Genomic DNA, 72,089 nt, shown 5'->3' with positions numbered 1-72,089 from the left:
AAGCGAGCACTGCACGGGCGCACGGCACTCTCTCTCTCTCGAGGAGATCGGTGATTGCCAGTGCAGGAAAGTGATACAGAGGGTATAATCCCGCCACCCCACTGCCCGATACTTCAGGGCCAGAGATACTTCTGGGGAAGATCGCGATGTTAAACCACCAGACGAGTGAAAGGATGGTAAAAATGAGTCTGGCTGAAGGGGTAAGTGTCTCACACTAATTGTCCAGGCAGAGACACCTCTCACGCTGCTCTCGAGAAGAGACAGGAAGACCTAAATCAATCTGAATGAACCTTGGGTTTCCTTTCTTCTTTTTTTCTTTTTGATTGCGAAGTATATTTACTAGAATACGGGACATGAACGCATTTAGATCATATGTTCAAACTGGTATATAACTGCCTTCAACCTGGATCTGACAATATATGAATAGAGACTATGTGTTCTCTTCCCTTGATGGATAACCTCATTTGTATCTTCTTGCCTAAGGGGTTAAAGCTCACCTATACTATAAATATAAACTGAAACCTGATGTGTATGCTAGACATAGGTACAGGAACGGACTTAAAGAGGTTTTTTGATACTACATAAAAAGACTATGTGTTCTCCTCCCTCATTCGTGTCTATTGGGCTAAGGGGTCAAAGTTCACCTATATTATATGTGTAAACTGAAACCTGATGTGAAACCTGATGTGTATGCTATACATAGGTACAGGAACGGACTTTAAGAATTTTGCTGATACTACATCTGAGACTATATGTTTTCTTCCATTGCTGCTCATCTGTATTATCAAAGCTCACCTATACTATATAGGCAAATTGAAACTCTAAGAGGTTCTCCGGAAAAGTGCAGATAAATCCTGAGCTGGCGATCCAGAATAGTCTTGGGGTAAGCGGCGGGAGCGGAGTCGGCTCCGTAGCCTTAAAATCAGGACTGTAGTCAGATTTGTAAGGGGGACTGCAGCTTTGGACCTCTGAAGAGATTTGGATGGTGAATCGAGTACTCTGGGTGCAACCTTCTTGTACAGTGACAGTACCTAATAGTATAAATGGTATGTTGAAGGGGGACTGAACGGGGACCCCCGGGAGATATTTTACATAGCTTATCAAGGCTCTCTCAAATCTATAACAACTGACATAGACAAGGCCACCTGTTTAGCCTGTAAAGAGTCAAACAAGCCTGATCCCCCACTCCGCTGGGGGACCCTGCGGATGCGGGGGTTTAACATTATATATCCCTTACCCACATCATATTCGGTAAGTCCATTTTGAGCAGGACTACACAAAAAGGGGAAGGAAAAGAAAGGAGAAAATGAGGGGAAAGTCAGGGAAGGGGGCCACAGCTAACACTACTAGAACAAGTGCTAGCCCGGGCACCATTAGGAAATACATGGTCCATGAAAATATTAATGAAAGTCCGGGCAAGGTAACTGGCCCTAAAAATAAAACCCCTGAATGCCCACCCAAAATTAGTACGAGAAGACAGCTAGCGGAGATGGACACCCACGTTATAAGCTCTGAGATAATAGAAGAAGCTCCAACGGATCCCCAGCAGAACAAACAACTACCAACAAAGAGTGAGATGGCAGAAATGTTCGCTAGCTTGGAAACATCGATTAAAGGTGAAATTGAAACAGTACGGGAAAACATGAGCCACATCCTAAGAAGAGTAGAAGAGACTGAAATAATGATAGAAAGACAAGGAACAGAGATAAAAAACCTCAAATGTCAGATGGAGGAGATTCAGAGAGAGCAGAGAAACCTTAGGTACAGACTGGAAGACCAGGAGAACCGCAATAAGAGAAAAAATCTACGGATTAGAGGCCTACCAGAGGCACAGGGGGAAAAGGAGAACTTACAGGAAAAAATTGACCAAATCTTTGGAGGCCTGTTAGACCCACTTGATAACAGTCACAAAATTAAACTGGACAGAGCTCATAGGATAAGAAAACCGGCTGAGATAAGTGAGGATGCTCCACGGGATGTAATTGTTAGATTCCATAATTATCAAGACAAGGAGACGATCAAGTCTAGTCTGAAAAAGAATCAACCAGCGAAATATGGAGAGACATGCCTGCAGATCTTCCCAGACCTAGCTGCCGAAATGCTATCTAGGAGAAGAGTCCTTAAACCATTACTGGCTCAACTTAAGGCCCACGATGTTCAATATTCTTGGGGTTTTCCAGCCTATCTAATTGGGCGTGAAGATGGTCGCTCAGCAACATTGAGATTCCCAGAAGAGACCCAGAAATTTTGCCACCGCTTAGATGTACCACTATTGGAAATTCCAGGATTGTGGGAAAAAATAGTAAACAAGACACCGCAGAGGAACCACAAACCTGGAAACCAATCTTTAAAATAAGAGGCACATAAACAAAGTAAAACCAATTAGAATGGGACGTATAGTAAATATAGACACTGGGCCTTACAATCTCATGTTTGGTGGGGTGGGGTGGGGGGAGGGGGAGGCGGAGGCGGGTGGGGGAGACCAGGGGGGGCGGTGGGTGGGCGAGGGGGGGATGGGCCTGGCTTAAATCCCGGGGGAAGGTATCGGATCTAGGGATTGCTCCACTGAGCTCAACCTCCAGGGGGTCAACCGTAGGGCCAGGTGGAGTTTGTGGGGCCACGGTTAACTGGGCCATGGGCTGGTCCGTTACCCCCAATTGGGAGGGTGGGGAAATGGTGGGGGGGGTGGGAGGGGGGAGTAGGGGAGGGTGGGGAGGGGATGGGGGGAGGGAGAGAGGGGGATGGGAGGGGGATGCAAGGGAAGGACGAGACCTCAATGTTTCCCGCTATTTAGTTCTGTAAGGATATGTAAAGGCCCACCCATGGGAAAAACAACAAGATGTCCGGGATAAATTTAATTACATATAACGTAAGGGGCCTCAACTCCCCCATTAAATGTGCAAACATAATGGGCGAATTGAAATCCCTTAAAGCAGGGGTGGCTTTCCTACAGGAGACGCATCTTTATCTTGCTAGGAGCCAGAGAATAATCTCTGGAGACTTCCCGTTGTGGTATTATGGAGACTCCCCGACAAGGGGAGCAAAAGGAGCGCGATCGCTTTTGCAAAAGATGTTCGGTTTACAGTGGAGGAGAGAATGACTGACCCCGAGGGTCGCTTTTTGTTCCTAAAAGGCAAACTTAATGAGACGGAATGTTCATTGGCTAATGTATATTGTCCAAACATTAACCCAGGAAGGTACCTGCTGGGAATTCTCTCAAAGTTCGAGGGCTTTAAGAGGGGGAGGGCCATTATAGCAGGAGACTTCAATATATGCCTCGAGCCAGGTAAAGACAGTACGTCGCGTGCCCGGGGGACTGGAGCGACATGGATGAACAAACTTAAAAAAAAGCTGCGCCAATGCCAACTGGTGGATGTTTGGAGGATGCAACATCAGAGTGTAAGAGATTACACCTTCTACTCCCCCGTACATGCGACGTACTCTAGGCTTGATCTCTTTTTTGTGGAGAATCGGTACATAGAGGAGGTGGAGAGTACAAATATAGGAATAATGACGCTCTCCGACCACGCACCCGTGAGCCTACAAATAAAACTAAGTAAACACAAATTGTTGCGTAATAATTGGAGACTAAACGAGGATCTCCTACATAATAGAAAAATAGATAAGCTCATTAAAGAGGAATTAGAATTCTACTTTAAAATTAACACTTCAGACGAGACACCAGAAGCAATAGTTTGGGAGGCCCACAAAGCATATATCAGAGGGATCATAACAAAGGCGGGAGTGGAGAAAAAGAGAAGGCAGGATAGGAACTTTCGTGTGTTACAAGAGGAAATCATTAAACTAGAACAACAGCATAAGATATCGGGGGATGGAAAGATATTGGAAGGATTATATAGGAGTAGGGAGGCTATGCGGCAGCTAATCGAACAAGAAAACCGAAAGGTGTACAACCTCGTAAAAAAGGAAAGATATATAGGCAGTAACAGACCCGATAGACTCCTGGCAAAAGTGTTAAGCAAAAAGAAAAATAACAAATACGTCGATAAGATAAAGACCAGAACAGAAGAGATCAGTTATAAAGATACAGATATAGCAAAGACTTTCCAAGAATTCTTCAGGGAGCTATACTCTATAAATAAAAACGACACGATTAAGGAGAGGGAACAAAAACAAGCGAAAATTAAAAATTACTTAAAAGAGGTTGGAATGGCCAAAATAACTGGAAGGGAGCGAACCTCCATGGAGGCCCCCATCACGGAGACCGAAGTGAGAAAGGTGATTAAGGAGACGCAAGTAGGAAGGAGCCCAGGCCCAGATGGGCTGACGGTGCTCTACTATAAAAAATATCAAGACTACCTAATACCAAAGTTGTGCTCCTCTACATGAATGACATAGGGGATAAGGGGGAAATGAGTAGAGAGGCACTGGCAGCTAATATAGCGATCATTCTCAAAGAAGGTAAAGATGCTACATTATGCTCCAGCTACAGGCCTATCTCCCTTCTAAATGTGGACACAAAACTATTCGCAAAAGTGATTGCGGAAAGGGTGAAGCAAATAATAAATAGGATTATCCACCTGGACCAGGTTGGGTTTGTATCGGGTAGGCAGGGACGAGATAATAGTATCAAAACCCTCCTGGTAGCCCAGGAAATCAAAAAGAGTGGAGTCCCAGGCCTACTTCTTTCAATAGACGTGGAAAAAGCGTTTGATAGAGTGGACTGGGACTTCATGATGAGCACGATTGAAGAAATTGGTTTTGGGGAGAGGATCCGCAAATGGATAGGGGCTCTATATTCTAGGCCCTCAGCGAGAGTGAAGATAAATGGGACCCTATCGGAGCTTTTCGACATGTATAATGGCACGAGACAGGGGTGCCCAATCTCCCCTATGCTCTTCTTACTGTCTCTGGAACCCCTTCTCTCGAAGCTTAGGCAGAACACGGATATCAGTGGGGTAGAGATAGGTAACTTTGAATACAAACTTGCTGCCTTCGCAGACGACATCTTGCTTTACAATAACACGCCCAAGGATCTCCCTCCCGAATGTTATGGCCACCCTAACAGAATATGGGAAGATATCCAACTTTAACCTCCCTGGCGGTATGATTATTTCAGATTTTAGGTGCTGAAAGTGGTACAATTATTTTGCACAGAAATTTGGCGTTTTATATTGTAGGCCTGTAATTCTTAGGAATAGTTCACTTAAATCTGTCCAAACAAGAGTCTAGTAGACATCCCGGGTATGATAAAGTTTGAAAAACGAAATAAAAAATTATAATATAATAAATAACTATAAATAATTAAAACACATAATAATATAATAATAATAAAAATTATATAATAATGTAATCAAATCAAAAACACTGAAATTTGCACAGTTGCAGAATTTTAGCTTTTATTACTTTTAGTGTTTGATGACGGATCTCCCCACAAATCACTATCGCTCAATTCTGCAAGTGATTATAATTTATTATCGCTTTTTTCTAGCTGGTCTAAAACCACTTTTGATGTAAAGAGACAGTTTTGGTTGCTATGGACAATCTCCAGTTTCCTGGCAGAAAGAACAGTTTTATATATATAAAACTGCATGCAGGACACTGGGCAGACCACTAGGGACAAAGGGGATGTGTAGTTATTTGATACAGTACTGTAATCTGTAAGATTACAGTATGCTGTATCTATACTATGTGTTTCACTTTTGAATTTACCGCCGAACTACGTCCCCGTGCGTCGCAACGCTCGCAGGGAACGGAGCTCGGCACTGTGAATCGAGCGAGACACAGCGGCTCGCCGATCACAGCGGGGAGACATCGCAGGAACCAGGGGACAAGGTAAGTAATCTCTTCCTGGATCCTGCGATGCAAGCCCGAGTCTGGCTCGGGGATACCGCTTTTGGTATGTAAAATCCATCCCGAGCCAGACTCGGGAATACCGCCAGGGAGGTTAAAGTAAATCCGACGAAATCTGAAGCATTAGAAATAAACTTTAGTAAAGTGAGGGATTACGCATTCCAAAAGCATTTCCCCTTTGTGTGGGGGGAAAAAAGAACTGAATTATTTAGGAGTTAAAATTACCACATCAACAGATACGTTATACCAAGCGAAGTTTATACCGCTCCTGAATGAGGTAAAGTTAGAACTAAATAGAATACACCAGGGACAGTTATCTTGGGCGGGAAGAATAAATATTTACAAAATGGTTTTATTGCCAAAAATTACATATAAAATGCAAATGCTCCCAGTAACGTTGCCACAAACATACCTTAGAAGCTTACACTCAATGCTGTTAAGATTTATTTGGAGAGGGAAAACACCTCGACTAAAATTCACCCAACTGACAAATACTAAAAGTAAAGGGGGATGGGGAGCACCAGATATACAGAAATATTATGAAGCTATTGCACTAGCTAGGGTGGTAGACTGGGTTAAAAATAAAGAAAAACACTGGGTAGAGATGGAAAATAAAATCAGCGATACCAAATTGGATAAAATAATATGGATTTCACCTCAGATGAGAAAATGTAGCACTGAAACCTATGATATCACCAGACACGCACTTAAGATGGGGGATTTACTGCACAAAAGGGAACACTGGGAGTTCAACTCACCTTTAATGCCACTTAAAGATTTAGACCATTTTGCACCAGGGAAAGAGGAGTGGTTTGGCAAATAGTTACTGGAAGAAAATATACAACTAAAAGATGTAATGTGCCAGGGTAGAATATGCTCACTTCAAAGAAAAACATGATAGTCATTAACACTTGGCGCTATAACCAACTAAAGCATTTTATAGATTCATTACCGCGACCAATCAGATCATCAGATAATCTACTGCCACTAGAGAAAATATGTACCGACAAGGAGGGGAAGGGGGGTTTCTCTCAGATTTATAAAGTTTTAGTTGATTTGGGAAGTCCAGACATCCCGGCCTTTATTGGGAAATAGGAGAAGGAACTAGAAAGAAAACTTTCAGCTCCAGACGTCTCATTGATATTGAAGAGGGCCTCGGCCACGACGGTAAACTGTAAAACGTTAGAGCTAAACTACAAGTGTCTGGCTAGAATGTATCTGACCCCGAATCGGGCTCATAAATTTCAAAAGGAAACCTCACAGTTTTGCTGGAGGGGTTGTAAAGAACTAGGGTCAATGGCTCAAATTTGGTGGCTTTGCCCGGAAATGAGAATATTTTGGGGCGAAGTAAGAAAATATATCAAAGAGATCACAAGTTTTGACATACCCAACGACCCCTGGGTAAGCCTATTTCACCTGAGTGATATGCCCACTAAAACATACCTTAGAACGCTTTTGCCATACCTTATCGATGCGGCTAAAAGCCTAATCCCTAAGCATTGGCAAAAGAAAGAAAGACCCACGATGAGGGAATGGTTTGATAAAATCAATGAGATACATTGCCTAGAGTACTTAAGGTTTAGTGAAGGGATGAAAATGGGGGCCTATGAAACAAAGTGGAGAGAATGGGTAAAATTCAAAGAATCCCCAAAAGCAGTCGAGATGTGGACTACATAGACTAGAGTGGGGGTACTGCACCAGTGAACGATACAGAGGGGAACCTAAAGTGGGGGCAGATAGGAGGAGATATGAGGAGGTTGGAGGAGAAGAGTGGGGGGAAACTGATGGGGTATGGTCTCGGGGGGGGGGGGCTGGAGAGGGGATAGAGTTTTCAGGAGGGAAGTAATCGTAACCTGTTGAGTGAATATTTTTTGTAATACGTTGGCTTAGTTTCTCAAACAGATTTATATGGCCACTATGATGTGACGACAAAGCGGGAAGATTTTGAAATGTAATAATTGAAAAATTTATCCCTGGGGGAAAACCCTCTCGCTGATGTGGCAAAAGGCAAAAAAAAAAAAAACACCCCTCTCCAAAAAACCCTGCAGTTGCTGGTAAGACCATACAACATGAAAGAAGGAGCCCACCTTTCGAGGCACATTTAGGACAGATTGAACTCCTGTCAGGGTATATTCTGGCTAACCACTTCAGATAGTAGTACGCCCGGTATATAAACTTAAGTTGGGTGAATCTATCTCTCGCATAGACCATGAGGGGAAGGCATTGTTGGATACCCTCTTCCCAATCATCGTCGGCGAGTGTAGGTATATCCGCCTACCACACCGAAAACAGCCGGTAGACCTTAGAGGTGTCTAGTCTGGTGAATTCGGAATAGAGAGCCGATAGAGGTTTGAGTTCGTCTGACAGACCCAACATGCGTTTGATACCGTTAACCTCCAATATTATAGAATGAGGGAATTGGGTCTGATAGGCATGTCAAAGTTATAAGTATCTGAAGAACATATGGTTAGGCATGTTACGTTCTCTTTTTAGAGCATCAAACGTGCGTAAGCCATTCAGAGAGATAATATCTGCCAGCTTTTTGATGCCATATCGGCCCATATCACAGGGTCCGGGATGGACCGGAAATGCAGTAGTCTCGGGTTCCCCCATAGTGGAGTGTTTGGGGACCAGCTGTTGGATTTCTCTACCTTTGCCTGTACCGTCTCCCAGACCCGAAGCGTGGCACACATCGAGGGAGCAATATTAGGGTTGGATCGGGGTCCCCTATGTATTAAGTCCTGGAGTTCAGAGTAGGATCCAAGCAATGGCGCCTCTAGTGTGGATGCGGGATTGGCCGGCTCCTCAGGCAGCCACCATCTGACTGTAACCAAGACCGCTGCCCAATAGTATGTTACAAAGCAGGGCAATGCCAGACCTCCTAAAGTAACCGTCAGTTGCAGAGTAGTTTTTGCTATTCTGGGGATACTAAAAGGGTGGGTGGGAGTCAGCAGGCCGCATGAACATCATAATGCACCCAGTGGCGGGAAGCTGCCACCATATATGACCAGGGGAGAAGGAGGAAGACTAGATGTTAAACATGCTGACAACAGAATAGTAGCACTAAGGTACAGTTACCAGGCTCTGGGTAGGGTATCCAGTCATTGGGAAGCTTCCTCAGGAGAAGTGAAGTAGCGGGTAGATTCACCATCTACTACACACAGGTGAGCAGGAAACAACATGCTGTACTTCAAGCCTTTGGTGTGGAGTTGAGCTTTAACATGATCAATGGTTCTGCGCAGCCTCTGGGTGTCAACAGACTGGGAGTCTAGTCTAGTCTAGTCTGGGAAAAAAAACATAATCTTTGCACTCTCGTAGCAGAGCTCAGCCACCTTTCGTGCCTCATGGAGCACCAGGTCCCAGTCCCGAAAGTTCAGTAAGCAAAAGATAAAGGTGCGTGGGGGGGCTCCAGGCTGTCCCCATGCAGGAGGCATCCTGTGGGCCCTCTCGACCTCATAGTGTGGTGAGAACGCTGCCCCAGGCAGGAGGGTGTGGAGCATGTGTTCCGTGAAGGCCACGGGATCATGGCCCTCGGCTCTCTCTGGAAGGCCCACCACCCGCAAGTTGTTCCAGCGGCTCCTATTTTCGCTATCCTCTGCCTGGGACTCGAGAACCTTCGTTCTCAACTGGAGAGTGTGAAGAGAGGCGCAGTGATCCCTAATGGAGTCCTCAGAGTCACCCACGCACTGCTCGGCTTCCCCCAGCCGATCACAGAATTCTTTCATGTTCCTCCGCATCAGCCCGAAGTCAGTCTGCAACAAGTCAATCTTGGCCGTTAGAGTAGTTTTACAACCGGAGATGGCCTGCATTAGAGCCTGGAGGCGATCCTTCTCTACCGTCGCAAGATCCGATGATGGAGTCTGGGTCACCATGTGAGCTCTGGCTGGATGGGTCTGCTTCCTCTGCTGTGGAGACGCCTTAGCTCTTCTGTCCAGAACTGTATTTGCCCCTTCTCATGCCGGAAATCACTGGGTAGTGCTGGCAGTGGATAATCGGATAAAATAATCAGGTAGGAGCAGAGCTCCGATCACATCTGTCCGCTTAGGTCGCCAGCTTGAACACACCCCTGTTTGTACAGATTTAAGTGAGTTATTCTTAACAATTACAGGCCTACAATATAAAACAACAAATTTCCATGCAAAACAATGTACCAGTTTGACATTCAATAATCAGACATAATCATACCGCCAGGGAGGTTAATGGGGTACAATCCCATGCTTTTGCCATGGCACAGTTCTCCTGTTAATGCTTATGTGTAGGTAACCTTGTTAAGGTGCTGGACTACGGACTTCTTATAGCTGAAGCGTATGTTTTGCATGGTCTTTGAGGGATACTGTCTCTTCAGATAATTTCTAGACACTCTTTATCTAGGATGCTACTAATAGCAACTCTTCAGTGGAAGAAGCCTAAGGAATAAACTGTTTAGTCTTCCCCCTCTCCCCCTCTTTTTTTAACCGTAATGCATTTCCTGTCTTAAGGTGAAAAATGTTTTAGCACTTGCTTTGTGCCCCCCCACCCCAAACACTTACCTGAGCCCTCTATCGATCCAGCTCTGTGCCTGGCTCTATCTGGTTGTCCTCACTCCCTGTTCTCACAAGATGCTCTGTCATTTGCTCCAGCTCTGGGTTCAGAAAATGCCTTCGTTCCCATGTTCTGGAAGATCCACACTTGCCAGCCTGGCAGGCTGGGGTGCCAGGGGGGGGGGGGGCACACGTGTGCCCTAAATACAGAAGTAGGCCACAATGTTCGGGTACGTAGTAGGGGTGCAACGGATCAAAAAACTCACAGTTCGGATCGTACCTCATATCAGAGTCACGGATCGGATCATTTTTCGGATCAGCAAAAAAAAAAAAAAAAGACAAGACAAATAAACATAACCCCCACTATAATATCCACAATCTCCCCATTGTAATATTCACAATCTCCCCCACTGCTGTAATATCCACAGACTCCCCACTGTATACAGTACTATGAGTATAGGTTAGGAAGACTAGCGTTGTTTAGTCTTACCTTACAGAATAGAAGCCGCCAATCCAGCCAGATCAGATCCATGAGTTGAGGGGTGATGACGTCAGCACGCAGCTCACCGCCGCCACCGGGTGTACCAAGATGGCTGCCGCTCCGGAGCTAGGCCGAAGTCGCAGCCTTCCCTAAGGCTGAGGCAGCGCAGCGCTCCACAGATTGCGTGTGTGCCGATCTGAACAGGTTGAACCGTTCGGATCACGGACCGATCCGTTGCATCATTAGTACGTAGCTATGCCTACAGTGGAAGTAACCACTTCCTGCCAGGCCTATAACAGAATGACGGCCGGGAAGTGGTTCTGTTATCCTGACTGGGTGTCATATGACGTCCAGCAGGATAACATGCCGGAGCGCGCCTGCAGGGGCGCGCAGCGCAGAGATCGCGAGTGCGGTGTGTCAGTCTGACATGCCGCATCTCCGATCGTGATAAGAAGCCTCTGACAAAGGCTTCTTACCACGTGATCAGCTTTGACCAATCACAGCGGTTTGCGCTGACAGGGAGAGCCGATCGGCGGCTCTCCCCGTCAGAGGGGGGGGGTCTGTGCTGATAATCAGCACACTGATTATCAGCACAACCCCCATCAAATATACCCATGAGCCTCCAATCGGTGCCCAGTCAGTGCCCCATCATAAACCCCTGCCAGTGCCCAATAAAGTGACAATCAGTGCCCAACACAGTGCAAATCAGTGCCAGCCATAGTGCCAATCAGTGTCCATCACAGTGCCAGTCAGTGCCCAGCATTAACACCTGTCAGTACCTGCCCAATCAGTGCTGCCCATCCGTGTCATCTATTAGTGTCTATCAATGCCACCTGTTAGTGCCAATCATTGCCGCCTATCAGTGCCAATCAGTGCCGCTGGTCAGTGCCCATCAATGCCGCCTGTCAGTGCCCATCAATGCCGCCTGTCAGTGCCCATTAGTGCCGCCTTTCAGTGCCCATCAGTGCTGCCTGTCAGTGCCCATCAGTGCTGCATATCAGTGCCACCTATCGGTGCCCATCAGTGCTGCATATCAGTGCCCATCAGTTCTACATATCAGTGCCTCCTCATCAGTGCCACCTTATCAGTGCCGCCTCATCAGTGCCGACTCATCAGTGCTCGTCAGTGAAGGAGAAAACTAAATTTTATAACAGAAACAAAGAAAAAAAGTCCTTTTTAGTTTGTTTAGCAAAAAATAAAAAACGCAGAGGTGATCAAATACCGCCAAAAGAAATCGGTAAAAGAATGATAAAAATTTCGTTTGGGTACAGTGTTGTATGACCGCGCAATTGTCATTCAAAGTGCGACAGCGCTGAAAGCTCAAAATTGTCCTGGGCAGGAAGGGGCGAAAGTGCCTGGTATTGAAGTGGTTAATGACGTTTTTATACCTTTGCTAATATGCTGGGAACCCATTCTTTTTTCTAATGATATCATTGTGTCATGAGGTTCTGTATTTCTGTAGATTTTAAGTGATAAACATTTTGAATAGGGTGCTTTCCTAAGGTGATGTTGGGACCCAGGGTTTCTTCTTGCCTAAGGTAGTCTCTCTTTCACTTCAACCAGAACATTGTTCTCCCATACCTCTGTGTAGCTCCAGTTTACCAAAAGGGAATTCTCCACAATCTAATGCAGTTCAGGCTATAGGAGGCTATATCTTAGCCTCTGCTTCTTCATAAATGCAGATTCCGTTTATATTACAGGTGGACCCCGTAAGGGTACACTAGCTTCATGGTCCACCATCTATAGGTGTCTTAGTCAGACCATCATTCAAACTTATTGTCTTAAGGATTGGGTTTCCCCCTTTCCTGTCAAGGCACAGTCTACTAGATCTGTGAGTGCTTTTGTTTTTTAACATTGTGCAACCTACCAAGTTGCAAAGCTACCACCTGGCATTCTGTTTGTCTTTTCTACCAGCTGGATATTCAGGTCTCATCTAATAACAGCTTCATGCTTTCAGTCCTTCAGGCAGCTCTTTGAACTGCATGCAGCCCAGTTTTCTGTTGTTTTTCTTTTTTCAAGGGCCTGATAGCCTTTGTTTCTATGTTGCACACCCCTCTTTCAAGCTGCTTTTGGATGTCACAGCAGTTCAAGAAATCTAATAATATCCGTGTCCCTCAATGAACAATAAAAGAAATAGGGTTTTTATACTTGCTGTAAAATCATTTTTCTTGAAGTCCACTGAGGGACACAGGTCCCTCCCCTCTGTGTTTATTTCGTGCTATCCACACTTCTTTGCTACAAAACTGAGTCATTACGGTTCTGGGTAGGGAAGAGCTTGATGTTTGGGCTGAACATAAGTTCGACTCGAACATCGGGTGTTCGTCCGTTTGCCGAAGAACGAACATTATAGGGCGTTCCCCGCGGAATGCCCCATAACGCACTGCGACATCGCAGTATGTGTGTGTGGCGGGCATGGTTGAGTTCCTGCACCTATTCTCTGAGAAAAAAAGCCCTGTATATATATATATATATACTCTGAATCCAGTGTAGCCTATATCTACAGTACATTCCATGGTGTACTATTTCTAATATACTTCAGGCGATGTGTTAATATATATATACAGTTTCATATATATATATATATATATATATATATATATATATATATATATATATATACTCTGCATCCAGTGTAGCCTATATCTACAGTGCATTACGTGGTGTACTGTTCCTACTACACTTCTGGTGGTGTACACAGTACACAATACAGTGCAGCCGTAGTGCAGTTGCTACTACTTTTCTGGTGGTGTACACAGTACACAATACAGTGCAGCTGTAGTGCAGTTGCTACTATACTTCTGGTGGGGTACACAGTACACAATACAGTGCAGCCATAGTGCAGTTGCTACTACTTTTCTGGTGGTGTACACAGTACACAATACAGTGCAGCCGTAGTGCAGTTGCTACTACACTTCTGGTGGTGTACACAGTACACAATACAGTGCAGCCGTAGTGCAGTTGCTACTACAGGGGTTACAGTGTTGTGGCACCACCACCCAAGGCCCAATTTTTCTGCCCCTGTTTAACAGGGGCATGTGATTACAATTCTTGATACAATATTTCACACCAGGGCACGTTCCTGAAGCCCAACAAGAGTATCTGTGAGGACTTACAGTGTTGTGGCACCACCACCACCAAAGGCCCAATTTTTCTGCCCCTATTTAACAGGGGCATGTAATTACAATTATTGATTCAATATTTCACAGCAGGGCTCGTTCCTGCGCCCACTAAAAGTAATTGTGAGGACTTACAGTGTTGTAGCACCACCACCAAAGGCCCAGTTTTTCTGCCCCTGTTTAACAGGGGCATGTAATTACAATTTTTGATATAGTATTTCACAGCAGGGCCCATTCCTCTGCTCACCAAGGGTAACTGTGAGGGCTTACAGTGTTCTGGTAACACCAACACCTAAGGCCCAATTTTCTGCAGAGTATATAGGGCAGGCCGTATAGTATATAAACTTCTGTTCAGAGTATATAGTGCCTGGGGGCCCCCCCACGCCGTTTTTTTTTTAAATGTGGGTGCGGGGTTCCCTTTAATAGCCATACCAGACCCAAAGGGCCTGGTAATGGGCTGGGGGAGGGGGAACCCATGCCATTTTTCACAATGATATTCATCTATATTGCCGGGACCCGACAATACATTACAGCCGCAAACAGTTTTAAATTACTTTTTTCCTTTTAGAAATTTCATTTTGCTGTGGTATTGTTCTAAATACGGGAAAACTGCGCCACTTTACAGGCATACTATAGACACCCCCCCGGCACAATATTTAAAGGAATATTTCATTTTTATTGTTTCACTTTAGGCATTATTAAAATCACTTTTTCCGAAAACAACGTCCGTTTTTAAAACTTTTTTTTGCACTAATACATATATCCTGGGGCAGGACCTGGGTCCCCAAACACTTTTTATGGTAATAAATTGCATATAAGCCTTTAAAATGAGCACTTTGATTTTTCATGTTCATGTCCCATAGACTTTAAAAGTGTTTGCGTGTTCGAACAAACTTTTTTGTTGCTCAGTTGTTTTTTTCATTTTCACAGCCAAAACATTATATTCTACAAGCTAAGAATAGAAATATGAGCATATCTCTTTTGTAGAATTTATTATTATTAAGGGGAATTGACCTACTACTTGGTTGATCATATGTGAACAGTAATATCAATCTTTTCTGCTATAATAGGTAAGACTGGACATAAGGGGAACATCTCTAGTTCATAAATCAGATTATGCTTCATATAGGGTAGGCATATAGGTCGGGAGATTGGAGTAAGGGAGGCAAAATAGGAGGGGGGGGGGGTAGTATGAAAGAATACAAGCAGGACATATAGAGGGGATAGAGCACAAGTACAAGGGGGCGGGTCCATGGTCTGACCTTATTTAGCCTAATAGGCCAGCATCTGTTCGATTTGGAAGGCAGAGTGTGACCCAAGGTGCCCGGGAAGATGTCATTTATGATGAAACATGTAGGCTGGTGCTGCGTGCTGACGTCATTGCGTCCCTATCAATCCCGGAAGCACGGGTTGAATTGGCTACCAGCAAATACACTGTGCAGTTTGGCATTTTATTACTTTACTTGTGTAAGTGCAATTTTAATTCTTTTAAATAAATAATTGTTCTAAACCTCTGCTTATGGTGTCCACTCATAGGAGTGCATCCCTATCTGCAAAGATCCCATTGATGGATTTGATCAATGCTCAAGTGACCTCTCTAGAGATAGAAGGTCAATGAGATCTGGTAAGTGCTCTTATTGTCAGAGGTGGAGGTTTCACACAAGGAGGTTACATTGCTGCTGGTGTTGGGTTTCTCACAATGAACTCTTAAAGAAGAATTTCCATTTATTTCACTTATTCACATGGACTATATTCTTCTTACTTTATTTTCACAGAAGTGTATTTCATGTTATTCTGTATTGCGTAAGAGCAGCTCTGTTTTTTATATTGTTGTATGCCTTGTGAGTATATCACATGGTTGAGTTGCTGCTCTGCACAAGATTACTTAAATTTTGACATCAGCGCGGTCTTTGCAAGCGTATAGATGCGCTTTGGTGGAAGGAGCACTGGGTTTTTCATACAAGTTATTTGACTAAACACTATCCTTTATGAGGACTTCACATTAGTGGATATGGATTTTTCACCCTTGCATGGACATTTGCCTAATTGTTGGACTTTATTTAGTATCATTTAATTTATGTATAATTTGCACATATATTAACGTGGCATATGTTTTGTAGTTATATGGTATGCCCTGTACCCTTTATGTGCTTTTATGTGTTCTCTTTACACTACTTTTTGTACCTTTTGCAGGGTCATTCTTATTTTTGTGTATTGGGTGTCTCACTCTATAACCCGCGACCTGCCAAGCTGGCCACCGCGATGTACACAGGCTTTTCAACCTGAAGGAGGGAGAACTGCCTGTCATGTCTACATGGACTTTTTTACCCCCTCCTTCTTCCTGCTTTTCCTGAGTTTAATGTAATGTGAGCTGACACACACAGAGCTGTGCATTCAGTAGCCTCTCTTGTGCCCCTATTGGCTTGCAGAAGAAAGCCAATTAAAGGCACAGTTACAGCAGCCAATCAGAGAGGCTGTACTGAACTGCAGGAAGAGCTGCAATGGATTCTGGGACATGCAGTTCCCTCACAAAACGGCCCCATGGACTGGAATACAGGGAGAAACTACAAATCCCAGAGGAGTTTGCAAAACAGAGGGCTGGCTAAGGACTCCATTTTGTGTTCTGAGGAGATTCTCAGTTCTCCATGAGGCAGTGAAAGAGATCAGACCTGGAGGAGAGATGCTGTCTCTCAGATAATCGGATGATCTCAGATGATCTTCCTGCGCGATTCACCGCCTCCACCGCCAGTCGGGACATCCAGCCTGAGAGAGGGGGACCCCAGGTGTATATCGAGGTGCACCTGCACCGACAGTGAATCATTCCAGTGTGAGGTGACAAGTTGGGTTGCCACTAAAACAAAATATTTTGGTTGCGTATAATACATCTCAATCATATGTGCACTGTATAGTTGCATTTTATTTGAATTTATGCTATTTAATGTTTATGGTCATAGCGCACTTTAATACAGTGATTATTTACTTTCATATATGCTTTTTTGCACAGGATCATCTTGTGTTGATACCTAGCACTGCACTTTATTTATTGCATTTTTGTTTTTGTGCCCTGTCTCTGGGTTATAGTGCTTAGCTGCAGGTCATTAATTGACAAATGTTTCACATCATTTAATTCATTTATCAATTAGCACAGATATATAGTTTTTATTCATTTTTATTTTTATTCAGGGGTTGCCAAGAGGCCTGTCTGTTCCAGGACGTTCGTTTGAGCCTTGATCGCAGGATTTGGTGAGAGGGCATTTTTGCAGGGAACAGAGACACTGCACTGCAATCATCTTGCTGACACTTGTACACAGGGGTAAAGGATAAGGCTATCCATTTCTGAACACTGTATACAGTCATCATTGTCCTCTCACTTTGTTGAACAAAACCCTGCCCATTTCACTTGATAATCTGGGCCAGTTGTGTTGTTTGGGCCTGCTATACAGGAGTTTAAGTGCACCAACGAAAGTGGCTAGCTGAAGACACCAAAGCTTATCTTTGCTTCAAAAAGGACAGAAGCTACTAGTGCCATACAAACTTGCACACACATATTCAGGGTTGTGCATATGCATTGGGTGTGTGGGACAGTTTATCTATAAAGTTAAACCATCTGGTTTTACTATGGCGAACTTTTTTGTTTCTTCCTATGGGCTGAAACCTACCCATTGATGTTACACTCATGGTTGCTCGTTTGAGTGCTGATTTCCACCAAGCCTGCAGGAATGCTTGGCTTGATTAGTCACTGGAGGTGTCGGGAGGACTTAAAGGCCCAGGCTGGGTATTGGCTACAAGCTTCCACAGCTTGTCCAGCTGGTAAGCCTTCAATCTATGTGGTGGTGGATTCAAAGTGTCCTTAAATATAGAAGATCCCTCACAAGGTGTTCTTAACCCTTATTCCCCCTTGGGAAGCTTCATGGAAGAGATTTTATATGCATCCAATTTTTATTTTTTATTTAAATCTCACGTTATATTTTTTCACTGATCATTTATATATCACATATCTATTAGTTATATTGGATTATTTTTTTGCTTATTCAAGAAGAGATATGTGTGTGTTTTCTCTGGACTACATCCATTTGTATTGGTTTTTCTTGCAGGTTATGCTTTAATCACTATCTTATGTGTTTATTTGACTGTTGATTGCTTGCTGACCACATTGTGTATATATATATATATTTATTTATTTTTTCTCACTACTAGCACAGCTCTTTTTCTTAGTTTTTTTGGTTTGGTGTGTATTTCACTTTTGAGTTGCAGCTCCTGTTATTTGTTGTTTACCAGCGCAATTTTTTTCTTTTAATAACCACCACCCTGAGCCTGTTGGTCCACAGTTTGTGGTGTGTCTTTGTTCTTCTTAGTCATAATCTCTAGGATTGAAACATGTTGTGGACAGGTAAGGAGAGGATCATTAGGAAAACGACAGAGTGTCTACGGTAAAGCAGGAGATCCTTTGGAGCTCTGAAAAAAAGTGTGCTCTTACATGAACCAAGTCACACCTTGGTGTCAGTGACTGATGTGCGACAGAAATTGTGCACTTTCATACACCGGTAGAACAAGACTCTGGGCTTAAGAGAAGATTATTACTATGGTATAAATTGGTACCAGTGAGGGGCCAATCTCTGAAGTTAACCACTTTAGTGACAGTGTCACTAGGCAGAATGGGGAAATGCTTGTTTACATTACTTGTTTACATTCTTCCTCTCCGTGAGACGATCGCGGTTATCCCCACAGACATCGAGTCCGCGGGACCCGCGATCCTACTCACAGAGTTCGTGGCGTGCACGCGATGGCACGGCGGTAAATTCAAAGGGACGTACGGGTACGCCCATTTGCGCAGCCGTGCCATTCTGTCGAAGTATATCTACATGCGGCGGTCGGGAACTGGCTAGGACAGATTCTAAACAATTTACTGTATTTAGTAAGTTCATAATTTTTCTTTTCAAAGAGTCCTTTAGGTTTGGGGCGAGGAATGAGCCCACTCAAAGATGCAATGAAGCAATAGTACATTTAGGAAAAGGGGACCTGTCTGTTAGAAGGTCAGGGCCAGTGCTACCAATAGGCAAACTAGACAACCGCCTAGGGCGCACTGCTGCTTAGGGGCGCCTGGCCACTGGTTTCCCTCCACGTCTGCATGCTCAGCAGGCTGCAACATGTAACTAACTCAGTCTCAGGCAGTCCGACTGGTAGTGTAATTAGAGGCGCAGTGCAGCACTGCAGCCAGTGCTAGAGGAAGCAGAGCTGATGCTTCCTGTATAACGCCACCTCCTGTCACATGGGCAGGGCAAAGGGGGTGGAGTCAGGGGTGGAGCCAATGACAGTGCACTAAGTGGTACTAACCTTTAGGGCAGTATGCACCAGGGACAAATACCCAGAAAGAAAGAAGTCTACATTATGGACATTGTTTCTTGGGCATATACTGCCCTAAACATTAGTACCACATGGTGCACTGTCCAGCTGCAGCAGCTTTCAACCTCTCCTATGGTTTTCAAATGGCAACAAATAGAAAAGTACGTGAGCCTCCAGAGGAGGAAATTACTTGAAACTTAAAGTGTGTTTCTACTTTTTGTAGTCAAAAATCAAAAAAACCCTAGATTATGTTTGTTATGCATTCCCATTCACACGGCATTCCTAAAAATAATAATACATAAAATATATATTTATACTGTTCTGATTGTTTCTTTGGAGCAGGTCTTTGGGCAGACTACAAGCTAAGTGACAGCAGAGGGACAAAGTAGGGACAAGCCCTAAGATCTTTTACTGTTTGTTGAGACAGACAGGGTTGATTTATAGAAACTGAAAAAATGCTAAATCTGGTGCAGCTCTGCATAGAAACCAATCAGCCTCCAGGTTATTTGTCAAACCTTAATTGAACAAGCTGAAATTAGAAGCTGTTTGGCTACAATGCAAAGCTGCACCAAATTCTGCACTCTCTAGTTTTAGAAAATCAACACCAAAGTGCTCAAATGTAGTTTACAACTGATAATGAGATCTACCAGCACAGTACATACAGGGATAGTTATAATAAACATTAAATCCTCAGCCCCCTCCTTAATATTACAATTTCAGAAAATAGCAAGTTTAAATGTAAACAGCAGTTTGTTTTTTTAAGTTATGATATGTGAATGGGAACATGTAACAAATATAAAGTAGGTGTTATCCCAATTTGGCTGCAAAAGTAGAAATATACTTTAAAGTGACTCTGTCATAAAAGATTTATTGGGCTGCCATTGCAGGCCTCCTTCTGAAAATGCCAGATGCCTAGTTGTGTGACTTCAACATGTTTCCTGCACAGTCTTGGAACAAGCATTTTTTTTTTCTTCTCTTTTATTGGTTGAACTAGATGGACTTGTGTTTTTTTCAACCTATGTAACTATGCTGTAAATGAAAGGTGTCAGAACTGCTCTTTTCTACATGCTTGTTTCAGGTTAGTGGCAACCTCAATTATTCTCTCATGATAATGTGCCTTTAAGACATTAAAGAACAAGGCCTCATTCACACGAGTGTACCGATCCATATGCCTGTGTGAAGAGCCATCTTCAGCTGCCCCGGTGTGCACAAGTGAGCAGAATGCAGTCTGTCCACATCATGCTATGTGCACATTGGACCCACACAGGTGTACAGTATACTTTGGGATGCACATGGGGATCCATGCAGTCAGCTGCCTCTTATTGAATTGAACAGGCTGCCTATATGCCCCTGCAAGGAACAATTGTGCATCGCAGACAGCTGAAGAGGCCTTCACATGAACGTATGGATCAATACGCCCATGTGAATGAGGCCTAATGGATGTAGCTGTATGTAATTATGTCCCCCTTGAAGAAAACGGTTTTAGACGACTAGAACTAAAAAACATTCAGTGTCAATTTTTTTATACACGCTGTGGTGTCTGATGAAGTCTGTTGTATACATACTAGAGACATCACTAAACAGAAAACTGTGTGTGCAATACATTTTGTGTATGGTCAGAAATTGACAAAAAAAAAGAAAAGAAGAAGTGACCCAGGTAGCTTATTGAATTGCAACTTTATTAAGAGTCATAAAATAGTAGTGTGCTTAGAGGTAAATGTGAATCAGGGCCAGTTGCAACAGTTGCAGCTTGCCTGAAACTCCAAACCAGGTGAACACTGCAATGAATAGGTCCTTCCAGCGGCACATATGTAAAATTTGTTAGCGTTTACTGGATTTACATGAAGTCCATCAGATTTCCCAGCACAAAAGTTAGGATCAACATCATCGGGTGAAGTGGGATCGGTGACTGGAGGTGCAGGTGTTGTACCTCCAGATGGGGTTGTAGGAGGAGTTCCAGTGGTAGTTGTAGTAGTAGTTGTAGGAGTAGTTGTTGGAATGTCAACTATGCCTGGACAAATTTCACCAGGGCAGTTTACAGTGGAGCCTAAAAAGATGTAAATACATGAGTAAACATTTTTTAATTACACTTTACCTAACCTTAAAAGAGATGTATGGGTTTGTTTTTTATCTAAGATTCATACTTAACTAGGTGGATGTAGCATCGGTCCGATGCTGCATCTGTCCCCAGGTGCCTCTAACACTGAGAACCGAGCGATCGAACACTGCTGATTGCTTGGTTCTCACAGCTCTGTAAGCAGAGAGCTGGTGACTACCAGTCAGCAGCTCTCTGCTCTGCCCACCCCCACGCTAACTGGAGTGCTGGGCTGTGGAGGGCTGGGTGCGGTTGGCTCAGGCTCTCAGTGGCTTGCAGAGAGGCTGAGCTGGGTGCCAGTCCAGGCATGTGGGCGGATCCCGACTCCATTGTTGCGATCTTGCCTGAGCCTGGACTGGCTCTGTAACGTCAGTGGGCTTCAGTATGAATTACAATATTTTACATATATTCTATTTAACTGTTGTTTGTTTTCATTTGTCTCTTTTTATATGTTAAATTGGTTAACTAAAGAATCTTAAAGTCAGTGTGTAACCTCATCCATTTGTTAATTGATTAAAATGTCAACACAGAACAACACACAACCATATGTTGTCCATTAGCATACAATATTTGAAAATGTATTTACAAATCAATTTGTCATACCTTCCAGCAAGGATTTAAGCTTGGTAATTAAAGGATATTTCCCCTCATTGCAGAATGTTCCCCGGAAATCATCTAAATCTATAGCCCAAACCATGGCGCCACCAAATCCACCATCCTTCACAAATCTTACCTGGGAAGCAAAGATTCATTTATTAGATGACAATGTTTCATCCTTTTCTTTAATAGGTAAACATATGCTAAGAAACCAATGATTTTAGGGTAAAAGTGTAGAAGACTTGTTGGTACAACATTTCAGTGCCTTTGAACTACAATTCCAGCTCCTTTTCATTAACAACATTCAGAAGTAAGTACTAGATTATGGTCGCTGCCATTTCCTCAGTATTGAGGCATGAGCCCCAAATTATTATTATACTTTCGGGCTGTAGCAGAGCATTTTTTTTTTATCTCAAAGTTCTTCCTTTACAATTTACAGAAGCCTACCAGGACAGTTGATGAATGTATAGAAATGTAAGTACCTCTGCCTGGTTATTATCCACTGGTTTCAATTCCCACCTGTGTTTCTCTGCTGGGTATGCTAACAGTGTCTGGGCCCTCCAACTTAAAGTAGATCTCTAACTGGATGACATACCTTTTTTTGTTTTTTTTTCATTAATACTGTTTCTTATGCCACTTCCTGTCTATATGCAATCACTTTATTGGTTGAACTGAATGGAATTGTGTCTTTTTTCGACCAGATTAACTATGTAACTTTAGTGACTGCATGTCATTGCTTAGGATAGGTTTCTTGATGTTGACAAGGGTAGAACATGCCTGCATAATGAAGACTGGCATGACATGACAGGGTAATAATGCAGCAAGGCAATGGGGAAACAGGAATCTAATGTTATCACCTAGAAACAAGAACTACCTTAACAAGGAGCTTTATGGCAGGATTACCAGGTATTATTTTAATGCCCCACTGCGGATTTACAAAGACTAAAAATGAGTTTTCCAAAAATTTAGTATGGTAGAGATTAAATGAGATTTCAGCAATTGGGTCTAGATTTGCTTAAAATTTTCTTCCAAAGAAGGCTTCTTGTTCATCTATTATAGTTGTTTTATACCATTAAACTTACTGACTGCCCAAGCCTGTTGACATTTCTGATATCTGCTAGGTTTGGCATTTTATAGGTAAGGATACCTTACCAGTTTAACACTAGGCAACAAAAAGCAGTTTTATGCATTACAAATGCTTCTTTTTTTTGGTCCCTCCTTCATAATAAACTAATAAGAGATTGTAAGAACCCCTTAGGATGTAGCAACTACCCTCTTCTTATTCTACAGGGCCTCTGTTTTCGGAAAATAGATATTGTTTGGGGAGTTTTCAGTAATTTTGTAGCTAAAAATGCAGATGTTAACCTGTGTGAAAAATGAGAAAATGGTTGGAGTAGCGGAGTGGTTAAATATTGGGTAATGGCGTTTGTGGTTCCAAGGTGACCCCCTGCAGGATAACAATTTAGCCCACCCCTGATAAAAAAAAATAATTACATATGTCTTGTAAATAAACTCTGTCTTACTTTGCATTCATAACTCTCTTGGTTGTCAAATCCAACCCATTCATTATCTTTACAAGCATATGGTACCCTCTGGTCTGGAATCCATTTCACCGTGGTCCCCTTAAGCCATGTGCAGATCTGGAAGAATATATGAATAAAAAGTGTTAGTTATATAGTGACTCAGGTTTAAAAACGACACATGTCCATTAAGTTAAAAAAATAGAAACCTGAATCCTCAGAACCCTAAACACATCGTTTAATGAAATAAATCCCTTTTGATCCTTGAACATATCAGATACTCCTTGGATAAACAAATTAAGTGTATTACTTTTACATATATTTTTTTTTATATCCAACAAAAGGTTTATTAAGAACAAAGCATACAATGATAATGTCAAACAGTACATTGCACATTTTTGTACACGAATAGTCAATGCAATTTAAGTATTAAAGAGAAACCTAATTCTAGAAAAAAAATTAAAGTAAACAGGTACAAAACCTGCAGCTGCTGACTTTTATAAACATGCACTTATCAGTCCAGGGATCTAGCGCTGTCTATTCCCAGGCCGGTTCTTCGGGTTCCCAGTGCCGTCATCTTCGATCTGGAGAACTGGCTGTGACTTCCTGGTGCTTCACAGCCAGAAACATGTATTCATTACCTCTCTGCTTTAGGTCCCTGTTCTATTTACTATATGTGAATTTACAAATATTTTCCCTATATTGTAGGCACTTTATTTCACTACACATCTTTGTATCATCTGCAAATACAGAAGTGGCATTTTAATCCAAAAACTATATATAATATTTATGAACAGTTTAAAAAGTAGCACTTCCAACGCTGAAACTTGGGGTACACCACTAATACCAAATATAACATTTAGGGTATGAATCATTAACTTCTACTCTTTAAATACAATCTTTAACCACTTCAGCCCCAGAAGGTTTTACCCCCTTCCTGACCAGAGCACTTTTTACAATTTGGCACTGCGCTGCTTTAACTGGTAATTGCGTGGTCATGCAATGCTGTACCCAAACAAAATTTGCGTCCTTTTTTTTCCACAAATAGAGCTTTCTTTTGGTGGTATTTGAACACCTCTGCATTTTTTATTTTTTGCATGTATAAATGAAAAAAGACCAAAAATATTGAAAATAAATGATATTTTCTACTTTTTTCTATAAAAAAATACAATAAACTCAATTTTAGTCATACATTTAGGCCAAAAAGCATTCAGCTACATGTCTAGGGTAAAAATTCAATAAGTATATATTTATTGGTTTGCGCAAAAGTTATAGTGTCTACAAACTAGGGTACATTTTCTGGAATTTACGCAGCTTTAAGTTTATGATAATTCTTGAGGTGCTAAAATGGCAGGGCAGTACAACCCCCCCCCCCCCTCAAATGACCCCATTTTTGGAAAATAGACACCATAAGGAATTTGTCTCTCAGGTGCACAAATCCTTGTTGGGGAGAGGGATTGGCTGCTTCCCCTCCCTGCATCTCCGAAATCCACTGGGGAAGAAGAACCATCACCTTCTCAACTCGGGCCTCCGAAACTGCCACGGGTGTAGAGCAGGGGTCTGCAGTCCTCTATCCTGCTGCCAGCACTTCTGTTGGGGGCTCGCTAGGTGGTTCCTCTTCTACAGAAAAGTCTATCAAATCCCCAGTCTCTGGAGTTGCTAAAAGTCCAGGGCATTGGGCTGGTGGCCCTTGGGCCTAGTGCCAACACTTTGGCAGGTGATTCATCATCATTTATAACATCCTCCGATGAAAAGTTAAGTAAATCCATGCTTTCTGTGATCCATGTCTGGGGAATGAAGACAGCTTCCTCTTCTCCCGAGCCCTTGAACTGCCTTTGGACAGACATTTCTCCATCAAAGCTCATCGTGTGCAGAAACAGTTTTGTCAAGGTCAGTCAACACTTGCTGCATCCGTCATAAGACCTCCACCTCCATAGCTGTGGGCGGAGATGGGCAAAGCACACTGTTACTCTGCTCCATTGCTGACACTTCAGCCGAGATTTCAGGACTGTCGGCTGGTACTTCTGGATAGTCCCAAGCAAAGGGAGCTCAGCCCTGGCTCTTAGCAGAGTCTAGCAGTCATCTGTAGGCAATCTCCATCTCCCATTCCTGCACGGCCAGAAACTCTATATCTTCCAGTGCCCAGTGCATTTCTTAGACATTCAGTATCTCTTTTCTGAAATCCATGATTTCGTCCAACCACCACTCCAAATCACTCTCAATGTTAGAGTCCCCTGACAGCTTCATGTACAACAGTCCCAAGCTGCTGTAGCCAAAGCCTTCCATTGGGCTGTCATCCGATATCCAAAGGCATGTTTGGGATACATGCCACCAGAAGGCTCTCTAGCTCTCATCCAACTGCATCTCTGCACAGACTGTCTGTTCCTTGTGTGTTTTTCTCCCAAAAACAGCACCCGCAATCCATACTGCGACCAGTACCTTTCCTTGATGGAGGGGAGAATTTTTCCCTGGTGGCGCTGCTCATGGGCTAGCATTTCCTTCCAGAGTTCACAGAATATACATCATACCATCCCAGCAGAACCTGCTCCGATACTGGTCCTCTGTGCTGTATCTGCATCTCTCGCAACCTCCTTCTGAATTCCTCCTCCATGGCCGCTGGTATTTGTATTTCTCCTCTTCTGCTATCCAGGCCTTGGATCCCAGTGGAGGTTTGGATGTCCCAGACTGCAGGAAGCATCCCACTGCTTGCCACCAAATGTCACGGAACCCCGTCGCACTCTGCTTGAGTGCTTCCGTCAGTATACAGCCTCCTCTAGTCTGAACATCAGAGATCAGATATAATAGCCACCCCTACAACACTGGCTTGTAGGAACATGGAATGTTTATTTGAACAAACTCACCAAATATATACCACAGGAGGACATTCCCTCCTCCTGATCATATTACCCTAACAATACACACTGTAACATAATTAACAAAAGCTAATTAACTTGTCATTTAACCCAACCTAGGTGACTCAAATTCCACCCAGACAATGTTGTGATTAATCAGGTATCCCCACTTCAGGTCAGACTTGCCTGCATCAAACTCCTAAAGTACAATACACATTGTTCCAAGTGTAAACACATCCCCCAAGGGTTTGCTAGGAGAGACAAAAGATGTTCCAATTAGCACAATTAACAATACAAACAGTGATCTCCCCCCTCCTCAGCCTAGTAGGCAACAGACTACAGTAGGAGACCTCAGTAGCAGACTGTTCGGCTCCTACATTGAAGAACATGAAACAGAGGCCAATGTGCCCAGCTATTTCAATTAACATGTATAGTTCAGAATCAAACAAACCAGGAATAGTCTTTATATATTTCCCGGGATATATTGTGGATAAATATTACTGTCCCATCTGAAGGAATCCAAATCACATTCTCAGTGTTCATTAAGTGGTGGTCCACCATTAGAAAATGATTTGCGTTCTCCCTGGGCCATAGTCAGTGGGTAAGTGGCTTGCTCCTTGTTCTCTCCAGAAGCCCCTATCTTGGTTAGGTCTGTCACACTTATACAGTGTTCTATGCCTGCCTATAAAAGAGGGGCTGGTAGTGACATTTTGTAAAAGTGTATTTATACTAATGGTGGCAGGGATGGGGGAGGGTGGGCAGAGACAGAGACACAAACACGGAGCTGACAGGCAATGAAGAAGGGGTGAGGGGGAGAAAGAAGAGCAGAGCGGGGCTGCAGATGATGGAGGGACGTACACTGACCACGGTGGTCAGGTCTCAGCAGCCCTGATTGTCGTAGTCAGTACAGAGAGGGGATACAGGAAGTAGCAGGTTCAGGGAGGTTTTTTACAGTTTAGAGAGGGGCAGATTACACAGCACAAGCACTGTGTTGTTTAATCTGCTTTAAGGGACCAGGATCTGTATTTTTTGGGGGGGGTTAACAAACACTTTTAACCATACCTCCCAAGTTTCTGAGAAGAGAAAGGGTGACACCTTTTTGCACAAGGTATGTAGGCAAAGGACACACCCCTAACATGCCCCCAGTTACACAAATTGCAAAGAATGAATACACAGAAAATGATTGGGTAAACCCACAAGTCTTTTTTCCACCAATCCTCTTTCATACTGACTCGTAAAAACTACACAGGTAACAATTCAGAAGAAGGATGAAAGATTTAGCATATAGCAGTAGAATTGTTTAAATAATACAATGTTGTACAAGATCTTTAGACTAAAAAAAGAGGGACAAATGAGGAGGAAAGACAGGCAAAGGGATTTAATTTTAAAAGAGGCATAGTCCCTCAAAATGAGGGACAATTAGGAGTTATGTCATAACACACACATTAGCCATCTATGGAAAGCTGTGTTAGGGCCAGTTCATAGAGGTGCACAGCACGTTCCTGTGCAATTCACATGCAGTTCTGGGTGGTCCGATTTCAGCCCATTCATTTTGAAATTGCACTGCACCAAAATCAGTACATGCATACTTCTGTACTATGTGATCGAGTGCGGGCAAACGCACTGCGTTTGTGATCTACGTTTAGGGTGTCATTACCTTAATGTTGAAACCCTCTGCAAATTGCAACTGCAGTGCATTTTGAACATGATGCTGGAAAAGTGCATGGAATGCAAATTTCCCGCACAGCATTCTGATGTGAACGGGCCCTTAAAGCAAGGTCCACATATATATAGCTTCCTCATAACAAGACAGTAGGTTAGTTTAGGTTAGTTTGACAACTTTTGTTTTTCAGGAATTCATCCTGATGACAAAGCAAGAAAACTAACCACAAAAAGGTGGCTTTTTTTTCTGCTTTTAGATAAAAGTGCTGTTGTAAAATGGCTATTGTTATTTAATGTATTAGGTATCTTAAGATGTTACATCATAAGTAGCATTAGCAGCGTAGCAAAATAAATAAAGCACTGCTAACTTGACATTGACTTAGACATAAACTTTACAATTGTACAAACTTACAAACCCTCTACACGCTTAAAATTCAACTTCAGGCAGCAGTAAAAATTACCCTTGCAGTTGCTACTATTTATTGTATATATTATTGTAGAAAAATATCACCTCATAGTAGGCCCAGAAGCCAGCCTCTCGAGTGTATGTGCCAGCTGATCCTGCTCCGGATACAGGTATCCCCACATCACATAGATTAGGATTAGGGTTCCTGAATGTTCTGCCGTATGTTGGGAATCCCATTAGAAGTTTTTCAGCTGGAACTCCATTTTCTTTCCAGTAATTCATTGCAAAATTCTGGTGATGAATAGACAAATCATAGAATTATGGAATTACATGTTGTTATAAGTAAGTCAAAAAACCTACTAGCCTATTGAAATGGTGGTATAGGAGTGTCAGCTATCAGTCAGCTCACTGAAAGCAACATACTCCCTGTCTGGCTGATATATTATCTCAGCAGTTGTTAAAAAGGACCTAAACTCCCCTTGTTTGTTTGTTTGTACCTCTAGGTAAGTCTATTATAAGGCTTACCTATAGGTACTGTAAATATCTCCTAAACTTGCACCGTTTAGGAGATATTTACTGTATTCTGCACCGTTTACGTCATCGGCACATGTGCTCTGAAGGAATGGCCGTAGTTTCTTCAGGGCCCTGTGCCATGACCGGCGGCTCCATGTGCATGCGCAGGGGTGACTTCATCGCGGCTCCGGCCAATTACAGCGCCGGAGCCCACTAACCTGGAAGAAACACCGGGGAAGATGTCAGCCGTCTCAGTGGTGTGCGGGCGACGCTGGGAGGGCTTCGTTCTAATGGCGCGTACACACGAACGGATTTTCTGTCGGAAAAAACTTGGATGGTTTTTCCGACGAAATTCTCTGAACTTTCAACCGTCGAGAACGCAGTGACATACAACACTACGATGACCCAAGAAAATGAAGTTCAATGCTTCCGAGCATGCGTCGAATTGTTTCCGAACATGCATAGGAATTTTTCGCGTCGGATTTTGTACAGACGATCGCTTTTTCGGATAGGAACATTTTCTGACCGAAAAATTGAGAACCTGCTCTCAAACTTCCCACAAATAGAGCTTTATTTTGGTGGTATTTGATCACCTCTGCGGTTTTTATTATTTGCTAAACGAATAAAAACATAAAAAAAAAAACCTCTCTCTTTGTTTTTGTTATAAAATTTTGTAAATAAGTAAGTTTTCTCCTTCACTGATGGGCACTGATAAGGCGGCACCGATGAGGTGGCACCAATGAGATGGCACTGATGGGCACTGATAGGCAGCACTGATAGGTGGCACTGATAGATGACACTGGTGGGCATTGAAAGGCTGCACTGATGAGTACTTATGGGTGGCACTGATAGACGGCACTGCTGGGCACTGATAGGCGGAACTGATGGGCACTGATGTGCACTGAAAGGCGGCACTGATGGGCACTGATGGCTGGCACTGATAGATTTTACTGATAGGCATCACTGGTGGCACTGGCAGGCATTTTTCATTGGCACTAATTGGCAGCTGCCTGGGCACTGATTGGCATTTCCCTGGTGGTCTAGGGTGGCATACCTGGTGGTCCAGTGTGGTGGCAATCCCTGGTGGTCCTGGGTGGGCATCCGAGCAGGGGCTGCACTGATAAACAATCAGCACAGACCCCCCTGTCAGGAGAGCAGCCAATCAATGGCTCTTCCTGTTTACATCGTGATCAGCCGTGATTGGACACGGCTGATCACGTGGTAATGAGTTTCTGTCGGAGACTCTTTACCTAGATCGGAGTTGAGGTGTGTCAGACTGACATGCCGCAACAACAATCGCCGCGATGCGCACCCCTGGGAGCACATAGCGGCTTGTTATCCTGACTACGTCATATGACGTCCGGTCAGGATAACACAACCACTTTGCCGTTGTCATTTTGCTATATGGCGGACAGCAAGTGGTTAAGAAGGGAGGCAGCATGATTGCAAATTGACTGTTCCTGCAGATGGCCAGTCTACAAATCACTATATTTAAAGCAGAACTCCAGGCACAGGGAATTTTGTAATTTCTAGTGTGTAAACAAATGTTATCTCTACTGAGGTGTATGCCATTTATTTATTACAGGCATTTGTATAGCATCAACAATGTATGCAGCGCTTTGAATACTTTTTTACATTCACCTCATTCCCTGCTCAAAATCTTAAGGCCTGGTTCACGCCTATGCATTTTTCAGTGCGTTTTCAGTTTTCCAGAAACACACTACAGTCCATTTAACGTGGTTTCCTATGGAGGTAGTTCACATCTGTGCATTTCATGGAAAGGGCCAGGGATTTTTTCTGGTATTTGGTTCCATAGACTTCAATGGATCAAAAACGTGTGTTGAAAAACGCAACATGCACCTGCAATAAGCAAACTGCAACCTGCATAGGTGTGAACCAGGCCTTAGTCCTTATTACAAATACTAGGGTCAATTATCCTACCAGCATGTCTTTGGAGTGTAGGAGGAAGCCTATGCAAGCACTGAAAGAACATGCAAACTCCATGCAGATAGTGTGCTGTCAGGATTCAAACTGAGGACCCTGCAGGGCAGACATGCTAATCACATGGCCAGATCACTTCTCTGCACTACACATTCATTTATGCTGTACAGCTCCTGCTGGATTTGAGAGCTGCAAGCCTTATGGGGAAAAGCACTAGTGTTGTTTATCCACCACCTTATCCCCATGGCCATTCACAGAACATTGTGTATTCTGTTGTTGAACATTTTACAATCAGTGTGCAATGTGTATGACCAGCACAAATCAAATAAACCTTTAATAGGTGCCCTCTTAATTTGTACTATGTAATCACATACATTCATCACTATACGAAGCTAATTATTTTCTCTTTCCAGATAGGCTTATGCCGTGTACACATGACCAGACTTTTCGACAGCAAAGGTCCGACGGAACAAATCCGTCAGACAATTCGATCGTGTGTGGGCTTCATCTGACCTTTTCTGTCGAAAAATCTGACGGACTTTAGAAATAGAACATCCGCTCGTGTGTACGCAGCATAATATGGGCTTCGATGAGTTTTAAAACAAGTCACTGATGTATGTAGCTGTAAGCACTCCGGAGCAACTCAGCTTCAAAATTCACAGCAGAAGCATTGAAGTCAGCTCTCCCAGTACCTCAGCTCACCCTGTTCCCCCTCCCTGTTCTAAGATCTTATTAGATATTAGAAGTCTGGAAGTCACTGTTGAGAGTAAAAGGGAAAATTGAGCTGGCTTAGACAAGCGATTATTTACTTTTGCTGTTCATTTTTAGGGTTACATAGTGCTTGTAGCAAGAGAGGTCAGAGATGACTTGCTGCCTTGTTGATACTTGAATGCCAATGGCCTGGCCAAAGTTACATTTAAAGACTGACTTTGTATTATATAGAACTTGTCTTACAATATTGAAGTATATTAAATCTCCCTTGTCCGTGGATCCCTGACACAGGGGGCTGTTGTGTCCAGAGAGAGTATCCCATCCACCATGGAAATCATAGGTCATAACGCTGATGAAATCCAGGAGTCTGTGAACAAACATGACAGTGACTTTGGGTTGGGTGGAGATAGCATTGATAAAATGTGTTATCACCCATAATATTCAATATAAGCCATATGAACATTCTTTTCACAAACACATATAGTTTTCAGTACTCCTACACTGATATTTACACTATTACAGTATCTATTTTAGGATAAAACCCAGAGATTGGTGGGTAAGATTGGGCTCCCAGATTTCTCTGGTGTTGCTCATAGTAGCTTCGTATTATAACAAGCCTTAACTTGTTAGCTGCATCATACATTTTCTCTAAGCTAGAGTCCAAGTTGTAACATCATCAACTTGGCATCATTACTATATTATTGCTAAACATCTATTTTCAACATATATCCTATATAAAGTTTATAGCTTATAAAGGGAAAGAGATTTATGCTATCTATTTCTATCTCAACACAATTACAGTTATTTAGCTTACTTTCCAATATTTGCAATCTCGTATCCAGCATCAATGGTTCCTTTTCCTGCAGACACAGCTGCTGTGATCAAGAGTCGTGGAAGATTTTTGGATGCTGCTTCTGCATTAAATGCCGCAAGCATTTCCTGACAAAGACAAAAATGATCATTGCGCAAATCAAAAAATGTCCCTAGATATGTTTGGTTACCCATGATATGTACATCATATTTAACCACTTCAGCCCCGGAAGGATTTGCCCACTTAATGACCAGGCCATTTTTTTCAATATGGCACTGCGTTGCTTTAACTGACAATTGCGCGGTCAAGTGACGCTGTACCCAAACAAAACTTTTTTTCCCACAAAGCTTTCTTTTGGTGGTATTTGATCACCTCTGTGGTTTTTATTCTTTGTGCTATAAACAAAGAGCGACAATTTTGAAAATAAAAACATTTTTTTTTTTACTTTTTGCTATAATACATATCCAATAAAAAAAATATATAAAAAACGAATTTATTCATCAGTATAGACCAATATATATTCTTCTATATATTATTTTTTTATATTTTTTTTATATATTATATTTTTGGTAAAAAAAATCATAATAGGCATATATTGATTGGTTTGCGTAAAGCTTATCGTGTCTACAAACCATGGGATAGATTTAGGGACTTTTATTTATTTTTTATTGTTTTTACTGGTAATGGCAGCGATCTGCGATTTTTAGCGGGACTGTGACATTGCGGCGGACAAATCTGACCCCAAATGACACTTTTTGGGGACCAGTGACATTATTACATTGATCAGTGCTATAAGAATGCACTGATCAATGTAAAAATGAGACTGGCAGGGAAGGGGTTAACACTAGGGGGGCGATCAAGGGGTTAAATGTGTTCTCTCAGCTTGTTCTAACTGTAGGGGGGATGGGCTGGCAGGGACATGACAGAGATCACTGTTCCCGATCACTGGGGCCAGTAGATCTGTCATGTCTCCTGTCAGAATGGGGATCCGCCTTGTTTACAAAGGCAGATCCCCATTCTGCCTCTGTATACCGCGATCGCGGGTTGCTGGCAGACATCGAGTCTGCCCGACCCGCCTGCGCGAGCCGCCATACAGCTACGGTGATTTGCGCAGGAGAGCTGACCTGTCACCGTATAACGATGGCGGCTGGTCGGCAAGCGGTTAAAACTCTGCCAAACAGTAGGTAATGCACTTTTTGTTTAAAGTGCAATGTGTGGGGTGATAAATATTATTATTTAAGGTACTTGTATAGCGCCGTCAATTTACGCAGCGCTTTACATATACATTGTACATTCAATCGGTCCCTACCCTCAAGGAGCTTACAAACTAAGGTCCCTAACTCACATTCATATAGTAGGGCCAATTTAGACAGAAGCCAATTAACCTACCAGCATGTCTTTGGAGTGTAGGAGGAAACCGGAGTACCCGGAGGAAACCCACGCAGGTACAAAGAGAACATGCTCCAGGCAAACTCCAGGCAGGTAGTGTCATGGTTGGGATTCGAACCAGCAACCCTTTTTATGTGCAACCCATATTATTTCCATATTACATAAAGCAACAGAGGTTAGTGTGTTTTTTACATATTTAAGGTTACCTCTAGTAACACAAAAACAGGGATTTCTATAGTTGCCATGTAACCGGGCCTGTACTCAGGGGCCCAATAAGGCCTCTGATATACACATACAGTACATTCACACTGCTGTTATGTTTAAACTGTTCTTTGCATGGTTGCAGTTTAAGCAGAATACATAGAGCATGGACTAAAATCTATGTAGGCAAGTTGAATATTTTGGCCTGAAGGATGAACTAGAGATACTGTTGAACGAGGAGGATTTAGATTTTGTAGGAATTTCAGAGACCTGGTACAACAGTTCTCATGATTGGCTGGTAACCATTCAAGAGTATTCCCTTTATCACAGGGATAGAGAGGGTAAAAAAGGCGGAGGGGTATGCCCATATAGCAAAAATAATGCACAACTGAATGTGAGAGATGACATCAATAAGGGAGCTAGGGAGGAGGTGGAATCCTTATGGGTGGAGCTCCAAAGGGATGAAGCTAAGGGGAAAATAATACTGGGGATATGCTATAGGCCCCCTAACCTGAGGGAAGAAGGGGAGACAGATCTCCTATCACAATTTGGATTAGCAGCAAGGATGGGAAGTGTTATCATAATGGAGGATTTTAATTATCCAGACATAGACTGGGTGAAGGGAACCACGCATTCGTCTAAGGCTCGCCAGTTCCTAAATGTCTTGCAGGACAATTTCAGGGGACAGATGGTAGACGCACCAACTGGAAACAAGGCGTTACTAGATCTACTGATTACCAATAATACAGACTTGATCACGGATGTGGTAATACGGGGCAATTTAGGAAACAGCGATCACAGGTCAATTGGCATCAGCATAAATCACACACACAGGAAACATAGGGGGAACACAATGACACTGAATTTCAAAGGAGCCAACTTCCCTAAACTACGAACCTTGCTAGAAGATATCAATTGGGATGAAATCTTAGAAACAAAGAACACGGAGGAGAGATGGATTTGCTTTAAGAGCATATTATATAAGGGCATTAGCCAGTGCATCCCATTGGGAAATAAATTTAAAAGAGAGAACAAAACTCCTGGATTGCTTAACTCCAATGTAAAAATGCATATAAAAGCAAAGGAAAAGGCCTTGAAAAAATACAAGGCTGAGGGATCATCATCAGCATTCAGATTTTACAAAGACTACAATGAGATATATAAGGGTGCAATTAGGGCGGCTAGGATAGAACATGAAAGACACATAGCAGAGGAGAGCAAAAAAAATCCCAATAAATTCTTTAAGTATGTAAACAGTAAAAAAGGGAGGACAGACCATATTGGCCCCATAAAGAATGAGTTAGGGCATCTGGTTACAAGGGATGGGCAGATGGCAAAGTTATTAAATTTATTCTTCTCCTCAGTCTTCACGATGGAATCGGGGTGCTTCAATAACCAAAACTGCAATGTTTGCACTCATGACACATCACAGGAAGCACCCTCATGGCTAACAGAGGACAGAATTAGAAATAGACTTGGGAAAATTAACATTAATAAATCACCAGGACCAGATGGCTTGCACCCAAGGGTACTTAGGGAACTCAGTCAAGTAATTGCCAGACCATTGTTCCTAATTTTTACTGACAGTCTACTGACTGGAATGCTACCAGCTGACTGGAGAAAAGCCAATGTAACACCAATATTTAAAAAAGGGCCAAAATACATCCCTGGGAATTACAGACCAGTTAGCCTAACGTCAATAGTAAGCAAGCTCTTGGAGGGGATGATAAGGATCTATATACAAGATTTTAGTAATGAAAATGGTATCATTAGCAGTAATCAGCATGGATTCATGAAGAATCGTTCTTGCCAAATCAATCTATTAATCTTCTCTGAGGAGGTAAGGGAAAGGCCCGTAGACATGGTGTATCTGGATTTTGCAAAAGCATTTGACACAGTACCCCATAAACGTTTACCGTACAAAGTAAGGTCCAATGGCATGGACCATAGGGTGAGTACATGGGTTGAAAAATGGCTACAAGGGTGAGTACAGAGGGTGGTGATAAATGGGGAATACTCGGAATGGTCAGGGGTGGGAAGTGAGGTCCCCCAGGGTTCTGTGCTGGGATCAGTTCTGTTTAATTTGTTCATAAACGACCTGGAGGATGGGGTAAACAGTTTAATCTCTGTATCTGCAGCAGACACTAAGCTAAGCAGGGCAATAACTTCTCTGCAGGATGTGGAAACCTTCCAATAAGATCTTAACAAATTAATGGGGCAACTACATGGCAAATGAGGTTTAACGTAGAAAAATGTAAAATAATGCATTTGCGTGGCAAAAATATGAATGCAGTCTATTCACTTGGGGGTGAACCTCTGGGGAAATCTAGGATGGAAAAGGACCTGGGGGTCCTAGTATATGGTAGGCTCAGCAATGGCATGCAATGCCAAGCTGCTGCTAACAAAATAAAAAGAATATTGGCATGCATTAAAAAGGGGATTAGCTACAGGGATAAATTCTCCCACTCTACAAGACTCTGGTCCGGCCTCGCCTGGAGTATGCTTGTTCACTTCTGGGCACCAGTCCTCAGGAAGGATGTACTGGAAATGGAGCGAGTACAAAGAAGGGCAACAAAGCTAATAAAGGGTCTGGAGGATATTAGTTATGAGGAAAGGTTACGACCACTGAACTTATTCTCTCTGGAGAAGAGACACTTGAAAGGGGATATGATTTAACTTTTACAAATACCGTACTGGTGACCCCACAACAGGGATAAAACTTTTTTGCAGAAGGGATTTTAATAAAACACGTGGCCACTCATTAAAATTAGAAGAAAAGAGGTTTAAACTTAAACTACATAGAGGGTTCTTTACTGTAAGAGCGGCAAGGATGTGGAATTCCCTTCCACAGGCGGTGGTCTCAGTGGGGAGCATCGATTGTTTAAAAAAAACTATTAGATAAGCACCCGAACAACTGCAACATACAGGGATATATAATGTAATACTGACACATAATCACACACATAGGTTGGACTTGATTGACTTGCGTCTTTTTTCATCCTCACCTACTATGTAACTATGTAAGTTCTAAAGAGGCAGCACACTGCTTAGAGTGAGATTAAACCCTTCATTTTTTAAGCACTTTCAGTAACTGATGTAATCCCTGACAGAGCATGCAGCTTCTTTATATTTTAACCTTTGCCTATGTTCCAATTTAAGCTGGTGCCACGACCACTGCCCCAGCTTTCCTGTTTCAAGCCTTTATTTGCAGCATCCTATGGAGCTACCCTGAGATGCAGAGACTAGAATTTTGTCTCCCTACACTGTGTGCATCAATGGAAACACACAGCCCCATAGACTAGGATGGCAAAGCACTCTCCTGCTCATCCCCCCTCCTCCCCCTACTTTCTCCAAGTTAACTGGCTGAGTGGACACTGCACTGTCCACTGTTAACTCTTTCCTGTGAAGATCAGAAAAGTAGTACTAATAGAGCAGAAGGCAGCATCAATAAAAGTTGTAAACTGCCCCTCCTGTTTTGTATGTCATCACTGGTTGATTTAGTTGGATAATAACTATCTCTATTAATCATTTGTACCTGTTTGATATGTATTACTTGAAATCTGCCAATAAAAACTATTGGAATTGAAAGTTGTAAACTGCCAGTGCAAGTGTAAGAAATTTAACAAATCATTTACTAGGGAATGTTTATTTTATTTGTGCTCAGTGTGTTAACCAAAAAAAGCTGAGGGTTTATTACTATTGCATTAATAACAATGAAAGCATAGAAAAACAGGATATTATATGCAATATTTTTGCAAGCCAAGGGAAGTGGAAAGCCTTTGAGCAATGTAGGTGATATGGCAAGAAACGTTAAATTGGCATCTTACTCCGTAGCCATAGCCATATTGTTGTTCTCAGCAGATAAAAGCTGGCAAATGCTGATTACTCTGGCTCATCCACACTGGTTTCTGTTTGTGGAAAACAGGCATCACAGCGACCCATAAGAAGATCCTCGACTACTTTATATCACTCAAATCTAAATGGGCTTGATCCAGTAAGGATCATAACCCCACTTAGTGAATAACAACTGCACTAATTATATATAACCTTACAAAATCGAGCGCTTTTTTTTCTCACCTCTATCAGAATAGTAAATCTGCGCTTGTCCTCAGGTGGACTGCCTCGGGATCCTGGGTACTCAAAGTCAAGGTCAATGCCATCAAAGTCATATTTTCGAAGATGTGCGATCACAGAATCAATGAAAATTTTACGGTTTCCAGCAGAGGCAACCATATCTGTGAACCTAAAGATGTGAACAGACCCAAAATGAGGAAAATAGTCTATAGAACATGAACTGTGTGTTTTGTGTGTGTATGTGAGCTGATTTCATTATAAATATTGTATTGTAACTTTTATTTCATTAATGGACTTACTTCTGTGTCCCAAAGTTCCAGCCACCAATTGCCAGTATCGTTACCAACTTCGGATTCCTGGAACAAAGTACAGGGCATAGACTAAACATTCATTTCAGACAACAGATGTTTAATAATAGCTGGCACAGAGTGAATTTAATGTAACAGAACTAAAGCTGGAAATCTTTACAAAAGTGAGTAGGTTCTCCACATCAGCCAATCAGACTGTGTATTTAACCACTTAAAGGGGTTGTAAAGGTTCGTGTTTTTTCACCTTAATGCATCCTATGCATTAAGGTGAAAAAACACCTGGCAATGACGAGCCCCCCAGCCCCCCAGTTTTACTTACCTAAGCCCGTTTACCTGCTTGGCTCGTCCCTGGCGTCCTCTTCTCCACATAGTCTCGGCCTTCATTGGATAGATTGATAGCAGCACAGCCATTGGCTCCCGCTGCTGTCAATCAAATCCAATGACGCGGCCGCCAGGGGGCGTGACCGAGACATACACTCTGTGTCTATGGTCGCAGAGTGTATGAGACGGGAGCGCGCCCGCAAGGTAACCTCCTAGGAAGAGAGCTTCCCGAGGGGGTTAGCTATTGCGGGGAGGAGCCAAGACAGCTGCCATAGGACCCCAGAATAGGAGGATCGGGGCCACTCTGTGCAAAACGAGCTGCACAGTGGAGGTAAGTATTACGGATTTGTTATTTTTAAAAGATAAAAAATGCACCTTTACAAATCCTTTAGGGACCGTGCCTCTTTCTGAGATTTGTTATTTAAGTTAAAAACAGAAAGTGAAGTAGATTTGGCGCTGTTCTATTATGCACCTGTCCTTGGTGGACCAAATATCTGCAAATGTATACAAAATGAATAAAAATTGAATAAATAAATTTGTGAATGTGCACTAATACATGAATGTGCATAAGGTGCATTGACGTATTTGCTACATAACATCAATTGTGTGCTTAAAAACAATCTCTAAACAAAAAAGAAAAAAGAAAAACTGAATCTCAAAAATGAGAAGAAATCCCAAGTATTAAATAAATAACAAAAAAATGCTTATGTGCTGGTGAAAAATAGTGTTAATATTATCTACTATCCAAATCGGTAAAATTTATGCAGCGCTTTACATATACATTGTACATTCGCTTACAATCTAAGGTCCCTAACTCACATTCATACATACTAGGGACAATTTAGACAGGATCCAATTAACCTACCAGCATGTCTTTGGAGTGTGGGAGGAAACCGGAGTACCCGGAGGAAACCCACACAGGCACAGGGAGAACATGCAAACTCCAGGCAGGTAGTGTCATGGTTGGGATTCGAATCAGCGACCCTTCTTACTGCTAGGCGAGAGTGCTACCCACTACACCACTGTGCCGCCCAAGCTGGATGTTCCCCGATTTCATGGCAGTTTCCACTCTTGTCCCATATACCATACAGAGCATGAAGGAGAAAGGATTCTGATAGTGTAATACTGTTTCAACTATTTACTGCTTAAGAAGCATGAAAAGGTACTCACATTCATTGAAAAACATTAAAGCATTTGTTGCTGACACTAAAGCCGGCGACCAGAAGTGATGCCTCACTTGCAGTCGCTGGCTTTAGTGTCAGCAACAAATGCTTTAATGTTTTTCAATGAATGTGAGTACCTTTTCATGCTTCTTAAGCAGTAAATAGTTGAAACAGTATTACACTATTGGAATCCTTTCTTCTCTATGCTCTGTATGGTATATGGGACAAGAGTGGAAACTGCCATCAAATCGGGGAACATCCAGCCTCTAAAGTGCTTTATTTTTGTATATTTATTGATGGGACTATTTTTTGTATACATAATTTTGTATACATTTGCAGATATTTGGTCTACCAAGGACAGGTGCATAATAGAACAGCGCCACATCTACTTCACTTTCTTTTTATTCACGTACTCCACCTAGTGGTAGTAACTAGTATGCCCCGTACACACAGTCGGACTTTGTTCGGACATTCCGACAACAAAATCCTAGGATTTTTTCCCAACGGATGTTGGCTCAAACTTGTCTTGCATACACACAGTCACACAAAGTTGTCAGAAAATCCGATCGTTCTAAACGCAGTGACGTAAAACACGTACGTCGGGACTATAAACGGGGCAGTGGCCAATAGCTTTCATCTCTTTATTTATTCTGAGCATGCGTGGCACTTTGTCCGTCGGATTTGTGTACACACGATCGGAATTTCCGACAACGGATTTTGTTGACGGAAAATTTTATATCCTGCTCTCAAACTTTGTGTGTCGGAAAATCCGATGGAAAATGTGTGATGGAGCCTACACACGGTCGGAATTTCCGACAACAAGGTCCTATCACACATTTTCCATCGGAAAATCCGACCGTGTGTACGGGGCAGTAGAGGCAGCAGTTCTTTTAAATTAGCTTTTTCTTTGTTAGTACTTACTCCCTTTTGCGCGGAATCATTTACATTTCCTAAGTTAAAAACAGGGTTCTTTTGCTAGAAAATTACTTAGAACCCCCAAACATTATACATTTTTTTTTCTAACACCCTAGAGAATAAAATGGTGGTCGTTGCAATACTTTGTCACACCGTATTTGCGCAGCGGTCTTACAAGCGCACTTCTTTTGGAAAAAATACACTTTTTTTAATTAAAAACTAAGACAACAGTAAAGTTAGCCCAATTTTTTTATATTGTGAAAGATAATGTTATTCCGAGTAAATTAATACCCAACATGTCACACTTCATAATTGCACCTGCTCGTGCAATGGCGACAAACTATTACCCTTAAAAACCTCCATAGGCGACGTTTAAAAAATTCTACAGGTTGTATGTTTTGAGTTATAGAGGAGGTCTAGGGCTAGAATTATTGCTCTCGCTCTACCGATCGTGGCGATACCTCACATGTGTGGTTTGAACACCGATTTCATATGCGGGTGCTACTCACGTGTGCGTTCACTTCTACACGCGAGCTTGTCGGGACAGGGCGCGTTTAAAAAAAAAAAAAATTCTTATTTATTTTACCTTTTATTTTTACACTGTTTTAAAAAAAATAAATGTGTCACTTTTATTCCTTTTGCAAGGAATGTAAACATCCCTTAATAGAATAAAAGCATGACAGGACCTCTTAAATATGAGATCTGGGGTCAAAAAGACCTCAGATCTCATATTTACACTAAAATGCAATAAAAAAAAAATTGCCATTTAAAAAAAATCCTTAAAAAAATGGCCCTTTTAAGAGCTATGGGCGGAAGTGACATTTTGACATCGCTTCCATCCTGCAATGATATGGAGACGGGTGGGGGCCATCTTCCCCTCACTCATCTCCATGTCAGGCTAAGGAAAACATCCGATCGCCTCTGCCGCTGCCTCTGGTAAGCGGCGGAGGGCACCGTAGCGTGGCGGGAGGGGGGGCACTCTCTTGCCACCGATAAAAGTGATTTTGCAGCGAATTCATTGCAGAGACCACCTTTATCTGAAAGCGGACCGCCCGCTGAAGAAGAGGATACCAGGGTTATGGCAGCTGGCTGCCATAACAATGACTATCCTCTTCAAAGTACCGACATATAACGATGGTGGGCGGTCCGGAAGTGGTTAATTTTCCAGTGAATGAAGAATGAAATTTGATAAGAAACTTTATAAAGCTGCTACAGTCTCCAGATTTTTTTACTAGGTGTTCTTAAGTCTATTAGTAAAGTGTGAAAGAAAAAATGTAATGTCGTTTTTGGGGTTGGTTATCAACCACCCCACATACAGTATAAAGCTGTTCTTAGCACCAAATATTGGTACAAAATGGAAAATGCAAGAAGCGGAAATGAGGTCCTTATTCATCTTATTTCAGCTATTCTGAATTTAGCTGAGACAATGAAGCCAGAGATTCTTATAAAAGACACATAATGTTACTAATGATACAAAGCAACTTACCCATGTGCTAGCAAAATCAACTAGAGCGAACATGCTGCTAAATTTGGTAATTTCCAATACAGTAGAAAAAACACCATATTAAATTTGCAGGTCTAGAAACATTTCAACAACAATGACACAGTTTAGTAACAGTTTTTAGGTATATAATTACATGCTGAACCAGTGGCTGCAAACAAAATGAATTTTACAACGTTAAAGCTAAACAATGACACTAAAAACTAAATAGGACTTGAAAAATCATAGCATAAATTACTATGAATAAAAGGAAATAAGTATGGATGAAAAACAAGTTTTGCCAGGCATTGGAGAAAGTGAACAGAACTCTGGGGAGCACCAATAGAGGATTCACTCCAGCAGGGGAAAGAAAGTCTTTACTGGAGGCTTCACTGTAAAAATATATTGATAAGATAGATTAAGTCCAGAAATGGACAAGAGAAATGGTGAAAAGGATAAAACACATCAGGAGAGACAGCAGAAAGGCATACATGACTGAAATGTCTGAATCTATTAAGGGTGTTAATAGGATTCAGGAAGGTAGTATTTTCAATATGAAGTTAAGTTCAAGAACACACAGCTATGGCCTCAAACTAGGAGAAGGAAACCAAAACTAACTTTAGAGGATATTATTTTACCAACAGAGTACTTGATGCTTGAAACAGAATTCCAGCAGAGGTACTAAGTCATTCTACAGTAAGTACATTTAAATCTGCTTGGGACTATCATAGAGCTATACTAAATTAAAAAAGGGGGAAACGCGATGAATCTCTGCTGTCACTCTTCTATGTTTCTAGGTTTCAAATTTTGAAAGTTGAAAATGCTGAAAATATACATGGAATATAACAGGAACAATCTGCAAAAAAAGTTAGTAAAAAAGCAACAAGTAACAACAGAAAACAGAAAAAAACTCATAATATATTTGTTCTCTACAGGAGAAATTAACAAAATATACCGTATTTATCGGCGTATAACACGCACTTTTTTCCCCTTAAAATCAGGGGAAAATCGCGGGTGCGTGTTATACGCTGATCCCCTGCGATCCTGACCTGTCAGAACGAAAAAATCGCTGACCGCGATTTGAAAATGGCGCCGCCGGCGCCGAAATACACAGTGCCGGTCCTCGGCTCTTCTCGGCCGCTTTCGGTTTCACTCAAGCGCCGCCCAAACCTAGCCGAGTATACTCGGCTAGTTTCGGATAGCTCCGCTCACCGTCCGAGTGGAGCCGAAAGTGAACGAGAGCCGCCGAGAAGAGCCGAGGACCGGCTCTGTGTATTTCGGCGCCGGCGGCGCCATTTTCAAATCGCGGTCGGCGATTTTGAAGCTCAGAGGCTTCAGCAAGACTGCACTGGGGCAAGGCTGGACTGGGGCAATGCTGGACTGGGGCAAGGCTGCACTGGACACTGGGGAAGGCTGCACTGACATGGCTACACTGGCAAGGCTGCACTGACATGGCTGCACTAGCAAGGCTGCACTGACATGGCTGCACTGACAAGGCTGCACTGACATGGCTGCACTAGCAAGGCTGCACTGACAAGGCTACACTGACAAGGCTACACTGACAAGGCTGCAATAATGGGCATTTAAATGTAAGTTTTTTTCCCTTCAAGTTCCCTCCTAAAAGTTTTTTTTCCTTAAAATTCCCTCCTAAATTGAGGTGCGTGTTATACGCCGATAAATACGGTAGTTATAGAAGACAAGGTGGATATCTTAAAATACATGTATTTTATCGGTCTTCCCAATGAAGTTAACATATATTATGGCAGAAGGATGCACTCAAAGTTCCCCATTTAACATTACATGTGCACACATCTAATATGAAAATATTTGTGATACTGACTGTTGCTTTAGGTCATTAAACTGCTTGTACAGTACATCATCATTCCATTCGTATGGCGCAATCTTGTGCTCACTCATGGTGGCAAAGGCATACATGAGATGAGTGCAGAGCTGCGGGTCAATATTCCCTGGCACATATTTTGCAGGCTCGGGTCGGTATTGTGACCAATTTGTAAAGTAACAAACCAGCTTGTAGGTAGAACCTAGACGGAGCAGATTATTAGAGGCAGAAGACAAACAGAATTAAATGTAATCCTCAACTCAAAATCGTTACATAGTTCAAACAATATAAAAAATCATTACAAGTAGCAAACCTCCTTCTACACAATCCTATACCCACAGTTGATCTAGAGCAGGGGTCTCAAACTGGTGGCCCTCCAGCTGTTGCGAAATTACAAGTCCCATGAGGCATTGCAAGGCTGACAGTTACAAGCATGACTCCCACAGGCAGAGGCATGATGGGACTTGTAGTTTCGCAACAGCTGGAGGGCCACCAGTTTGAGACCCCTGATCTAGAGGAAAGCAAAAAAAGCAAAACAATACAGCATTATACAAGTTGCTCCAGCAGGGGAAAAAATGTTACTGATTCTCCAAGGAGACAATCGGATATTCCCTGGATCAACCACCCCTGATGTTATTACCTATAAGCATTAGTATCCAGTTATATTTTGTGCATGTAGGAAAGAATCCAGGCCGTATTTAGAAAAAAATCGAATGGGCTGGCCAGAACTAGTTTTTAAGGGAGTCTGTTCCACATTTTCACAGCTCTTACTGTGAAGAAGCCTTTATGTATGTATTCTACATATATACTACACTTCCTTGACCTCTAGGTGGTGCTATAAATGTGATTTTAGATCCAAATGAGTTATTAATTTATACATTTATGAATATTATTATTGGTTAAATTAATTTGGATCTATATGCATTAAAACTCAAGTACTTGGTTGGGGTGAGGATGTTGTGAAATAATTGAGAATATCCTAATTAAGTTATGATGTATTATGTATGCTGTTATTGTATATTTTATATTTATACTTATCTCACTGTTTGTGTATCTATTTGAGCAACCAAGATGTACAGCGGTTGGGAACTTTTAATGAAATAAACACTTTTTTGGGAATTATTCATCTAAAGACGAATGATGATTGCCTACCAATTAGATTTCCTTGCCAAGTTAAGCAGGGTATATAAAAGGCTACAATAAAATGTCAGAGAGCAAGCGTCCTGATGACGTGTTGATCATGAAATGCATTGGGGCTGTGCACTCACCTATGCTGATGTCATTTCTGGTACGACTAGTTCTGTTTTTTTGCTGTGGTGGAACGCATGCTGAGACGGGGGAAATGGTGTTTCTGTTACTGTACATGTTGGCGCTAGCCCATTAGCACCTTATAATGTAAGTGAGCACTTTACCATTACTGGCACTTGGTTTATAATAGCGCAATATGCTTTATGTGAATCTTTACATCAAGGGATGCATTATACCTTCCAAAGGATCTGAGCATATGAAGTCTTGATTTAGCCATCTGGTAAATCTGTATTTCTCCCACACGAGTGAAGGTGAATCATGGCTAATTAAGAGAACCTGTCATCACACAGACTTTTTCTTTGGTGCTTGGTTCCCTTTTGAGGACTTTTCTTATATTATTTTGTATTTGTGTGGTTATTGATTATGCACTTAGTTACTTAGTTATATTTATATTTGAGTTGGCTCCAACTTTTTATATTTTCAAAAGGTTAATCTATTTTCCTCTAGACATAAAGAGTGCCTCCTTGTCCTTTGTAATGATCCTAAAGAGAATAACTCTACACTAAGATCACTATATGGACCACTCATTTATTTATACATGTTGATCACATCCCTCACTTAATCATTCCTTCCTAAGAGAGAATAAATTCAGTTCAGCTAATCTTTCGTCATAGCTCAGCACTTCCATGCCTCAGTTTGGTTGGCCTTTTCTGCACTTTCCCCAGTTCTCTGATATCTTTTTGTAAACTAATGTTTAAAATTGAACTGCAAATTCCAGATGATGTCTTACTAAAGATTTGTACAAGGACAAAATTATCTCTCTCTGTCTTATATAGTAAAGTATTTTGCTAGCTTTACAATTGGCATTGCATTCTATTAAGTTTATGAACTTCCAGGTTCTTCTCCACCATTGATTCCCCAGTTGTACTTCTCCTAGTATGTATGATGCATACATGTTTTTAGCTCCCAAGTACATTACTTTGTATTTATTATTTATTAAACCTCATTTGTCTTAAAAATAAATTAAAAACTAAGGGTCCCAACACTGAACTTTGGGGTACACCACTATTAACCTTAGAGCATTCAGAGTATGAATTATTAACCCCTACTCTCTGAATTCGGTCTTTTAGCCAGTTTTCTATCCATTTACAAACTGAATTTTCCAAGCCTGTAGACTTTACCTTACACATTAGCCATGTATGGGGAACTGTGTCAAATGCCTTTGCAAAAGTATACTATATGCACAGCCAATTCCTTTGTCTAAGTTTTTGCTCATAAAAAAAAATCAGATTTGTTTATCAAAGTCTGTTTTTCTAAATCCACTCTGTCTATTGCTTAAAATATTTTTTCTAGCAAAAACTCAAATATGTGGCCTTTCATTAAACTCTCCAGTATCTTCCCAACTATCGCAATTAAATTCACGGGTCTGTAGTTACTTGGTAAAAACTTTGATCACTTTTTAAATATAGGCACCACATTGGCCTTATGCAAATCCAGTGGTACTAAACCAGTCATTAAAGAGTCCCTAAAAAATAGAAACAAGGGCTTTGAAATAACAGAATTCTTTTAGGACACTGGGTTTATGCCATTTGGTCCAGGTGCTTTATTCACTTTAATTCTATCTAAATGTTCCTGGACCATATCAATTTTGAGTCATCTGGGGCTATGTCACTACTATCCCTATTATGGATTTGAGCTTCCCCATGCTCTTTTGTATACACAGAGCTGAAGAAGGTATTTATTAATTAAACTCTAAATTATTTTGTAAAGGGCCCAAATGCTTAGAAGTTACCTTTTTACAGTTTAAAATCTGACGAATTTTTGGGGTTTATCCTACTCTCTTTTGCAACCTGTCGTTCATTTCGAATTTTTGCAACCTTGATTAGCTTTTTTTATATTCCATTATTCTCTTTGTAACTTTTTTTAACAGATGTTCTTTGTAACGTTTAAATGGTGATAGCGTTCCTTAATTTTTTATATATTTTTTAAATGCTTTAAAAAAATGTTCTTTTATATGAACATGAGTGATAAGCTCTGCATTGTTCGAGATTACCAGGTCCAGCAGAGCAATATTTTTAGTTGTGGCCTCTATCGACTGTACCAATAAATTGTCTTGTGATAGGTTTACAAGTTTCTGCTCTTTAACTGTTCCAGCAGTGCCATTACTCCAGTAAATTTCAGGGTAGTTAAAATCCCCGTTATCATCACTGTCCCAGCCCTTGCAGCCCTTTCTGTCTGTGCAAGGATCTGAGTCTCCACCTCCTCATTAACACTGGATGGCCCATAACAAATCCCTACAATTAGCTTTGAAGTATGCAAACCCATGTGCAGTTTCACCCATAATGCTTCAGCACTATTGAACTCTCCATCAACAAGGTCCTCTTTCACACAAGCTTTGAAATCACTTCTCACATAGAGACAGACACCACCACCTTAACATTTTACCCTCCTGCCTCCCCAAAGAGAGTATAACCAGGAATTTTAAAAGTCTAATCATGTGAAGAATGAAGCCAAGATTCAGCAATACCAATACGAACTCACATAAAAAATATATTATATTAGTGATTATATTAGCATCTCTAATGCACTGATGTAGCAAAGAATGATGTTAATATGGTGAAATAAATAGAGAGAGATAGATTTTCAAAAATAACTAGCTGCCTCATCCTAATATCCATGCTTCTCACTTGAGTTTTATAAAAAGTCATGCATATATTGTAAATCTTGTTAGATATATAACTTACCCAGCTGTGCATGGAGCACCAAGAATAAACCTGTGTAACACATAATAAATGATATAATCAAAAAAAACAATATCCATAGTATAGCAAAGTAACTTAGCTTAGCATTAAGTTTTATAGTTTGTATTGCATTCTATGTATTAACATGTCATGATGTAGTATTTACAATGCAAAGTAATATCATTTGTTTTTCTTACCCGCCCAAAGCAGCATCTTCCTCATGTCTCTCTGTCTCAGCACTGGTGAAAAGTGGTTGGTACCTTTTATAGAGAAGCAATGGCTGGTATCACTGTGGGAATTTCAACATGTGTGTGGGATCTGGCTTAAACAATTGCTTAAATATAAATGTTGAAAAGGAAAATGATTTTGGCAACAAGACAGGAATGACTAATTGCTATAGATATTGTGAAAGAGGCTGTGTGGAACAAACTACCAACAAACTACTAATATAACACACTGCAAGTTAAATGCAAGTAAAGTGCTACCACATCAGTTTTATTAAGGACTAATATTTGTTAAATTCAAAATTATAATAAAATATACTATTCTTATTTTCACAAACATATACAGTATACATCATTTTTAACCACTTAAGCCCTGGACCATTTGGCTGGCCAAAGACCAGAGCACTTTTTGCAATTCAGCACTGCTTTGCTTTAACTGACAATTGCGCGGTCGTGCGACGTGGCTCCCAAACAAAATTGAAGTCCTTTTTTTCCCACAAATAGAGCTTTCTTTTGGTGATATTTGATCACCTCTGCGGTTTTTATTTTTTTGAGCTATAAAAAAAAAACAGAGCGACAATTTTGAAGAAAATGCATTATTTTTTACTTTTTGCTATAATAAATATCCCCAAAAAATATATATAAAAAAACATTTTTTTCCTCAGTTTAGGTTTCTGGTAAAAAAAATTTAAAAAAAATCGCAATAAGTGTTTAGTGCTTGGTTTGTGCAAAAGTTATAGCGTTTACAAAATAAGGGTTAGTTTTATGGCATTTTTATTAATAATTTGTTTTTTTACTAGTAATGGCGGCGATCTGCGATTTTTATCGTGACGGACACATCGGACAATTTTGACACATTTTTGTGACCATTGTCATTTTTACAGCGATCAGTGCTATAAAATTGCACCGATTACTGTAAAAATGACACTGGCAGTGAAGGGGTTAACCACTAGCTGGCTAGGAAGGGGTTAAGTGTGTCCTAGGGAGTGATTCTAACTGTTAGGGGGCATGGCTACGAGTGACACGTCACTGATCACCGCTCCCGATCACAGGGAGCTATGATCAGTGACAGTGTTAGTAGGCAGAATGGGGAGATGCTTGTTTACATTAGCATCTCCCCATTCTTCAGCTCCGTGAGACAATTGCGGGTAGCCCCGCGGACATCGAGTCCGCGGGACCCGTGATCCTACTCACGGAGCTCGCGGCAGGGTTGCGCATACGCGACCACACGGCGGCAAATTCAAAGGGACGTACAGGTACGCCCATTTGCGCAGCCGTGCCATTCTGCTGACGTATATGTACATGCGGCGGTCGACGAGTGGTTAAATGTCAAAATTAAATACTAGGGACTGATCATCCCTGCATCTTCAGTCATAGATGAATGGTTCAGAAAGTGTTTTCTTATCTATGGTAAAAATATAAAATCATACATTCATTTCCACATTGCATTTCAATTATTTCTAGCCTGATCCTATTAATCTAAATGATCTTGAAGTTTGTAAACTTACTTTGTGACAATCCCCACACATTTACTTGAATTCTGTGATGTGTATTCACTATGACCCGTGAGTGGACACTGCAGTGTCATACATTTCACAGAGCCTGCCTTTTCAACTACAGAGGAGTTTCAGGACGCAAGGTCAGTATAGGAATCACTGCTTGCAGGCAGCAAGGTACAATGGGATATGTAGTCTTTAGAAATTGAAAGTAAACAGCGGAGGAGAAGCTGCAAAGCATGCAGGGAATCCAGGAAGTTGTAGAAAAAGATGGCCAGCAGAGAGGCAGCTCTCACCAGGAGGAGAGGAGATATTTCAATTATGCTTATATCGGATTGCCAAGTATAACTTATGTTAGCATTGTTATTATAATGCTGATGTTATAAAATGAAAGTGTATCCTGTGATCTTAGATATTCTTTAAAAAAGCAAAAACAGAAAAAAACAGCATGCAAAATAAATATCTTAATATTTTAAAATGATTACAGTATATTTTCAGTACTAACATGTAGCCTTACTAGTAAAACTAGTAAGTAGGCTTTTAACAGCTGGGTTAGTGGAGCCCTCAAATCAAGCCATTTACTGAGGTTTTCTAGCCATTTTCTCTCCCATGAGTATGACAAACTTGGCCTAAAGAAGGGATAGGCAACCTTAACCCCTTCCCGACCAGCTGCCGCAGTTGTATCGCGGAAGGTCGGCTCCCCTGGGAGAACAGATGTAGCTGTACGTCGGTTCGCCTTTTGATCACTAGGGGGCTGCGATGCCGGAGCCGATGCATGTGCCCGGCGGTCTTTATGACCACCGGGCACCTGCGATCGCTCCACACAGAGACAGAACGGAGATCTGACAATGTGAACAGACAGATCTCTATGCTGTCAGGGGTGAGGAGAGCGGTGCCCCGCTATCGGCCGACTAGCGCCGCTAAAACAACGGTAAAGCGACGCTAAAAATGGCGCCGCTTTACCGCTGACGTCCGGGGAGGCTCAGTGTGAAAGGGGTCTAACATAGATCCCTTATCACTTTAGGCCCAATGTGTCATGAGGAGCCTCATGACCAAACAGGTCATCACAGTGATTCAGGATCATTTAGGCATGAATCAACATGCCAGATAACTCATGACAGTAATAGAAAATAGCAGAAGGATAGTGACCAACTTGCTTCTTTAAAGTTGGGAAACACTTCTATATAATTAAGTTGCATTATTGCTTGAAAGAAGAATGTTTCCAGTAAATGTAAATATACTGGGTGTATTTCTGAGAACTGTTCCAGTTAAAGTAGAAGTTCAGCCTAAAACTAAAATCTACTGGTAGGAGCTAATCTATCTAGCCCTGTGAAGCAAAAATTGAATGCGGAAAAACGTACATCCAATTCGCACTAGTGTGAACCCAGCCTTAAGGTGAAAATACCTATCGTATTTGAAAATATCAAAACACTAAAGTAAAGATACTTAAAGACATATTAAGCCCCCCAAAAATGTAATGTATTGCAACTTACCAATCCCTAAATGTGGTGGCTGCGTTAGTTTTAATTTTTAGTTTTTTTCCCATTATATTTTCATGGTGATCCTGCCAGTAACACACTTCCTGTCTTATGGTAGCTCCACTCCACTGAAAGCGCAACAGAGACAGCAGCATCTGTCAATCTAGGGAGAGGGTAGTGTTAGATGCACTAGCTGGTTTAGATGGACTTGACTAACAAATTAAAGCCAAACTCCACACTTTTAACACAAGCAGTTACAGGAGGAGTTTTTTCTCTTTTGGGATAAAGGTTTTACATACAGTAAATTAATAAATGCTGACCATTGTAAGCACCCTAACTGCCACTTTTTGATGGACAGCTTGAATTGTTATAGGAAGTTGAAAAATAACAGACATATTTGCTGGGGGATCAGGTGAAAATATAAAAAAAAAGTCTAAAATGTTATGCAGGCACTACATCTACAAATTGGCAACCTGCAATATATTACATTCTTATTTTTGGTTTAACACTATGTTAATAAATATCAGACTAACAATTATTTTTAAAATGTGCAAGCTTTTAGCTCACTGTTTGTGAATGTAAACAAAAACACCCAAATTCTGGGTTGGCCATGGATAGATACAGTTGTGCTCATAAGTTTACATACCCTGGCAGAATTTATGATTTCTTGGCCATTTTTCAGAGAAAATGAATGATAACACAAAAACTTTTCTTTCACTTATGGTTAGTGTTTGGCTGAAGCCATTTATTATCAATCAACTGTGTTTACTCTTTTAAAATCATATTGACAACAGAAACTAGCCAAACGACCATGATCAAAAGTTTACATACCCCAGTAATACCGTGTATTGCCCCCTTTAACGTCAATGACAGCTTGAAGTCTTTTGTGTTATTTGTGGATGAGGCTCTTTATCTTCTCAGATGGTAAAGCTGCCCATTCCTCTTGGCAAAAAGCCTCCAGCAGTTCCTGTAAATTCTTGGGTCGTCTTGCATGAACTGCACGTCTGAGATCTCCCCAGAGTGCCTCAATGATATTGAGGTCAGGAGACTTAGATGGCCACTCTAGAACCTTCACTTAATTCTGCTGTAGCCAATGACAGGTCAACTTGGCCTTGTGTTTTGGATCACTGTCATGTTGGAAAGGCTTGTTTATGGCATAGCCTTTATGGACAGGTTACCCATACTAAAGGAAATAAATTACCAGATTCAACAGCTTTATGAATGTTACCAGAACAGGCTGATTTTCACTTTCAGAATTTATCCTAACATACTGATATTAACAGGCAAGAACAGAACCTGTTTTGTCAGCACTTCAGATAAATATGCCTCTTTAATGCATTACACCTATTCATCTTTATCACCACTATACTTCTTTCATGTTTATTCATTTCACACTGAATCTGTCATCACATTATATACACCACCGCATCATTATCATTACCGACCCTTAGTCAAACATGTCATAAATGGGATAAGGAAATAAATCTGTGATTTTCCAAGCCAACATCATTTCCCATTTCTGCAAACTGACAACTTTGGTTTTACTTTAACAATCATTCTTATTACATCCCTCTTCTAAGTTCAACTCTTTTTCATAAGTAATGAGCTGCTTTAAAGCTGAAATCCAGATTTCCTATCACTTTAGTTTGTTCAGTCCAAAAAAACGATTTAGGCTTGGTTCACACTATGTGCGGCTGCGGGGCACAGCAGGGGGCCTGGTGCGTCCCTGTTCATTGTTTCAGGTCCGAATTTTTGCCTGAATTCAGACCTCAAATGGAGCCAAAGACACACAGAACCCTTGTGCTGTGTGCTCCACGGCTGCCCCGGAGCTGTGTGAACCGGCTCTATTGAGATTCGGTCACAATCTCCTGTCATGCGAATTGGATGCGGGGATATTCCACATCCAATTTGCATAAGTGTGAACCCAGCCTTAATGTCACAAGAAGCCTGGATATCAGCTTTAATGCAACAGACATGTTTGCCTGTCATTGCATTGTATTGGCCTAGCGTCCGCAGCTCTTTGCACACACCTGTCATTCCAGACCCAGGAATCTGCAGATTAATGACACTGGAATTTGTAGGATATCATAATAGTCTGCAGTAATGGACCCTTATGGCAGAAATTGAAAGAGTTCATCTTACAGGTGGTTGAGGTCACATCACTGTAGCAGGCGGTCCTGTGCAGGTCCTCGCTGTAGGTTTCCACCTTGGCAGAATACAGAAATATGCTGGATAGGCGTTGCCCCAGCTTTCCCTTCTAAACTGGTTTATGAAGCATGTTTAACCACTTCAGCGCCGGAAGATATGGCTGCTGAATGACCGGGCCATTTTTGCGATTCTGCACTGCGGTGCTTTAACTGACAATTGCGTGGTCGTGCGACGCTGGACCCAAACAAAATTGACGTCTTTTTTTCCCCACAAATAGAGCTTTCTTTTGGTGGTATTTGATCGCCTCTGCGGTTTTTATTTTTTGCGATGTAAACAAAAAAAGAGCGACAATTTTGAAAAAACATAATATTGTGTACTTTTTGCTATAATTAATATCCCCATTTTTTTTTTTTAAAGCAAATTTTTTCTTAGGCCGATATGTATTCTTCGACATATTTTTGGTAAAAAAAAAAAAAAAAAAATCGCAATAAGCGTATATTGATTGGTTTGCGCAAAAGTTATAGCATCTACAAAATAGGGGATAGATTTATAGCATTTTTATTTTTTTTTTTTGGTGGCGAGCTGTGATTTTTATTGGGACTGCGACATTATGGCAGACACATCAGACACTTTTGACACATTTTTGGGACTACTGGCATTTATACAGCAATCAATGCTATAAAAATGCACTGATTACTGTAAAAATGTCACTGGCAGGGAAGGGGTTAACACTAGGGGGCGATCAAGGGGTTAACTGTGTTCCCTGCTACGTGTTTCTAACTGAAGGGGGAGGGGACTGATTAGAAGAAGTGACGGATCATGGTTCCTAGCTAATAGGAACACACTTCCCTGTTCTGCCTCTCGTGCTCGCGATCACTCATGGGCGGCAGTCATCGCGACTGTTGGCCACGAGCATCGGCACCACCGCTGTGCAGCGGGCGCGTGCCAATGCCTGCTATCCCGATCCCGCGAGCCGACGTATAGCTACGACAGTTCGCGGGATCATGCTGACCTGCCGCGGTAAAATGACGGCAGCTGGATGGCAAGTGGTTAAAGGAAGCTTTGCAAGAAAAAGAAAAAGAGCCATAGAGGAGGGGTGTACCCAGGATTATAAGATAAATATAGGTGCTCTGTCGCTTTAAAAAAATATTCAAAAATGATGCAATCCAATCCAAGTGCCCAAACTGAATAGTGTAGTGAATAGTCCACTATTATTAAAACAGTCCTATGCCACAAACCCATAAGGTGAACCACAAGTGCCAGCAGATCTTGATGCAAATCCCTTTCACAATTAAGCTGGATACACACTATCCAATTTTCTGTAGATTTTTTCCTTCAGAGTTACCAAAACGATATAATATGAGGTCAAACCTTAGGAGTTTCCATTTGTATGCAATCAGGCAGGCCCCTGCACTACATGGTTTTGGTATATCTGAAGGAAATCTGACAACAAAAGTTGTATAGTGTGTATGGGGGTTAAGGTCCTTTCACACCGAGGAGTTTTTCAAGCGCTTTTGCATAAAAAAAAAGCACCTGAGCAGCTCAAGAAAAGTGCTTCCCTTTCAAAATCAATGAATGCGTTCATACTGGGGTGGTGCGCTTACGTTGCGGTGAAAAAAATCCGTTAGGCTTATTTTGTTATGAGCAAGTTTGGGGAGCTAAAAAAAAGCCCAACAAAAATGTTCCTCCCCATTGAAATGAATGGGAACTGCCCTAAAAATGCTCCCACTAACCGTCTTTGGTGCAGTTTTTGAGTCGCATGTCCTTTAAAAACCACACAGCAAACACCCTTCATTAACGCATATGCATTTTACTGGCAGTTTTGAAGCGAACCAGTGTGAAAGCACCCTAGATGGAAAGTGTACCAATATTTATAATATAATTTTCTTTGTGTTTGCGCTGCACTTCATAGAGTGCAGTGCCCCTTTTTTACTTGTTTTTTTAGTTTTTAGTTATTATTGTGTGGATACATCACAAATGGGTATTCATTTTAGCACACTGAGCTCAGGAAGCACAATATATATTTATTTACAACCAGGAATATGACTCAAAAAGGCCACTATCGCATAGGGATGAGGCCTCAACCTCAATGACTGGTGGAAATGGTTCCAGTTCACACAGGCAGCCAACATCATTTTGTGAGCAAAAGAAGAGTGTAGATGTGGCGCTGCTCTGATGTGATGCAATTTTTATAGTTGCCTTGTGTAATGACCTAATTAAAATCTATTGGCTAAATTTTTTAAAATTATGTGTTGTCTTACAAAAATCTAGGGTTGTGAACATAAAACACAATATGGTGCTTAGAAAGTGACTTCTTTACAAAAAACATATCATATGAACAGAATAAAAAATATTTGAAAAATATTAAAAGTGCAAAGTGGTATGTGATATAGCCTTAAAAGTCCAATTTATACTTGCTTTCCAATTGTGCTACACCCTCTGGTGACTGTGTTGTTGGATTAGAAAAAGTGGTGTAGGTTGCCCCCTCTGGATATTGATTCCAGGTGGGAATGGTTAGATGCGTAAATGAAAGTTACAAATTGATGTCGCATATTCCAAAACTAAAAGTGAAAAATTGTTTGCTGGTTACAAATAAATGAATGCTTATAGTTAAAGTGCCTTGTGCTAAATGTGGGTTATAAGTGAAAAGATTGCGATCCTATATCACATACCATTTCATTTTTAGCTATCTGAGGGCAAAACGTGCTAGTTATACTGAAATCATAAAGTGACTAGTGCTTTTAAAAAAAGTGATTTGTGCTTCATAAGCCCAGTACTTGCTGGAAAAATATATATGTAGTTGTGAAGAGTCTTTTTAAATAGCTCAAAAAGTCTTTTTTAAAATATGGTTTGGAAAGGGTTAAGTTCTCATTGGGAGGTAGTGTTGTAGTAAACAATTCCTTGTTCAAGTGCTGGTCTTGTGATGGTGCTTCTTAACCGGGATCCTATTATGCTTGCACTCACCGGATGAGAACACCCCTGCAGGGGTATGAGCAGTCAGTGTTTGCCACTGTGTGGCAGCCCTTGATGTCTCCGGTCCATGCTGTGAGTGTTGCTACAAGTATACCGGCTTAGAATGTATTCACCATAGAAAAGAGGGAATGTCCATAGTGTGAAACCGTTTAAAACCTTTATTGTACCATATATCAAGATTGTACTCACATTTTGAAAGATACTGGTAAGCGTGTGATGTTAAAGTTCGCGGTAATCGGCTTGTTATCGTCTATATGGAGGTGACGCAAGACGTGGATAGGTCCCGCCCTAAAATATATTTTTCAAATATTTTTTATTCTGTTCATATGATATGTTTTTTGTAAAGAAGTCACTTTCTAGCACCATATTGTGTTTTAGGTTCACAACCCTAGATTTTTGTAAGACAACACATATAATTTTAAAAAATTTAGCCAATAGGTTTTAATTAGGTCATTACACAAGGCAACTATAAAAATTGCATCACATCAGAGCAGCGTCACATCTACACTCTTCTTTTGTTCACATTGTAGTATTTTCCACCTAGGTGGAATTATACATGTAGAGGCAGCAGCTCCTAACATATTTGGAAAGTACCCCTATCCATAGCGCGGATCCATTCTACTTATCGATCCTTTTGGCCTGCAGTCTTTGACATCCTCAGCTTTCTGCAGACAGGTCTGGACTGTTCTCTGAATGTGCGGATATCTCCACCCTGCCAACCATAAGTGGGAAATGCACTGGTGAAGCGGGGTTCAATATAGGATCTGCCTTTAGTGGTAGAGGAATTTTAAAACAAAAAGCTTCCTTTTCATCCCAATGAGTCATGCTCCCTGTATTTTAATGTTTCAATTCCTATTTTGTACATTCATTCAATAGCAAGTGGCTAGACCATGGGAATAATAAATTCATTTTTTATTTTATGAATTGACCAGCGCAATACCGCATCTTTTTTTTGCAATGTTTACCATAGGTAATTACTGCATTTGTGGTTTCTAACACAAATGCAGTATTTTTAAATGTAATGAATTGACACTTCGCAAATCGCATACAATATTTTGTAAAAAAACAAACAAAAAGAAAGAAAAAAAAAAAATAATAAATCGCATGCGATAAACATTAATGAACTTTTACCTTTTGGATGTGTCATCCAGAGCTTCTCTGCTTTTTGGGTTGGCTATTCTGCATCTAATGCTGGCCATAAACGTATAGATTTTTGTTAGAGAGTTTTCTTTTTAAGAACGTTCGTTTGATTTCCTTAATCGTTAGTGGGATCAAATCGCCGTTCGTTTTCAACCACAGAGATGGGAAAATTTGAAGTAGAATATAAAACTTTTCGCATTGTCGGAGAGTGTATGTGTTTTTTGTTCAGAAATCCCATTAAATTTTAAATTCAAATGTTGAAAGTTAAATTTTCAAATAACATTCATTGAATGTAGTGAAAATGGTGGTGAAAAAACACTGCGCTAACTGTAATAGCAAAAAAAGGAGGGGGGGGGGGAGCAGCTACATACAGTATGACAAATACAATGAACAAAATAGTGAAAAAATGTAGCGCATACCAAAAGTGCATGAATATCGTAATATAAATGTGATAAAAAAGGAAGTGATTCCTATAAAGTGAATGACCCAAATTAATAAGGAACAATCATATGCCTCTAAAACCAAAATAGGAAAAGACAAATAAAAGTCCCACTGTGTCTAAACAGAATAAACAGCCACTGAATGGTGTAAATCCTGGAGTGATATAAATGGGTATGCAGATCCGTCTGTGGCAAGAACGTCATGGAGTTGACTACCTGTTGTCACTGGAGGCCTTGGGCCCACCTCTGCCCAGGCCGCAACGTACCCGTAGACCGCGCTCACGAGCCACCAGTCGAGAGACTGCTAGACCTCACCCGAGGTCCGCCGAAGCGTAACTTTTCATCTTCTCCCAAGACCCGGTAAGACCAGATGAACGCTTATGCTACATTACCCCACTGAGCTTCCAAGAACATTAGAACCTACCTCCCAAGTGGCCTGTGAAGCTGGGTCACAGGGTGACTTCTTGGGCCTGTTTAGATTGCCCTACCTAGTGCGACCTGGGGAATAGTGACCCTCGGATATACATACAACCCCCACCCTGGAATTACGGGATGTCAGCTATCACCCACCAGCTAAATTAATGAGGGGCCGGACTGTCCCAGATCCGTACTAAGCCTTGTCCTGCAGGTCGTCTCCCTCGCACAGGCTCACCATCAGTGGCGGATGGGGGAGACGGATGCAATAGGGATACCAGTGACTTGGAACTGAACCCCGACACCTCAAGATGGTTATGCAGAACTTTGTCACCGTCTGGAAAAATTGACCCTTCAATCCCAGATAAGTGTCCTGGGAGCCCGGTCTGTTTATGTTTCCACTTCTTTTGCCCGTTTGTTTTGTTATGTCCCCCCTATTTGCTAGACACCTTACTAGTCACACGGGGCACCTTCAGAACCCCTCACTCCCCTTAGCCTCTTTCTGAAAGATGTGCAGGTTGTTATGCATTAGGAGGGGGGGGGAGGCGCAGGGCCACAGCGGGTAACAATCTCAGGGACGTGACAATAGTTGGTGACGTGTTTTATATGTTATGTTCTGGTGTGTAATTTCATACCACTTTACCACATTATTTTATTACTTCATTGTTTTATATTTGCACTGTTGGTATTGACCTCGCCCCTCATGATTCACCCTGGTACTCCCTGGTGAGAAGGTGAAAGACCCTTGGTGCTGGTGTTGTGGGCCTTGCCGTGAGGCGTTGGGGCAGACCCCACTGGTAATGTCTATCACCTGTATTGGCAGGGGGGATCGTTTTGACGTCCATGAGCATCCTGGGGACACCTCCACCTAATGGTCATGACAGAGGGTGCTTGTCAGCTATGATGCAGGTACCAATCATTAAAGGGTATTTTTCAGCTGTTATAGTTCTCATGTTAGACACTCCACAATTCTCAGAGGCGTTACTCCCCCACATCTCCACATATTTTGTCTACTTGAATCACTGCCTAAACTCTACTTACCTTAGAGTAGATTTCAACGCTCTTTTCACCCCCACATTAGGGCGGACTCCTGTGTGAACACTTTATGTGTGCATCAGGGGCCCATAGTTAGTCTACGACAGAAACCAATCACTCCCCGTACCCCATCCTTCCTCCCCTCCTCTTTTTTCCTCTCACCATCCTTTCCCCTCTGGTCTATTTTTTCATATTCTTGCCCTCTGCCTGTAAGGGCTTCTGCTTTTGGGGCCCTCCCACACGCATATTGACTTCCATTTCCCTGCCAGGAGGCATAATGGGTCGCCTAAAGATCACCTCTCTTAACGTGCGTGGCCTCAATATACCAGAGAAGCGATCGCAGCTTTTGGCTGACCTGCGCAGGGGCAAAACACATGTCGCTTTTCTGCAGGAAACGCACTTCCGTGCAGACTCTATACCCAGGTTGACTAATGGGGCCTTTCCTGTGGCATACCATAGTGTTTCTCCGATCTCCAAGTCGAAGGGGGTCAGCATTATTCTGGCCGGGTCGGTTCCATGGGTGTTTGAGGCACAGCGAGCGGACGAGCAGGGTCGTTTTCTTCTCCTAAAGGGAAGGGTGTCCGATCTGCGGGTTACTTTCGCAAATGTTTACTTCCCCAATGTAAACCACCCCCAATTCTTACGTAAGCTTCTTTCTGAGCTTCTGGAATTCTCGGAGGGGATGCTTATTTTTGGCGGAGACCTTAACTTCGCCATGGATCCAACCATGGACGTCTCGCGGGGAGCATCACATCTGTCCTACTCTTGCCTGAGGCGCCTTAAGGCAGACCTACAAACCCTACACCTTGTCGACCCTTGGCGGTTGCTCCACAATCAAGACAGAGATTACACATCTTACTCTCAAGTACACCACACCTACTCGCGGTTAGAGTACATACTGCTGTCACATAAAGATCTAGCCAAGGTAGTCTCTACGTCCATTGATGTCATATCTTTCTCCGACCATGCACCAATTCACTTGACCCTCCAGTTGGGGCCAGTGATTCGGTCCCTTCCTTCATGGCGACTAAATGAAGCATTGCTTCAATCGGAGGAAACTCGTGCGGAACTGTTGAAAGCGCTACGGGAGTACTTCTCCGTCAACGAGGGATCGGTCCCCAACCCCTTAGTGATTTGGGAGGCCCACAAGACGGTAGTGAGAGGGATTTTGATCAAAATAGGGGCCCGACTCAAACGGGACAGATTGAAACGCACGGAGGAACTACTTGTACTGATCCGTAAGCTAGAAAGTGTACATAAGGCTAGCCTTGCCCGTACAACCTTTCGGGATCTACAGAAGGCCCGTGAGGAACTTTGCACTCTCCTCTTCCAGAAGACCAAACAGAAACTAGCATGGGCACGTCGTACTATGTTTGAGTACTCAAACAAACCGGGAACACTCCTGGCCAGAGCCCTGCAGGGCCCTCGTACGAAAACATACATCCCACACATACAATCATCTATGGGACAGAAGCTAAATACCTCCTCGGACATGGCGAAGGAGTTCCGCTCCTTCTATACAGGCCTCTATAATCTAGACAGACCACAATCCACGGGCTCCCCTATGGAGGGGCAGGCATACCCCTCAATCTTACGTAGCTGCCTCAGGCATGCCATCACTACCTGACGAGGTAAAGGAAGAATTGGAAGAACCCCTGACTGTTGAAGAACTGGGAGCCGCTCTGGCCTCTTCAAAACCGAAAAAGGCCCCTGGCCCTGACGGTCTAACCCCAGTGTACTACAAAACCTTTTTTGACTTACTGGCGAAGCCCTTATGCCGCGTACACACGGTCGGACTTTTCGTCTACAAAAGTCCAACGGACGCCGACGGACTAAAGCTGGCTGGTAATCCGATCGTGTGTGGGCTTCTCCGGACTTTCAGCAGACTTTTTCAGCCTCAAATCCGACGGACTTTAGATTTGAAACATGCTTCAAATCTTTACGTCGTAACTACGACGGACCCCGAAATCCGCTCGTCTGTGTGCTAGTCCGACGGACAAAAACCCATGCTAGGGCAGCTATTGGCTACTGGCTATGAACTTCCTTATTTTAGTCCGGTGTACGTCATCACGTACGAATCCGTCGGACTTTTGTGTGGTCGTGTGTAGGCAAGTCCGTTCGTTAGAAAGTCTGCTGCAAGTCCGCCGAAAGTCCGCCGGAAGTCTGTCGGACAGGCTGTCGGACTTTTGTAGACGAAAAGTCCGACCGTGTGTACGCGGCATTAGTCTCTGCCCTCAACACCCTTACGAAGGGGAACTCATTCCCCATAGACACCCTTAGGGCCTATATATCTCTCATTCCGAAAGAGGGTAAAGACCCACAACTTTGTGGGAGCTACCGCCCAATCGCTCTTCTGAATTCGGATCTCAAGCTTTTTGCAAAAATCTTAGCCAATAGACTGCTCCCCTACGTACCGAGTCTGATTCATAGAGACCAGGCTGGTTTTGTACCGCTACGAGAACCAAGGGACAACACTATACGAGTCATCAACCTGATACATTCGGCAAGGGCAACCAAACGGGCCCTTCTCCTGCTGTCAACCGACGCGAAGAAGGCCTTTGATCGCGTAGATTGGTCCTTCATCCGGGCAACTTTAGAGCACATAGGCCTTCGTTCCTCCATGCTACAGTGGATCCTTTCCCTATACACGCACCCCACCGCTTCGGTTAGGGTAAACGAGACGAGATCGGACTTTTTCGACATCCGAAATGGCACGCGTCAAGGATGCCCCCTCTCCCTTCTGATCTTTATCCTATCCCTAGAACCTCTTTTGTGCACGATAAGGGCGAATTCAGACATCCTGGGCTACCCGAAGCATTCGGGATCCCACAAGGTGGCTGCTTTTGCAGATGACCTTATTTTCTTTCTAACAGAACCTCTTACCTCTCTCCCTAACCTGCTTCGATCCCTTCAAGAATATGGCGTTCTCTCATCGTTTCAGATCAATCTAACAAAATCCTCCATTCTTAACATAACGGTAGATAAGGGAAATGTCCAACGTCTACGCTCGTCCTTCCCATTGAGATGGGCAACCAAGCATATACGTTATCTAGGAGTCGACATCACATCAGATCCAGCTGAATTATACTCGGCTAACTTTGGCCCATTACTCCTACGCCTTAAAACTGACCTCCTACACTGGCACTCTTTGACACTGACGTGGTTCGGCAGATGTAGTGCCCTCAAAATGACTCTGCTACCTAGGGTGTTATACCTGATACAGGTGCTTCCCATCCGATTACCTCCAGCGTTCTTTAAACAAATCGACTCCATGTTCCGGGCTTTTGTCTGGTCCCACCGCAAACCTCGAGTTAGACTCCAACTCCTTTACCTAGCAAAAAGTAGGGGTGGGGTTGGTCTGCCGGACATTAAAGCCTATTACAGAGCAGCCCACCTAACTAGGTTGGTGGACTGGCACTGCCACGCAGAGGTGAAGCACTGGGTTGCCATGGAGGAGGACGACTCCGGGGGGTCGGCCAAGAGTTGGCCCTGGATTACTTCACCACTGCCAAAGGACCTGGGCAACACCCTAACAGTAGTTAGAGATGTCTTCCGGCGCTCTTCGGTGTCCCCGCACCCATCCCCCATGGTTCCGATTGTAGGTAATCCGGAATTCCCACCTGGAATACAGAGTCCACAACTCAAGCGACTGGCAATGGGCACTAAAACTCGCCAACACGACTTTCTGGGACCCAATGGTCAGCTTTCCCTAGAAGCTGGAGCATTGGTGACAGACCCCCCCCCTAGATTTTTGGAGTGGCTTGCAGCTGCAAAACTTTTTACGCAGCTGTCTGAGGAAATCAGGCATTACCCGTAACCTTACTGAACTGGAACTCATTTGCCATCGTGGGGAACCGATTCGACATTGTCTCTCACTAATGTATTCATCCTTAACCCAGCCAGAGGAAGGGTATGTTCCCCAGTTCCTCTCCAAATGGGAGGCGGAACTTGGAGTCCAATTCACCGAGGTACAGAGACAAAAAATTCTCTACTTTGCTCAGAAATCCTCGATTGCCACTAGGGTTCAGGAAACCTGTTACAAAATTATGACACGTTGGTACAGAGTCCCTGCCATCCTGCATCGTTTCTTTCCTCAGGTGCCCGGCCTATGTTGGCGCTGTGGCTCTGAGGAGGGGACGATGTTACACATCTTCTGGTCTTGCCCCAAGCTGGCCCCATTCTGGCTGGGGGTTGCACGCACGGTCGGACATCTTACCGGTGTTTCCCTGGAGGGGAACCCTGCAGCCTGCCTGCTCCATCTATCAGAACGACCCATCAAGAAATATAAGACCTCTCTCACCATCCAACTTCTGAATGCCGCAAAGGCTTGCATTCCTCTTTGCTGGAGATCGGAGAGACCACCGGCGATGTCCCTGTGGTTTGCTAAAGTAGACGAATTAAGGGATATGGAGGATCTTACTGCTACCCTGCACAATAGAGAGGAGACCTTTCGAGAGACCTGGAGACCCTGGCAGCACTTTATATATACGGAAGCCTATCTTCAGGAAATGGCACAATCTAGCTAACTCAACGGGCTAGCACCATACCTAAGGCAGAGGACATTACCCTTTACCTTGTTCTACTGTATCTTTGCATTCTCTCTTTACCCTCCCTCTATACTACTTCACCTTTGCCGCTTCTGCTTCCCCTCCTGTTCCCCCTTCCTACTGTACCTCCCCGCCCCCTCCTATCCCCTCATATCCCTCTCCTATCCCGGGGGACACTAGTCTTTATATCATGCATCCTCATACTTGGGTCCCTTCATGGCCCAGATATAAAGAAAATCTTGTAATCCATTACCTGTTTAATGTGTCCCATGTATGGGTTCTACAGTCATTCGGACCCCCATTTCACCAACCATATGGAAAACATTGCATTCCACTGAGTGACGATGACCGATAGACAAGGAAGTCAGTAATAAGCCAAACAACTCAGATCCCAGAGCACCTCCCAGGTCTCATTCGCTGGCAGTATTGATATTCCGGGGAGCCATCCCCACGAACCTTGATTATGGTGCTTGCTTAAATAACCAGAACTGTCGACCTTGTTGTTTTTTACATTACTGTTTGCAACCATTCATCTGTTTCTCACTTGCTTGTCTCTTATATTGTTCTACAACAGAATATGTAACTGTCTGTACTTGCTCAGTGTCAAAAAAAAGGAATTTAAAAAAAAAAAAAAAAAAAAGAAGAACGTCATGGAGGAATAAACATCAACTTGACGGTAGGTAAATGCTCTTACCAGATCCGGTGGACTCTAGTGTCAGCGACATAGAGTCATCAGGGCAGTGTGCCACACATGGCAAATGTATAGATGTCCAGGTGGATAAGACCTCACGGTGGATTCCAGGGATACTCCTAAGGGCTTCCAAAACCAATGTCAATTCGGGACCTCCGAAATGGGATCCTGGGGGGTGAGTGCACCCAGATGGAGTGCCCGCTCGTGCCAGGAGATAGGATCCAGGGATACTCACAGGGGCTTCCAAATCCAACGCCACTTCAGGAACTCCAGAATGGGAATCTTGGAGGAAAGGTGTAGCCAGGTGGAGTGCCCACTCGTGCCGGAAGGTTATGTGGAGAAAAAAATATTGCTTCCACATAGTGCAGATAAAAACGAGAGGTAATTTATTTATAAAAAACCAATACAATAAAACGTGATCACAAAAAAGTAAGGGCAATATGAAGAGTGAAGGAGCCGCCATACGCGTTTCCACCGAAGGGTCTTCTACTGGGGCATTTAGACAAAGTATTTTGTTTCTCCTGCTGATTGGTCCTTACTATTGATTATTTTTATATATATTGGCAATGTGCAGAGGTGATTTATGCCCCAGTAGAAGTCTTCCTTCTGGCTCCCGTGCCTTCAGCCACTTGATAGGCCGGGCCACGATGACACCATTCTCGTGCATGCACACCGGAGTCACATCACCGCGGCACAGATCGGGGTCGTAAATGTCCGCTGAGCTGCGCATGCGCGGCTCAGTGAACATGACAGCTGACAGGCAGGAGAATGCATTTATGGCAAAAGAGACCAATAGGGTCTCTTCTGTCATAAATACCCTGCCTGTCAGCCATTTACAGAAAAAAACAAGTTTACTTCTTCTTTAAGCCAGCCATAGATGGTTTGAATCTCGGCCAGTTCAGCAGGAAGCGACTGAAATTCAAACCATCTATGGACAGGCTGAATGTACTCAAGTTGATCCATCAATCGACTTGGGTACAACCAGCATATCTGATTTTTCGGCATGTGATTATTGCCAGTGGCTAAAGCCACTAGCAATAAACAGAGTGGGGTTAATTTATTAAATTGGAGAGTGCAAAATCTGGTGCACCTCTGCATAGAAACCAATCGGCTTCCACGTTTTTTTTTTTTTTTTTGTCAAAGCTTAGCTTCTAACGTCAACTTGTTGATTGGCTACCATGCACAGCTGCACCAGATTTTGCACTCTCCAGTATTAGTAAATCAACCCATGTTCTCCGGTAGGGGCAGCTTCTGTGGTTGCAGGAAAGAAAATAACACCATCTATGGCCTAAGCCTTTCACCTATTTAAGGACTTAAAAACTTTGCCATTACAAAACAAAAAAAATTTAATCTGGCAGAAATGCACTCAGCTCCTAAATTCCTGTGTGGGTTGACAACATATAAGATTGCCCTGCCCTTGATTCCTCCTCCTCTCCAGAACATAGGGATTAATTGTTCTGTAGTCCACAATAAGAAGTGAGAGGGCCAATTAGGCTCCTAACACAGAAAGAGTGAACAGGACACAACACAGCTGTGATTTTCTATCAAGGTCAACATGTATTTTTATGCACTTCTCAGATATAAATAAAAACCCTTTTGAAAGGTATAGAATAGACCAAAAATGAGCAAATAAGACAAGTTAATTGTTAGGGTTGACATACGCTTTAAGATCAGAGAAAGAAATTGGGCCGAATTGAAAACAAAAATTTTTTATCTTGAGAGGGTTTTAATTTTTTACAAGTTTGTTTCTTCGTAGCTTCAGTTGAAAAAACATGGCCTTGTTACATTACATTAAAGAGACCTTGTCACATTATAAATTTTTTTTTTTCATTCAAACTCATACCTGTAAAGAAGAGGGTACACTTACCTTTTCTGCCCCCACACTACTCCGCTGTAGCGAATTGTCCCCCATTATCCCCCACAGTTCTCACTGCTTCCTTCTTCTGACCATCATACTGTCATTACCGTATCTCATGCCCTGTACACACGATAGGATTTTCCGATCTCACTGTTGAAATGTGTTCTGTAACCTTCACCTAACACACAGACACATCTCCTACTAAACGCTCTCTACTCCCCCCTCCCTTCTCAAGGGTTTACTTTTGCAATTGTTCTATTCGCTAGTTTTTAATAATATATTTCTATTTGTTAGTTTTTAATAACATCTCACACCACCCCTTTCTTATCTATGTATAAAATAACATGTAATAATACATTTTCACTGAACGGACATTTTAAACACAGTGGTTGAGTCCTGTGAATCTGTTCCTGCAGCTGCAGTATTAACTTTGTTTTAGAGTCCCAATCAGAAATCAGTCATATCAGCTTGGCGAGTCATATCAGGAGTTTGGCAGAGTCTTCAGAAGGAACCACGCTCCGATCAGGATCATCGGGAAACGCAGACCTCAAATGCCAGCTAGGTAAGCTGCCCTTAAGCTTGCTATATTTCTGGCTTTTCCTATGTATCCTATCTGTCGGTTCTCAAGGAAACCAGACCACTCTCGGACCTTTCTGGTTGGGTAACGTGTGTGTGTTAATGAGTATGTGTCCCCCTTCACGGGTTTGGACTGTGTGTGGATAGGGAAAATCCTCTGCAGTTCCCTGCGTTGACTCCTTGTGGGTTACCTGGGTCAGAGGCGCATGGTAGGGTCAGGTAAAACTCAGAGAAGAGAAGAGACGAGGAGGGTCTCTTAATGAGTGTTTTGTCTATTGTCATAAACCCCTTCTATCCACGTAGATAAGTGGAGACTATTCTTGTAAATCTGCAGATTTGCTGTACTATTTGTTTAGAGGCAAGAGGGTATAGGCACAAGTAGAGAAGACTGGCCAGTCATTATGGGCATTAAATTAATTAAGGGAATGAAGGGAGAGAGGCCTTCAGAAAATGCCCAGCGCAAGATGAGCGCTAGAGAATATATGAACCGGTACGGTTCCGCCTATACTGAGCCCCTAGATAAATGGGTAGAATGGACAAAGGGAACAGTTAAACCTTTAAAATCTGAAGGGACTTTTGATTTAAAAGTATGGCAAACTTTTCTGCACGATTATGGCCCACTACTGTGCAGTGAAGGAACGTGGAGAATAGCTTGCACATGGGAGACAGAAGCTAAAGTAGCAAATCAAACTGGCTTGACAGAGATATTTAATAAAAGTACTACCCAAATTTACTACATTTGGCCAGAAGACTCTGTAGAGGAGGACCCCCTACCTTATGTGGCTGCCAGTTTGGCTTTAAGGGGTCCACGCCCAAAAGCAAAAGAATTAGATTACATGGAACACACAAATGATGAGCTATGCAATATAGTAGAGAGCAGAGGTTTAACAGCCCCATATCAACCTACAAAGAGGATTTTGGTTCATATCCTAGAAACAGATGATTGGCATAAATCAAAAGGCACATATGCAAAACTAGATCATTCTGAACTTAAGACTTTGGCCAGAGAAAGAGAGATAGAGTCTTAACTTCCGGAGCAAACCATAATTTCCAAATTGTGGCAGCAAGATGGAGAGAAGGAAGGGAGATGCCACCCCTTCTGCCCCTGGCACAGAGCAATCTGTTGCAGTTTATCCTGTCAGGACCCAATTAGTTTTTGAAGGTAATGTTGTTGACAGTAAGTCTCAAATTAAATGGCATGTACCTTTTAGTCCCCAAGATATGAGAGCCATATTAGAGGGATTGGGAGATCCTAGAAAGAATCCAATTGGGTTTGCAAACAAACTTAGTGCTGCACAGGAAGCATATGAGGCTTCTGCTACTGACATTCATCAGCTTCTTATTAAAGCAGTGGGAAGCAACATGTCTGGCTATATACTTAAAGAATGTGGTGTAGACATCAAAAATCTAAGTAAGATGGTTAGTGGACGGGAGGTTTGTGAGAAATTGAAGGAAAAATTGCCCCAAATATATGGACAAACCAGACATGCTGAATTTATGAATGCTAAGCAAGGGAAAGAGGAAGCAGCAGGGGCTTATTGGAGGCAGTTAAGCGATATGGCTGAGGAAGCAGGCATTAAAATAGAGGAAGAGAAGGCGGGAGAAACTGCAAGTCTACACAACTGGTGAAACAAAGGTTTCTTGATGGTTTAATACCCCAGTTGAAAAGTTGTTCACAGCAAGGCCTGAGGCAGGCAATATGTCTATTCGAGACGTCCTGCCTATCCTGTTATCCATAGAAAAAAGGATTAACCAAAAAGACAGCAAACCCAAGATTATGTACATGGGGAAGCAGAGAGAGAGAGGAAGAGGAAGAGGCAAAGGCAATTTCAAAAATCATGGCAATCGGGGATCAATTATATGCTACAATTGTGATGGGGAAGGACACATAGCCAAATTCTGCCATCTTCCTGACCGTAAACTGGAAAAGAGCTTAGAGGCACCTCATGCTGATCCCAGTTCTCTGCCAAAAGCAGTGGATCAGGCATAGGAAAATGGCATGCTAGTATCAATCATGTTAAATAGGGGAGACAATGGTCCCGAGGCCAGAGTAAAAGTATTTTTACAAGAACTCCCCTATCCTGGAGGAGAAACAGAATTAACCTGTTTAATTGATACTGGTGCAAGCCGAAGTGTTTTTTAATATAGAGGACTTACCTCCAGGATTATCTACAAATGTTAGCTCTGGTGTTGGCCTAACCGGGACCTCTACTGATTTGGTTGAGTCCAAGCCACTTAAACTCAGGCTAGGACAGCAAACAGAAATTGTCACTAAAGTGTTAGTTTCAGACACAGTTCCTAAGAAACTTTTGGGAGCTGACATTTTGAACCAAATTTTAGCAAACAGACTACACTCCTACAGGAGTCCAAGTGGTTAGTAGTCTGTCAGGGGAAGTTTTAAATTCTGCCTGTGGAGTATTTTTAATCCAGGACTCCACTCCGCCATTTCCACCAAAATTGAAAGTGATTCCCGCTGAATTATGGGCCACCAGCAAATATGATGTAGGTCTGCTGGATTGCACCCCAGTCATGATAAAAATTAAACCAGGGGCCCATCTCCCACAGATTAAACAGTACCCACTGAGTATTGCTCAGACTGGGGGGATAAAGGATCAAATCACTCAACTGAAAGCGGCACGGGTTGTTGTACCAATTAAGTCCCAAGTCAATACACCCCTGTTCCCAATTGCAAAGAAATCAGACAAGAAGGGTGGGCAGGTGACATACAGCATGGTGCATGATTTGAGAGCCATTAACAATATAATAGAGGCAGATACCCCGATCATGCCCAACCCCCGCACTTTACTAAGTGGAATACCTGCCTCCAGCACCTGCTTTACAGTAATTGATCTTGCAAATGCTTTCTTTTCGGTGCCCCTGCACCCAGATTGCTGGCACCTTTTTTCATTTACCCATGATTCCCAAAAGTTAGCATGGACAAGATTGCCCCAAGGCTGTGTGAGTAGCCTCTCTGAATATAATACTGCGTTAAAGCAAGTATTGGACCAATGGTCCCCCTCACACCCAAACACAGTTTTGCTTCAGTACATAGACGATTTGCTTATTTGTTCTGATACAAAAGGACATTTGTAGCAGAGAAACAGTAAGTCGTCTCATGTTTCTCTATAACAGTAACAACAAAGTTAGCAAAGATAAGCTACAATACTAATTAAAAGCAGAAAGTGTAACTGCGCTAAAGCTTCAAAATAATATAAGCTCAAAGCTGCACGGATATAACACCAATATCAGTGTAAACAACAATCAAATAAACAAAAACGTGCGCTAAGAATAGTATATGTGCAAAAAACAAATCGCATTTAAAGCAATCCTCATTAATGTCAATCATATATTGAAATAACCATTGACCAAAACAGCTGAGAATAATAATAAAGTGCAAAATGTGCTATAGTGTTAGCATACATAAATATATAGAGCAGTTTGTATAAAGTGCAAGGTATACTAGAGAGTGACCAAACATTAACAAACAAGCAGTTTAAATGGTCCCACATTCATTGCAGGGTAGCCCCTGAACAGTCCTGTGAAGAATAAACCACCTCAGCAGTGAGAGGAAAAAAATTAGTCCATAATAGAGTATCAGAAGGAAGAGAGAGGAAAGTTCCATAAACAATGCACCACTTCCAGGGGACAACCGAAAATTCCACGGTCAGTCAGATCACAGCCCACAAGGTGCATGAAGAGGAAGAAGATGTCTATATGAGAGTTTCCCCGTACTCCAAGGAAGTATCAGATGGACTCTTACCCGAACTGATGGACCTCCCTTCGGGCAAGGTCGTACTGGCAGGCAGACTTAGCCCTCTGCAGGGACTGTGGATGGCTCCGAGTCCTCCGGTGTATCTTCCGTCTACAGCCTGGAACGAACCAATACTTCCTCCTTGTTTGGTGTGCCGGAGAAATAATTATAAAGCTACAATACTGCCAAGAGAAAGTGATCTTCCTGGGTCACTGCATTTCACATGGAATCCGTCACCTAACCCCAGATTGAGTTAAAACTCTACAAAACTTTGAAAAGCCAAGAAATGTATGGCAACTGCGTGCCTTCCTGGGGTTAGTGGGATATTGTAGGGAGTGGGTGTGGGTGTGACTCCAAATGCCCTTATGGCATTTGGAGTCACACCCACTGTAGGGGTCACCCAGTTAGCGGGGACAGATTCCCCTCATCAAGAGCAGTGGGATGTAGAAACTCTAATTCAGTTGCAGAACCAGGCCCCTGATGAAGAGAAGGATAAGTGGATCAAATGTAATGCTACCAAAAATCAGCAGGGCCTGTGGAGCGCTGACAACAGGTGGTGTGTACCCAGGAGTTTGTACCCAGTTTTAGCACAACTGGCACATGGCGTCAGTCATCTTGCTAAGGGTGCGATGGTGGCACTTACTGACTGCTATTGGATAGCACCTGGATTTAGTGCATTTGCAGCCAGGTTTTGTGCTTCAATTCGCACTTGTGCTCTGTACAATGCAGGGAGGCCTGTCCATGTTCCCCAAAAGCATTCTCCTAAGCCAGATTTCCCTTTCCGAAGAATTCAAATAGACTACATTCAGATGCCCTGAATAGACACTTATCAGTTCGCTTTAGTGTGTGTGTTGACATGTTCTGAGGTTGACCCGAGAGCTGGCCAGCAGCTAAACGCAAAAACAACAGCAAAGAAAATTTTGAATGAAATAGTTTGTAGATATGGAATTCCTGAAATTATTGAGTGACAGAGGAACCCATTTTACTGGGGAAGTAATGAAAGAGGTAATGGAAGCACTTCACATACAGCAAGCTTTCCATACACCTTATCATCCACAAAGTAGTGGTAAAGTTGAGAGACTTAATGGAATTTTGAAAAACAGATGTGCAAAAATTCAAGCAGATACAAGAAAAGGATGGGTGGAAGCTTTGCCATTAGCCCTATATTCTGTACGAACTACCCCTAAACAACCACATGGGCTGTCCCCCTATGAGATTTTATTTGGAGAGCCACCCAACACGGGGCTATATTTTCC

At 42.4% G+C, this 72,089-nt stretch overlaps 1 protein-coding gene across 3 annotated transcripts; it reads right to left on the bottom strand.

The window, feature by feature from the left end:
• Positions 1-20,936: 20,936 nt before the first annotated feature.
• Positions 20,937-53,481, bottom strand: LOC141128577 (acidic mammalian chitinase-like). 3 transcript variants are annotated; one of them, XM_073615943.1, is made up of 12 exons: positions 53,403-53,481; positions 48,260-48,322; positions 48,066-48,095; positions 44,074-44,275; positions 38,346-38,402; positions 38,050-38,215; positions 32,386-32,510; positions 31,815-31,938; positions 28,512-28,697; positions 23,490-23,606; positions 21,973-22,102; positions 20,937-21,321 (listed from the first exon to the last, which is right to left on the bottom strand). In XM_073615943.1, exons 2-12 carry the CDS (start codon positions 48,282-48,284, stop codon positions 20,999-21,001), a joined length of 1,485 nt encoding a protein of 494 aa, XP_073472044.1. In that variant the 5' UTR covers positions 48,285-48,322; positions 53,403-53,481; the 3' UTR covers positions 20,937-20,998. The 3 variants fall into 3 exon arrangements, with proteins under 3 accessions (XP_073472044.1, XP_073472043.1, XP_073472045.1); XM_073615942.1 differs by lacking the exon at positions 53,403-53,481 and adding an exon at positions 53,291-53,312; XM_073615944.1 differs by lacking the exon at positions 53,403-53,481 and adding an exon at positions 51,276-51,421.
• Positions 53,482-72,089: the final 18,608 nt, after the last annotated feature.

The sequence above is a fragment of the Aquarana catesbeiana genome, linkage group LG02 (assembly GCF_042186555.1).
Source record: "Aquarana catesbeiana isolate 2022-GZ linkage group LG02, ASM4218655v1, whole genome shotgun sequence".
NCBI lineage: Eukaryota > Metazoa > Chordata > Amphibia > Anura > Ranidae > Aquarana > Aquarana catesbeiana.
The sequence above is the reverse complement of the archived record's forward strand: the minus strand, read 5'-3'. Positions and strand labels throughout refer to the sequence as shown.

Coding starts and splice junctions, on each gene's coding strand:
- LOC141128577 (XM_073615942.1), bottom strand. Junction 32,511..38,049: donor GATTTACTATTCTGATAGAG/GTGAGAAAAAAA, acceptor TGTCTTTGTCAG/GAAATGCTTGCGGCATTTAA. Junction 31,939..32,385: donor GAGATTGCAAATATTGGAAA/GTAAGCTAAATA, acceptor GTTTGTTCACAG/ACTCCTGGATTTCATCAGCG.